The sequence below is a fragment of the Canis lupus genome, chromosome 4, assembly GCF_011100685.1.
Source record: "Canis lupus familiaris isolate Mischka breed German Shepherd chromosome 4, alternate assembly UU_Cfam_GSD_1.0, whole genome shotgun sequence".
Classification (NCBI taxonomy): Eukaryota; Metazoa; Chordata; class Mammalia; order Carnivora; family Canidae; genus Canis; species Canis lupus.
The window spans coordinates 60,845,274-60,917,059 of NC_049225.1; the positions used below are offsets into that span (position 1 = coordinate 60,845,274).

At 46.4% G+C, this 71,786-nt stretch overlaps 2 long non-coding RNA genes across 5 annotated transcripts; one reads left to right on the forward strand and one right to left on the reverse strand.

Annotated features, from left to right (window-relative positions):
• Positions 1–11,564: 11,564 nt before the first annotated feature.
• LOC111095601 lies at positions 11,565–40,389 on the forward strand. The gene is made up of 4 exons (XR_005358461.1): positions 11,565–11,732; positions 21,428–21,509; positions 35,970–36,128; positions 40,181–40,389. It is a non-coding gene; the product is annotated as an uncharacterized LOC111095601 (long non-coding RNA).
• LOC102154501 lies at positions 31,471–47,879 on the reverse strand. 4 transcript variants are annotated; one of them, XR_005358459.1, is made up of 6 exons: positions 47,724–47,879; positions 46,158–46,387; positions 43,774–43,843; positions 33,257–33,310; positions 32,975–33,111; positions 31,471–31,676 (listed from the first exon to the last, which is right to left on the reverse strand). It is a non-coding gene; the product is annotated as an uncharacterized LOC102154501 (long non-coding RNA). The 4 variants fall into 4 exon arrangements; XR_005358458.1 differs by lacking the exon at positions 33,257–33,310 and adding an exon at positions 44,039–44,179; XR_005358456.1 differs by lacking the exon at positions 33,257–33,310.
• Positions 47,880–71,786: the final 23,907 nt, after the last annotated feature.

Genomic DNA, 71,786 nt, shown 5'->3' on the forward strand with positions numbered 1-71,786 from the left:
GAAGTGTGGTTTTCTGCTTTGCTGACTCAGATATTCGATTTGTCAGGTTCCTCGTCATTGGGGTCCATGAGCTCCGCTGCATTATCTGAGAGCATGTTAGAAATGCAGACCCCACCGCAGATGGATGATGGAATCAGAATTTTGTATTTGTATTTGTTTGATTTGTATTCAACATTAACGTTTGAGAAAGAGTGGTCTGGAAGCAATCAAAGCCTGGGGCAACAGGCTCTCACTAACCCACGGAGAGGACCCTAATGAGTCTAATACCAGTTCAACAATTATAGTGGGGGCTGGTGAACTCTTACATTAGCGCTTCTCAAGACTTTAAAGTGTACATACATCACCTGGGAATCTTGTCAGAATGCAGATTTAACAGGTTTGGAAGGGGACCCCAACTTTTGCATTCCAACAAGGTCAAAGGTTGCTGCTCCGGCCCAGGGAGCACAGAGCCAGGATACTGGGGTTAGCCACTTGATTTTCAAGACCACCCTGTTGTGAGATGTCTGTTTGTATTATGTGGATCAGGAAACAAACATACAGAGCTTAAAATTAAGCTGTGTGACCTTGGGCAAGTGGCTAGACTTGTTTTCCTTACCTGTAAAATGGGGCTGATGGCACCACTGCTTTAGAAGGTCTCTTGCAAGAGTAAATGAAGCAAAGGATGCCATGTGTTCAGCACAATGCTTAGCACACAACAAAAGCTCAATATCTAGCAGCTTTTTTTTTGTTGTTGTTTCCTGGGACTTAAGCCTGGGTTTTCTGATTCCAAAACTGGGGTTTTCTCACCAGGTTAGGAGAAACCAGGGTTTGGCTCAGCTAGTAGATGAGGTTAAGGCTGAAAATATATAGTAATAATTGAATATGGGTGGAATTGGTCAGGTACTTTTCCCAGGGAAATGTGACAAGTTCTCTTCTCCACTTGGGATATTTGTGTCCTTGGAGCTGGTTGCCTATTAGGACCTCCCCTTCCTCAGCCTGTGCAGGAGACACACGGACACGTCTTTATTCTCTTTTTCCCCTTCTACACCACATGCTCACAGCTTGTCTGTTCTGACAACAGTCATGACCTTTGCCCTGCCACAGTCGGATCGCAGAGATCTGCCTTGTTCTGAGCACAGTATCTCAAAGAGAGGCTCTGATTCCTAGCTGTTTCAAGCATGTCCCGGTGGCCACTTCCATTTCGACAAGGAGGCCACCTCTGAGAGCAGGTCACGGCTCCATTTATGAGCAGCTCAGCTTCAGCTTTAGAGATTGATATTTCTGGCAGTGTTCCAAATCCTGGGGATACACCCTATCAGTAGTTCCTTCACAAAAATAATCCATAGAGCACTCAATGACTATAAAATGCTTAGTTTTATTTCACCACCTTGACAGGGACATAGAACGGATATAATCCCTTTTGTAAGTAAGAAAATGAAAGAGGTGAAATAATTCACCTGTTACCACTCATGCAGTAGCTGCCTTACGAATCTGAGTTCACTAATTCAGTGTGAGCAGGTCCTGTGCTGGGCCAGGAGCATTTGATATGGAAAAAAATAGACATGCCCTTGCCTTCATGGAGCTCACAGTCTAGAGAGGAAGACTGGTGTCAAACAATCATGCCAACAAATGCAACCCTGCCACTGTGGTAAAGAGCTTTGAACGAGAAATACATGTCCCTGTGAGCATCTAACAGAGGCGATCTGGCTTAAAACAGAAGGCTGATGTGGCCGCTGAGATGACATTTGATGATGACAGGACAGGGCCTGACAAGGACCTTTGACTTTATCCTGACAGTACTGTCAGGGAAATGTGGCCCCTGATGGGGCTGAGGAGGAACGGTAGGTCAGGCACATGTTTTTCATAGAAAGTCCTTTGCACCAATCTTATCTCACCTTTTCAACCTTGGCTTATTCTCCTGCTTCCCTGAGACATCTTTGAAGAGATCAGGTCTTTAGTGGCATGAGACCCAACGAGATTACATTTGAGCTGGATGACTTAGTTAAGGCCATGGCTGTGCACAGCATCCTCAGTGAAGGCCTCAGGATGTAGGCAGCAAAAGCCAACATTCTAAACAGCCAGGAAGGTGGATAATATTCCGGCACCTGAGCCTATGCTTGAAAATGCGGAGAGCAAGGAATCCGGAACCCTCCATCTTGCCCATCCTTTCATGGAAAGTCAGGAAGCCCTCTCCAGTCCCATGGAATAGAAGGCAGTCAGGCATGGGTTTGTCAGATTCCTGGGTTCAAATCCCAGCTCTGCCACCTAGCAGATGCTAAGCCAATCGTGTCTCTTTTCATCTCCATTTCTTCAAGTGGGGGAGAGAAGTTGTCTTCTAAGAGTGCTGTGAGGATTGAACAGGATGGTGGCTTGAGCCCTAACTCCGTGTGTAGCACACAGTGTGTATTTAGAAGTGGCAGCCATAGCATTAATGGTGCTGACATAGAGGCTGAGCGATTGCATACAGTGAGCCCTGATCCTCCGACTTGTCTAGATGGAAGACCTCTTGTGAAATAGCCTCCTCCTTCGGATGCAGATGAAGCATGACCTCATTACCGCCCTAGAGGGGAAAAAAATGTAAAAACTTCTGAGGTTGGCATTTAAAGATGATCACCACGGGGTCCCTGCCTACTTTTCAGCCTCCGCTTGGAGCCCTCCTCAAGTATTTCACTGTCTGCCCATCATTCCCCTAATGTTCTTCATGTCTCGGCTTGGGAACTGCTCACCTGCATCCCTCTTCACCTGGAAACCTCCCAAAGTCGCATCCTCCCGAAGCCTTTCCTGATTTCCTCACATAGAATACTCACCCCTTCAATGATCCAGCATCTGCTGTTGGCATATCTAATGTGTGCCAAGTCTGATCTAGACATTGAGGGTACAACGATGAACTCAAGATTCAAAGTTTGCGCTCTTGCAGCGATCACATGTTATTTTGGGGAAAACAGACATGATGCAATATACAAATCAATAACCCAGGTAATATCAGATAGTAAAGCTTGCATCCCAGGGTAAAAGGTAATGTGATAGGTCGTGGCGGAGGATGTATAATCGAGGCTGTATGGTTTTCAGGAGTTGGCCAAGTGAAGAGGTGGGGAAAGATCATTCCAGAGAAGGGAAGAAGAGGAGAACAAAGGGATGCAATGAAGGTCAGGGAGACCAATGCAGAGTGAGGAGAAGAGCACTGAGACTGAGCTGGAGAGGCAGGGGTGCCAGGTCATGCTGCCTCTCTCTCTCTGACTCCCACAGCGTTTCAATAATAACTCTGTGAAGTCCTCTCTATGTTAGAGTGCCACTGTGGCACCCGGGGGGCATGCTCTCCCACGTTGGGGGCCACGGTCAGGACTCACTGAATGTTGACTCAACGAGGTGCAGTTGGAGACAGGGATGGAGAGTCTGGTAGGGATTCTGATGGTGCAGCAAGTCTGAGGCAGTCTTTGCTGAATTGGCACCCTCAATACGCCTGTCTCCAATTAACTCGTAGTCACTGGGCATGTGCCCCAAATTTGAAAAAACAGCTCCGGAAGAAGTCCTGCCTCTGGTGGAGATAAACGTTAATCATTGTCTCTCCCAGATGGAGGCAGAGCAGCACAGGAGGGGTTCTGGAAATGAGCACGATTGGCTGATCAAGACCTAATCAATTTCAAAATAGAACCTGGAACTGAGTGTAAATGACATAAGAGTAAGGACAGAGGCATGGCCTCTGCAGGAAACAAAATGCGCTGGCAGGACATTGAGCATTGGCAAAGAGGGAATCCAACGGCTGAGCATGATAACTGGAAAAAAGTCAGACCCAAGTAGGATGAGTGAGTGCCCAGGAGCGAGAGTCTGAGTCACCACTAATGAAACATGGAGCCACACTCAGCTTTTCCTGTCCGCCTAGTGAAAACCGTTTGCTCAAATCCTGTTCTATTTCAGGCAACGCCAGCTGCATCATAGGAAGTCCTGCTCTTTCCACATTAGGAAGGAGAGCCACTTCTCTTTGCTTTGGGGTGCTTACACGGCACCAGCCCTGGGGCCACAGGGTAATGCTGTTCTAACACCGTGGATAGGTACAGCCTGTCCTGGGGGGTTAAGCAGGAATCCTTCTTTCAGGAAAGGCAGGGGAAAGCTGAACTGAGGAGTTGTCTCCATAAAACATGGATTTCGGTCTGCCCAAGAGTCTGAGCATGTTCCTATGTCAGCTTCAAAAAAGAGACCAGCTTTCATGAACCGTCATCTCTCCCTTCCCATCCCTCCTGTCCCCCAAGAGGAACTTTGAAACCCTGGCTTCATCTTCCCAGAGAAGCAGCGCGAGCAAGGATGCTGGAATGCACCCTCCCTGCATTGATGAGGCTGATGGCTCATGGGTACTTTGACACCCAATTATTTCCCTGGGATTGTTGTGGAAAGCTGTTCTTTGAGGAGGACTGAGGGCAGGCAAATTGCACCTGCAATTTGACTTTCTCAGTGGGGGCAAGAGAGGAGTTTTTCTCCTTTTATCTCCTACACCTGATTTAAAATTTTGTAATCAGGGATGTCTGGGTGGCTCAGTAGTTGAGTGCCTGCCTTTGGCTCAGGCCGTGATCCCAGGGTCCCGGAATTGAGTCCCGCATCAGGCTCCCTGCAGGGAGCCTGCTTCTACCACTCCCTGTGTCTCTGCCTCTCTCAGTGTGTCTCTCATGAATAAAAAAATAAAATCTTAATAAATAAAATGTTATGACCAATATGCAGTGAGGCCCGAGGACAGGATGTGCACATGGAGGGTTTTACAGGGCAAAGAGTCTTTAAGGGGTAGGGCTGGGTATTCTCTCCCCACTGAATTCTTTTTCAAAGCAGGTTAGCTAGGGATCCTGTTTGAACGCTGGGATGTTCAGATGTCTCTACATACTTTCTAGATTTTATTTGGAATCTTAGTGGAGATTTCTATTACAAGGACCTCCTTAACACATGGAAAATTAATGGATGCAAAAAACAAAAAAAACCCCTTTCCATCTTTGCTAAAGAGAGGGATTACCATGTCTGCCAGTTTTGAGATGAGTTTTGGTTTCTTCTAGTCCAAAAGTAAGGTGGGTCAAGCCTGGTCCTCAACCATGGTATATTGAAAATATAAGAATTCTTTAAGATGCTAGTTCTGGGATCTGCAGCCCCCTGTAGCAGAACACATTGGTCTAGGCAGAAGGCAGGGACTTGGAGTTTGGTATTGACTCTACCACTCAGTTGCTGTTTGCCCTTAGTCAAGTTGCCACCTGTCTCTGAGCTCCACCTTCCTCTGGAAAATGAGAAGCCTGAATTAGATCACAATTCACTAAATGCTGTGACTAATTATCATAACATTATAAACCATTAAATCACATAGTAGAAACCTGTGCATAATTTAATCCTCCTTTAATCCTCCTGATTAGAAAAAGGAGAACATCTCAGTTGTTTTCATTTATCTTTAACACCTTTCAACACCTCCCGATTTTCCTTTTTTTGCAAACTGAGAGCAGACTTTGGGCTCAGAGTCTTCCTTGGACTGCACGTATCTATCTGGATGAGAATTTAATGACACTGCTTTATTTTCATTTTATTTATTTTTACAGTTACCTTTTTTGTTTGTTAATGACAAGTGATCCTTGTTTTCTGTTTACAGAAGTGATGTTGAGTTTTCCCATAAAAGTGTTTGTGTAGATGAGAATATTTAGAGAAATATACCAAGGTGGTATTGGCATATGGCAAAACCCATGAGGTTGGTAGATGAATAGCTGCCCTTTAGAAAACTCTGATCAAGATGACTTTTCCAGCTTTGAGGGTCCATGGATGTGAATGCCCCAGTTTCACCATGGAGCACACATTGCTGGGCTCCAAGTGTTTCTTTCTCTCTTTTTTTTCTTTTTTCTTTTTTTAAATTGGAGTTTAATTTGCCAACTATAGCATATCACCCAGTGCTCATCCCGTCAAGTGCCCCCCTCAGTGCCCATCACCCAGTCACCCCAACCCCCTGCCCACCTCCCTCCAAGTGTTTAAATGTAAGGTTTGTGTGTGTAGTCAACTGTATGAGATTTTTTGGCCACTGTCTGAAACATCTGGTTCAGTAGGTGGCACACGGTTGGATTTCATTAAGTGACTTTGAATGAATGAATGCATGATTCAGGTAGAAAATATGGGGTTGTGACACCTTTACATGTTTGGGAACAAAAGAGAAGCATTCATGCAACAAAAGAGCATGCATTTCATACCCTGTGGAGCAGTGACAGGTACAGGTGGGTGCACGTGCACAGGCACGTACACACACGTGCAAAACCCCTTTACATTTTGAATGTCAACCCAAGTTGAATTTTTGTGATATCATTGAAATTTGTAGAACATATGTCATACTGTTAAAGAAATATAATTGGCCTCTTGACATCTTAGATCCTCTCTGGGAAAAATCAACGTTTAAGTAATGAATGAATGAACAAAAAAAATAAATGTATTTAGCTTCTATTTTCAGTTTTCTTTGTTTCCAAGTTTCATTGGTTCTCTGCCTGGAGTACTTTTAAATTGACTGGCTGTTTGGTTCAAATTAATGTTTTAAAGTTTTGGCGCGGGCTACAGACCTGGTGTGTTTGCTGAGTTGGGAGTTTGGGCGTGTCACCAAGTTGCTTTGGCTGGGTGACAGTTTAAGCACAGCCAAACAGCTGGTCTTGCCGGGAGAGTCATCGGTGGGAAGATTCCACAGAAACAATGTCCTGGCCTGGGCATCCCTGCCCCTGTGTGTGGGGGGATCTGAGAGGTCAGGTGGTCTTTTCAGGTCCAAGGGAGAACACCGGACACAGGGGAACCTTGTGGACACCTGCCCATCTGTGTTTTCTTTTTCCTTCTTCACCTGGAGCTGTAGTTGGCTCTGACTTCCAGTAGTCATTGGGAACTGCTGCCTCTGGAACCAGAGTTGGTGGAACCGAGAGCCGGAGACTGGACTTTCTCAGAGAGGACCATCCTGCCGCCTCTGTCCAGCTCCAACCATTTGATTTCATTTAATAGCCTTTCAGAAGGCAAAGGAACATTAAGGGCATGGTGAATGGAAGCGGAATTCTTACAATGTACTGAAAAGCTGTCTAGTTGCTCTAACAGCACAGACGGTTAATACAAAAAGAATCAAGTGATATGCTCCACAGGGCTGTCCTGGTGATGAATCGAGACGATGTGCATAAAGCATGCTGCCCATCAGAGGCCCCCCATAAATAATTGCTAATTTTTTTTTCACTCCTCACACAGTCAATGGCTCCTAGTGGGTCTCAGTATATGATTGTGGAATGAGAAAATGATGAGCTGGCTGCCTTAGAGGGAGGAAGCCAGAGGCATCCCAGCTGAAGATGTGTGTTACTGAGTTATGGTCTTGATATCCCATCAAATATCAGAGCAGAATGAAATGAACTCAGAGACAAGCTTTAGATCTGCTATTTGTCAGCCAATGCTGATGTCCTTTGGGCCAGGGTAGCTTTGACTGGCCAGACAGCTGCAGAATGACTTTCCATCTAACCTCCCCTTTCTGCATAACTGATTTTCTGGTCAGAATATGCCTCAAGTGGAAACCACCATGTCTTCAGATGCCAGAGTCTTGCAGCAGCCCTTTAATAAGGCGTAGCTGGGTGCAGGGAAGCAAGTGGGTGAGGTGTCCCCCTATCTGGCATGGGCTTTTGGCCAGAGGGTCCAAGGATTCTGGTCCCAAATCTGTGGAATAGTAAGGGGACACAGGTTCTCTAAGGCTGTGCCTTCTGAAAGGGTTTCTGAATCTCTTTTCCTGACCCAAGGGTGTGATGAAGCTAAGCTTTCAGCACCAAAACCTTTACTCATACTGATTAGATTAGACGGGGCAGGATAGAGAACATTCCTGGAACGATAAAGAGAATAAAGTCCACGTGTAATTCTCTTTCTGAGCCGCCTGTCCCATTCCAAATATTGTTGGAAGTTCAACAGCATGGCCTACACATATGGTGGCCTGTAAAATCTTTGAAACTTCCCCCAGCCAAATGGGGAACCTAGAACCGTGATTCCAGGTTCAGTCTCACGGGGAAGGGGGAAGGAGGTCTCACGGTCAGTCGTGCCATAGAGGGGATCTAGCTCCACACTGGAGCACAAATTACGATGGAAGGCACTAAGGTGAAGAAAAGGCTTGCTCTGAACCAGGCAATACACAGATGTCTCTGTCAACCCTCTGAGCAGCCTGGGGCCGGTGCACGGTTGCAGATGTCCTTGCTTGTGGTCCCAGGCAGCTTTCCCACATGCCCGGTTCCCTTGGGGAGTCCTATCACATTCAGTGTTTACAGTCTTGTTGGGGGTAAATCAGATCTCTTCCCCCGGCACCACGGTGCCCGAGGTTTTCTTCAAATCATACTGGTGAGGCAAGAGAAAGTCCAACGGGAATTTCTTTCTTCCAGGATTTGGGATCCTCAGCTTATCATCTGAGTGCAGAAGAAATCCTCAGGACTTGTTGAGTGCAGCTTATTTTTGGACCAGATTGCGGAATAACTTCCCCTGCCTGCTCCGAGTTTGCCCTAAACCTTCTCTTGTCTTCCACGAGCTGCCCCATGCCCTCTAGGAAATTTCTTTTTAGTCAAAGTCTTTAGGTGGTCCGGAGTTCAGGTCTGTCTGCCTCCAGGGCCCATGAAACTGACCATTATGCAATTTGGTGCCTCTCTGTTTCTTCCTAGGCACGAGGTCCTAAGCTGCTGAAAATCTGAGAAAATAGGATTCTAATATGATATGATTAATTCCTTTTCTGTTCTTTCACACCTGCAAATCCCCCTCCCAAATTAGCTGTCGACTTGAGCTGGCAGCTGAGTCAGGCAGGGCGTGGAGGGCTTGGGGACCTGGGCTCAGCTGACAGACCGCCTCCCTTTACTCACGCCGCCTCTCCCTGGAGCTCTGCATCACACAGCCCTGCCAGCAGAGGCCCCGGGCTTGTCCACGAGACCCGGGCTGTCCACTTCCCTGGGAGAAGTCCTCAGATGACACGGAAGAAATCTGAACTTGAGCAACAAGGTGAAGATCCCAGGAGCTGGGACACTGCAAGCGCTTTTGCCCCGTGCCATCCCTGGCGTGGCCTCAGGATGGTCTACCGCTGCAGGCTGAGCTGGCCCTCGTGGCAGCTTTAAGAAACACTTCACACTCTACTTGCAGACGCAAGATTAGAAATGGTCCCCTGCACAGGTGGCTCAGCGGTTTAGCGCCGCCTTCAGCCCAGGGCTTGACCCTGGAGACCCGGGATCAAGTCCCACGTCGGGCTCCCTGCATGGAGCCTGCTTCTCCCTCTGCCTGTGTCTATGCCTCTGTGTGTGTGTGTGTGTGTGTGTGTGTGTCTCACGAATAAATAAATAAAAACTAAAAAAAAAGGAAAAAAAAAGGTCCCCTGTACCACCACTAGGCAAATATAAACAGATCTTTGTATCAAAGTGGCTACAAAGTAATACTCATTTCCTCAGTGTTATTCTTCATTATTAACTAAGTAAATAATTTGAATTGTGTGAACCTTTTTCCCATTTGAGACACAATAAAGCTATTTTTATTTTGAACAAAAATTTGGCTCAAGTCTTCCTGAATTGCCCTTGGCCAGAAGAAGTTGCTTACCATAAACTATCCTCTAGGCTCCTTTTGGTGTAGGGGCTTGCATTCTTCCATCAGCTTCAGGCGCTGTGACCAGCATAGGAGGTTTCAAACTTTTTTTTTTTTTTTTAAGAAATGGAATCAGTTTGTGGATCATAGGTTTATGAGGAACTCTAATGTATGAAAGAGCTAAAATGGAGCTGCTTTGTTGAAGTCACCCCTGACCTGTAGCATCTCCTATGATTAATTCTCCTACCTGGGTCCCTGAGGCATCTCTGAAGAATCATGGGTGTTGAGGAAGCATCGGACAAGGAATCATTGGACACCTGCTGGCCCCTCACGTAATTTGAACTGCATTGGATTTGGTGGTCATGGTTCTGAGCAACGTCTGAGCTAAGAAGCTTGCATTTTTCTTTCCTTCCATCTCCGTCTCGCCCTCCCCTCTCTGCCCCCAGACATGGCTGAAGGAATCCATAGAGTGGCTTACAGAGAGATGAGCAAAGGCCGGTCAGCGCATCCTCTAGAGCTGAGGCTCCGGGCAAACAGGCCCGATGATGGAGAGGTGAGCTGGGCAGGAGAGGAACTCAGGGCGTCTTGGATTTACAGGACCTGGTGGTAAGAACAAAGAAATCAGTGACTAGGTGAGGACAGTAACTCACAGACAGCTCAGGACAGGGTATCACACGCTGAGCTGTCTGCAGCCTGGGGCGTTTGGGTGGTGCCTGGGCTTCCTCAGAGCCCAGTTGGACACAGATTAAGGGCCTTTGTACCAGCAAGGAATCTGGTTAAGTCCTTCTGCTTTGTGTCTGTCCTGCTGCTATTTTGACCTCTCTCTAAAAGATATACTTCTCCTCAGAACCTTTGAGTTAGTATCCGGGGCTAAGGAAGCCAGAAATCAGTCAAGGTGACATGTATGTAGTTTTATGGTTTGCAAAGTACCTTTCTACACGTGGCCTCATTGCTTCTCTGAGGACCGTAAAATGAATGTCACAGAACACTGGTGATGCCCCCACCGTGCAGGGGAAGGAAGACATTAGTGGGGTAGGGAGACAAATACAGCACAGACTGGCTAACATGCTGCCTTTTCTGTGTGAGGCCTCTGACATATGGCCGGCCACCAGGCAGGACGGTAGCCGCGATGCATTCCATTTGCAATAGGTCAGACTGGCTTTGTGCTAAGTTTCCTGGATTGTGTCACTCAAATATGTCATGTGTACTTGGTTGTCAGAGCACGTTGCTCAAGAAGCATGATCTTTTAGGCCAGAGGTCACAGACCGGTTGCCCACAAGCTGTGCTGGTCCCCAGATGGGTTCGGTTTGGTCTGCATTGGATTTAAAATTTGAATTGATTGCCATCACTTAAAAATGAGAAGATAGAAATATCTGCATTTCTGCTTTGCTTGAAAAGTGGGAGGATCTGACAACATTGGTTTTTGCAACTGCCCCATTTCCGTGAGTCACGTCTTCACCACATTGCCACAGACCCCACCCAGCCTGCTTCACTTCCACCTGTGTGGACTCCCCTGTGTTGGAATTTAAGACCTTTAGCCAAGACTGTTGGCTTATGCAATTTGCCATGTAGAGCGGGGCTTGGCAAACTATGACCTGTGGCCAAATCTGGCCCCCACCTGCTTGTATAAATAAAGTTTTATTGGAACACAGCCATACTTATTTGTTGACATGTTGCCCATGGCTGTCTTCACACTACTCAGGGTACAGCATCGCAAAAGTATTATATTGTCTACAAAGCCTTAAATATTTACTGTGTAGCCCTTTATAGAAAAAGTTAGCTGATCCCTGATCTAGATCGTGGCTGGAGGGCTGACTTTTCACTGCAAAATGGCCCATCAGAGTGTTTTCTAAACAAAAGTTTTCTCCTCTCGGAGGGATTATATCACTGTTTCTTAAACTAACTTTATTTTTTTCCCCCTCCAGGCTTTATTTATAACCCACAAACTGAGAGGGGAAGTTGGTGACCAATTGTTCCCTGGGTCTAGGTTATTGTGAGGTCATATAATGTCAGAGTTAGTGGTCAGGGTCATGAGGCAGTTGGCTTCCTTTCGTTTTTCCCTTGCCTGCCTCGTCCATAGGGAAAGAACGGGACTACCTAGAATTATCGGCACCCTGCTTTTTCTGTAGGCTCTACCTCCTAGCTACAGAGATTAGCACTGCGGTTATTACTTATGAGAACAATATCTTCAGTATGTGTAGGTATGTTTTGCACCATTCGTGTACCTTTTCTCTGGTTTCCTTCTCAAGATTCTTCTGCAAGGCAGGTTGATTGCTCATTCAACAGCTCTTCTTCCTCCCATCCTCTCTGCCATGGAACTCTGTTGTAGGTAGTGGCTAAAAATAGCAGAATTGTGCTTTTCCAGCTTTCTACAGTGACTAGGGCAATCACATGATCCTATTCTGGCTAATGACAGATAAGGGAAGTCTTTTGGGAGGTTTCTAGGAAATACTTCCTTTCTTCATAAGAAAGCAATATGTGCCAGAGAGATCCCCACATTCCTTCCTTTCTGTTTCTGGGTGTGAGTTTATGAGGATGTGATGCTTGGAGCTGCTGCAGCCATCTTGGGACATGAGGGCTGCATCGATGATATGCAGAAGATATTGGGAAGAAGGATGAAAAAATCCTGAGTTCCTGAAGACATCCTTGAGCCTGAAACAATTGCCCTTCAAAGGGTTCTCATTATGGAAGAATAAAATCTTCTTTTTTTTTTTAAAAAATTGTTTACTTATTTATGATAGTCACACAGAGAGAGAGAGAGAGAGAGAGAGAGGCAGAGACACAGGCAGAGGGAGAAGCAGGCTCCATGCACCGGGAGCCTGATGTGGGATTCGATCCCGGGTCTCCAGGATCACGCCCTGGGCCAAAGGCAGGTGCCAAACTGCTGCGCCACCAAGGGATCCCTGAATAAAATCTTCTTGTTAAAGCCACTTGCCAGGCATTCTATTATTTTATAGCAAGTATCTTCATTCAAAGAATCGGGTACTATTAACTCAAGTTTGAATAATGTAAAAAAAAAACTAACAAAAATGTGTATGGTCCTTACTCTGTGTCAGGTACTGTTCTGTGTCACCACTTTCCAAATGGTGATTCATTTAGTCCTCATAATACCTATTTGATTGTATTATAAAATAAGTATTATTATCTCGATTTTACAGAACAGGCAAGTGACACTCAGTAAATGCTAATACTGCATGGGGTCATGCATCAGGTGAGAGCAGAGCTAGGATTTAACCCTGGGCAGTCTGGCTCCAGAGGCTCTGGGTTTAATCACTCTCTGGTGTCCCCTCTGTAGAGGACAGGAAATGGTTTGCTCCATGTCACATGCCACAGGTTACCTCATAGCATCTGGTGCCACACTGAGCCTGGGACAGGAGTCAGAACAGTCTGTATGTCTGTCCAGATAGTGAGCACTCCGTCACTCCACCTGTATCACCCCAAGCTTGCCACAGTCTGGGATCTTAGTGGGTGCTCAATCCTAGGCCTGGATATTAAGCCTCCCTATTGCTCACCCACTCTTTCCTCCCTCTTGGAAGCAGAGATCAAACCATTGACAGCCTGGATGAGCTCAGAGGAGGGTATTGCAGGGCTTGTACCTTGCACCCTGTGTCCTACCGAGGGACATTGCATGGCGGTCCTGGGCTTTGGTTTTGGAGTCAGGCATAGTTAAATTCAATTACGGTGAGGTAACTTCTGTTTGTACTGCCTTGGAAAAATCCTCTCTGAGCCTCAGGGTCCTTTTCCCTAAAGTGACATAATAATGACCATCCAGAGGATCCCTGGGTGGCTCAGTGTTTTAGTGCCTGCCTTCGGCCCAGGGCGTGATCCTGGAGTCCCAGGATCGAGTCTTGCATCAGGCTCCTGCATGGAGCCTGCTTCTCCCTCTGCCTCTCTCTCTCTCTCTCTCTCTCTGTGTGTGTGTGTTTCTCATGAATAAAAAAGTAAAAATCTTAAAAAAAAAATGACCATCCCAGTGAGGTGGTTTTGAGTAGTAAATGCTAGGCATATAAAATCCCTCACAAACTACCTGGCACCCAGTGGTCCTCCAGGAAATGGTACATACTGTTGTTAATGAGGTTGCTTTTTTATTCTTACTGTCAACATTTGGGGTGATGTGTGGACTAAGTTGTCTCAAGAACTCACCGTTCTCTGTGCGGTGGACCCGAAGCCTTGCAGTGTCTGGGAGTAAGGGAGCAGGCTCAGGGTGAGAGGCGGTGCCCTAGGAGTCAGGAGAGCAGGGTTCTGTTGAAGCTTTGGGATCTCAGTGGCTCTCATTCCCCCTTCTTTCTGTTAACCCTATCTGTTAAATGTGTGCGTTAGTTGAGATGCACCCACAAGGGTGGGTTCCAGCTCAGACAGGCCACAGCATCAGATGCCTGCTTTCTTTTCAGCACTCCGCACAGCCCAGGACCAGCTACTGTCCCCTCTGCCACCAGCAGGCCGAGCGCCCAGGGGCTGGCACCAGGTGCATGGTCAACAATCCTGAGCTGGATGAGTGAATGAACTCCATTGAGTGAGTGAGTGGCCCCTGTGGCCCCTGATGGTTGGACAGGTTAGGTTTCTTGCAGTATAAATATTTAGAATATGACTATGATTACAGTTTCTGGCAAGAGCAAATTACTTACTCATGGTCATGGCCTTGAACCTAACAGAACTGTGAGCTAGCACCAGAGTAAGCTGCACTGAACCGCTTGGCCTCAGAGCCTAAGGGAAACTAACTTTCCATTGACCCAGGAGTCAGGTCTGGTTTTAGAAAACATTTTTTACAAACCAATTTCTAGCAAACCTGGTCAAACCAGATGCCTCCTTGTATTCTAAAACCTCAAAATGGAACAAAATTAGACCCCGAGTAATCCTTATTTCCAATATTGCACAATATATGCAAATAATATTAGTTACCATTTGCCGGGCAATCCCTTTGTGCTCAGTGCATTATCTCATTTATTCCTCAAACAAACCCATGAGGTAGGTACTATTTTTATTCCTGTTTTATAAGTGAGGAAAGTTGGACAGTAAAGTAGTTTTTGCCAAGGCCACATGACCATGGGAAGGCAGAGTGGGCATTTGAACCCTGGTCCGCTGGGTTCTCGGCATCGGTGGCAGCCACAGTTTGCTGAGCAGGCGTGTGAGGTGGTCAGGGGGCTGACAGGTTCGTATGGGTGAACCGTGAATCCCCAGGACAGTGCTGCGCAGAGAGCCCCACCGCTAGCTCCAGCTCCAGCTCCAGCTCCAGCTCCAGCTCCAGCTCCAGCTAGCAGAGACGAGGAAACAGCTTTGAGAGATGATGTAACCTGCCCACAGAGACCTGCAGAGCAAAGCTATCACCGTGGGATGGCAGAGCTTGGGGAAATTCTCAGGAGCCACGAAGGAGGAGGGACTTTACCAAGGTCAGAAGGTGACTCCGAGGTTGAACTGGGGCAGGGCTCAACTGAAGACTTGATTCAAGGCTGGGAGGGTGTTGTTGCAGCAGCAGCGGGAGGGGACTTGCCCTATGGGCCTCCTCTGTTGCTCTTGCCTTCAAGACAGGAAAGGGAGCTCAGTGGGCTCCGTGGATTGGAGTGCATGCTCTGAAGTCACACAGACCTGTGATCAAATCACAGCTCCAGAACTACCTTGCTGGGTAACCTTGGGGAAGACCCTTGGTCTTCCTGAGCCTCTGTTTCCCCTTCTGCAAAATGGGACAGTAGCCATGCCTGCCTCCTGGTGTTGCTGGAGTAGATGAGAGAGCACACATGAATTGGCTGGCACGATGGCTGCCACACAACTAACATGGACTAGCTGTTATTGTCATTGAAATGACCTGAAATGGTTTGAGAACCATGGTTCCATACAAAGAAGTCCTGAAATCTGCTTCATCATGACAACTTATTATGGTAGGAAGGAGGCCCAGAGGCTAAAGACTGTCTGATTAGGTAGGAGACATACATGCACTTGGGAACCCCCCCGCCACACACACTCAGGCATCTGCACGCATGGCCATAGATACATTTGTAGCGCATGTGTGCATGCGGATGTGCACACAGGCACAAGGGTACGCGATGTACGTGGTGTGTGCGCTCACACAGACATGTGCATGCATGCACACATACAACACCAAACCAATGGCTATTCATGCTCACAAATGCTTGCGTGCACCTGTGTGTATGTGGGCACACACACATCACACATGCACACACTCTCCCTTTTTGCCTAATGAACACTTCCTCCTCCTTTAGCTCTCAACTGGAAAGTCAAGGTCACAGCCTCAGGGCAGCTGCCGACCTCCCAGGTGAGCCCAGGCCACTCAGGTTGTGTCCTCTTGGCACCTTGCCCATTTCCTCCTTGGTCTGCATCTTAATTATCCTCGAATCACTGTGTCATAAGTTGGTTAATTCTTCATTTCTTGCTAGAGTGGTAGCTCTGCAGAAAGCAGGGATGAAGTCTGACTATTTTCCGCCTATTGAAAGCACCTACCACAGCGTGGCACATGGTAGGCCTTCCATAGATGGGTGCCATTGACTGAGCAGAGCCACCAGGACCCCTTTTGCATGGAAGCTGGGGGGTAAGCTGCTTCACTGTGGGGCCACCTTATGTTTTTTTTGGCCTTGAGGTCTGTTCTGGCTTGTAGGTTCACCCAGAGAGATCCAAACAGTTGGAAGCGATAAGAAAGAAAATGCATCTTTCAAGTGCATTCCTCTTCTCCAGGATAACAGTGTTGGTGGTAGACAGAAAGCCTGAGAAGTCCGAAATGCAGACTGCTCCTTACTGCTTCTCTCTCCACTTTCCGCACTTTCCAAGGGAGAGTAGGGGACACTCAGCAGCTGCCACTAGTAATAAGGATGACGAGTTGCTGCCTGGGCTGGGACGGAGCGGTCTTCTTTCTCTTAGACCAGATTATAGCAGTAAGCAGGCCCCCTTTAAACACAGGGGGCACAGAGACCAACACAGACACAGAGTGTCTCAGACACTCTGACACAGAGTGACAGAGGCAAGAAAGGCAGTGAAGGCAGTGTGGGGTGGTGAACAGCAGGTGACTCGGGTCAGAGTAACTTATTTGCCTTCATTTATTTATTTAAGGAACAGTTCCGGGCACCTTCTAAGTGCCAGGCACTGAGCTAGCTGCTAGGAACACAAAAGAAAATGAGATGTATGGAGTCCTGATCTCCGGTCCTGATCTCAGGTCCACTTGAGTGATGAGCAAGGAGCCAGGCAGTCAGAAGGCAGCGTGATCAGTGCTCTGATGGGGGAGTCCAGCAGAGGGGATCCTGGGGGAGATGGAGTCCAAGATAAGACCCAGAGCATGGGCAACAGTCAGCCAGGCTGTGAGGAGGGAAAAAAGGGGTCTTAGGGAGAAGTCTCTGCAGGCAGGAAGGAGGGTACAACATGCCAAGGGACACGGCAGGCATTTAGTGTGGCAGCAATTGGTGGGCACGGGCTGGAGCAGCTTGGAGGGCAGGGTTGGGGTGGATGGACAGCTCGTTCATATGGACTCTGAGTCCTCTGCCCCTGAGGGGGTAGCAGATGGATCCTAGGACTGAAGTACTCAGAGACTGAGATTCGGGCATTTTGAGGAGAGGTGGAGCCCTTTCAAAGAACTGGACCTTTGCCTGAGGCTGGGCTGCCAGGTTGGAGCATCCTGGCAACAGCGAGTTCTCCAGGCCTGAGCATCTGTGATGTGGGAGCCGATGCTTCTCCGTTCTCTGCTACATGAGCCCCCATTCTCTGGGTGTTTTCTCACCTGTCAAATGGACAGGAGGCCTAGGTGACCTTGCAAGGACCTTCGAGCAGCTGTCACCTGAGTGCTTGTTGGGCTGGATGAGCTGTGTGGTCCCCTCTCTCATGCTCAGGTGCCTTGGCCCCCTGGCTGACCACCCGGGCCACCCTTGGTACCAACCCGGGCCACCCTTGTTCTCTCCGTTACTGCTCTGAAGCCATGAAACCACAACTCGTGTCACATCTCTGGGCCTCAGTTCCCTAATTAATGGGAAAGTCATGGGAGTAATAATACCAACCTACTTCCTCAGTCTCCTTGTCCTGTGCCCTTCCCCACCCCAGGCTACTGGGCCTTCTCTGCCTCATGCTCACAGAACTCTTTCTTGCCAGGAATCTTTGCCTTTTCCTTCCCTCCCATCCACTCTGTACGTTCATCTTGCTAATTCTTGTCTTTCCCATCTAAGCGTAAGCATGATTTCTTCAGAGAAGCCTGCCTGAAGAGGGTCCACCGCTTGTCATATTTTATATTCATGTTCTGTATATTTTCTTCCTTACAATTGTTCCCAGGGGTCTCTCCCCCAGTTTTGTGTGATGACTGAATGTCCCAATCCCCCTCTAAGGCAAAAGCGTACAGGGGATACACCTGGCATGCTCGCTGCTACATCCTTTTACCTGGCACTTGTCTCAGGCATGTGCTAGGCAAGGTGATTAGTTGTTGAATGGATCCACGACTAGCTCAATGGATTTAATACATTTCGTATATATGTAAATTATTAATTATAGTCAGGCCAGGACGACCTACAAATTTATTTAAGGGGCTTTTCCATGAACATCACACACAGGTGACATATCCTGGCCGCTAGAGGGCGATGTGAAACCATAAAGCTGGGTGGCCTCAGGGACCCTGGCCCCTTTTGGAGAAGGGGAAGGGTGAAGTGCACTCTCTTCTGTCCATACTCTGGACTCACCAAATAAAATTTAAAAATATATAGGCTGTTATGACTTGGAAGGCTTGCTCTCAGAGCCTGTTTGGTCCAATTCTGGGCCAAGGTCTGAGGGAGACTGTTTCTTCTGGCTTCCCTGACCCTATGGCACGGACTTGCTCCTGGTTGTGGGGAAACCCCTCTCCTTTTCAATATTCCTATTTTCTGCTATGTAGGAGAGACAACTGTAACTTCTGTCTGTCTATGCATCCAACTAATAGCTAGTGACTTTGAAATCCATGCTGAGCCCTGGGTGAGATGTTACAAACTCTAGGGTATAAAAGCAGGTCCCTGTCTCATGGAGTCCACTGTCTAGTGGGGAAGAACATCGAGAAACAATACATAGCTACTAACTGTGATTAGTGCGGAGGAGAAAGGCAGGGCCTGGGGGCGGGATGGAACTCGGCGCCTGAGTCTTTCTTGAGCTCACTCTCCGAGGAAGGGCCATTTCGTGGAGACCTGGAGGCCGTGCAGCCACTGGCAGAGGGATCAGGAGACAGGGCCTTCTTTGCCCATCTGGGCTGCCATGTGCTGTTGGACAAGTCATTTCCCCTCTTTGTCTTCTGCTCTCCCAACTGTATAATTGCAGAGCATTTCAGTCCTGAGCTTTCACCTATAGGAACTAGTACCTTACATATCTGGGGTGCTCGTGACTGAGAAGTCACAGGAGCTTGGGGTCCAACTCTTGGGTGAAAAGGGGATCTGACTTCATGGCCTCTGACTGAGAAGGTGCCAGGGGCTGAACCTCCAAACATACAGGGTCTGGGGGAACTGTTCAGGTGAGGAGGACAGCCACCTGAAGAGTTATCTCCGGGCCTCTGACTGTGTGGTTCAGATTGGTTGCTTCCCATCACTGGGGAGCTGGTGAAGTATGCAGATTCTTGGGCCTCATTGCCCCAAACCTGCATGTTAATGAACTCTCTGGGTGATTCAGATGTACTTTAAGATATGAGAATTATTATCCTGCCATCTTTCCATAGAAAGGATTTTTGACACTGAGGCTCCCAGTTGACCTTCGTTTATGTTCTATTATGCATATTCCAGAAAAGTTGTGTCTAAACTGAATTCTTGTAATTCAGTTACATTATATTCCCAACAGGAACAGGGACCTCACTTCAAAGAGTCAACCATTTGTGATGTGAATTCTCACGCCAGGGGAGTTCTTTCATGTGTGTTAATTTTCCTAAACGAGGTTCACGTCTATTTATGCTTCACAAACTAATTAATTAATTAATTTAAAATACCTAGAATTCAGCTTTGTGGAAGATTGGCAGTCTTAGTTTCCAGCAATGGGGAGACAGGGGTCATTTGTGGTGGAAGGCACAAGGAATTAAATTTCAAAGCCCAGAGTTAAGCTCCTCCAGGTTAAGGCATTTATTTATTCATAATCACTGACCACCTGGGACAGGTGAGCACTGGCCCAGCAGCCCCAGAATGAAGCTAAAAACCTGATGCCCTTGAGGTTGCTATTGCTGAGGAGCCACAGTTCCTGCCCAGGATAATCATCTGTGGGCTTAGGGAATGGTCTGATCCCCCTCGTTCAGGGCTTAAAAAAAAAAAAAGGCTTGCATCATGCCAATGACTTGGCTCCCGACAAGGAATATTTCAATCAGAACCCTTATCTCCTTGACCTGTCCCTCCAGCTGTTGGCTTGTCCATCTTTTCCCTTTCATGAGGCCATTGCAGCAGGTGGCTAGGCTGGCCCAGGGTGGTCCTCAGAGCTATGGTCACCCTCTTGTGGCTGCCTCTACTGAGAGCTTGTGAGCAGAGAGGTCTAACAATGGAGGTGTTAGGCCATTCAGCTTTGCCTGTTGAGGGATGGCCAGAGATCTCTGGGGAAGAGACAGAAAGGTGATGAAGACCAAGACCACATACATATGCACGGAAGTGGCAGATGCATCTATGCTGGTAGCTACTCCAGGTCATGCCAAATCAGCTGCCAGGCTGTTGGATCAGAGAGGACAGGTTAGTGCCCAAAGATCTCCTATAATTTGCATCAATGGAGAGGGAGGAGATGGCATCCAGTGGGGCAAGGAAGACGAAACAGGCATGAACAGGAGATCAGCACTGATGGAAACCAGGATGTGTGGAAGGAAGGGGAAAGAGGTTGTTTCAAATGCTAGAGGGACACAATGCTTTTAATCTTAATGCTTTGTGGGTTTGTTGACATGTACACTTCATGTATACTTTGCTTGTATACACTAGTCTTGTCCACTGTCTTTTTTTGCATCCCCCACCAGTGCTGTGAGACAGGCTGGTCATTTCCATGGTCCCAATGGAGAGACCGAGGCCCAGAGACACTACTTAGTGGCATGGCCAGGAACAAGCTTGGGTCTCTGAAATCCACGCCCAATGCCATTCTGTCAGTAAGTTTCGCACGTGTGACACTTTATGCAGGGAATACTTGCGTAGTAAAGATGAAGCCGGCCTGCCCTCTCGGCTGCTCTCTTCTTGGGGCGCCACACTGGAACTCCCTTTAGAAGTCACCAAGTTCACTGGTGCTTTGTGCCATCGGTCACCCAGAGCCACTGGCACTCTTTGGCAGAGGGAGGGGCATTGGCTTCCATGATGAAGGCCTAGCTCAGGCACTTTAATCTGATGATGCATGCAGGAAGGGTCAGAAAGGAAAAGATAGGAAAAGGGTTGACTCAAGAGGAAGTTGACAGTTGCATGAGATAAGGCACGTGTTTCAGTGTCTTATCAGGAATTGTATTCACTTGTCGCAGGACGAGCAACGGAGCCTGTGGAAGGGAGTGGGTGGTCAGCTGCGAGCCTGAAAGAGTGATGACCACAGTGCCCAGTTCAGAAACCCCCTGCCATTGGGGTTGTGAGCAGGGGCCCTGGAGTCAACTAGACTCGAGATCAGTCCCTGCTCTGTCATGTTCTAGTTGCTTCCTTGGACCAGACTCATCACTTCACCGAACTTTTATTTCTTCATGTAAAGGGGGAATAACAGTGCTTGTGAAGATCAGTTGAAATCATGCTTCTGAAGCCCCTAACACAATAGTAACCGATCAGTAAGTATCAGTAATGACCATCATAATTCTATTGAACAACACGAATTCTATTGCGTAATGTGCATTATTGCGTAACGTAAACATGCTCCTATCTCTTCGGATAGACTCTTCTTTCCCCTGACTTCGAGCCTTTGGGGCCACCACCAGAAGTATCTTCTGCTTTTCTCACCTAAATTACTTTCAACATTTTTTTTTTTTTTTCAGATTCCATTCACTGAAGAAAAAATTAACCTCATTTTGTGGCTAAAGAAACTGATCGTGGAGACGGAAAGCAACACTACGTAAGGTGAGCGGGCTAATAATGTAGCAGCACCGCCTCTGGAGCGCAGGTTGTCTGGCACTACATACACTCAGCCACTGCACATGAGCAGGGAAAAGAAAGATAAACGACTCACTGGGGATGTGCAGAGGGAACTAGCCTGCTGTAGGGGATCAGGGAGGCTTCCCTGGGTGTTAGCAATGCTGCGAGGGATCAAGGCCTTTCACTGGCCGGATGCCAGCTCTGGAGACCAGTGATTCCTAAGGATAGGATGGGTGTGATTGCAGGGGACTGGCATGTGAGAAATATAAAAATCATAATAATTATGTGTTCATTATAAATTTTAACACAAGAGGCTCTCTTTTGACGTTTACGGGGTGATAGAGAATTTCCTTTTTAAATATAGAAAGAGCGACATTGAGTAAATAGTCACCGGGGTGCTTATGTACGGTGAAGCTCATGATCACAGAAGTCTGATGCCTGGAGTTTGGCAAACTGATTTTGTAGCCTTTGTTTCTCTCTGGAAGGGGGAACCGAGACTCAGGTGCTGAATGACTTGCCCAATGTCACGGAGTGAGGTGGTGACTGAGTTTGGTGAGATGAAAATGCATTTCATTTCTCCCCCATGCTAAGATAATGGCAAAAATGATGCATCAGGTTTGAATTCCAAGAGACACATGACATTCTGCTGGCAGCCCGATTCTCTGATTAGAATCCTGCCGTTGCTTTCTCTGTGTTTTTCAAATTAATTTCTCTTTCCAGTCTTTATATGTCTCCCAGATCGTCCACTGTGGTGAGAGGGCCTCAGCTTTAGGAGGACCTGTGACTGAGTCGCTTGGCTCTCCCAGTCCTTGAATTATTTGGTTAGGTTCTAGCTGTCAGCTGACCTTACCTGGTGATGGGGAAGGGCAGACACTCGAGTTCAAGTGCAGATGATGCCGGAGCCCAGCTTGCTTCTCCCTTGGAGTGGGGCCATGAGTTTAACCCCTTCCTCCCTGGCTGCCTGCCTCCTGGAGACATTAGACCGGATTAGCGCCCCTCCCCCCCATCAGCTGCAGTGAGGCACATGCCTGGTGACCATCAACCATCCAGGCCGACTCCAGAGCGCAACCCAGGGCTGACCCTATTCTGAAGTTGAGCCCAGAAACTGCTTACATTTACTTAATAGCTGGACTCCTCTTGCAGAGGATGAAGAACTGCCACTCATAAAATAATATCATGTTATGGCATTTCATGTGGATATTTGCAATAACCCTTGGAGTAATTATTATTACTACTGTTTTGGTAAGGAAGAAACTAAAGCTGAGACCTTTGAAAGAAATCTCCAGGTCACCTGCCTGGTAGTGGTGACCTTGGGACCAGCCGAGTGATTTCTGGCTGTTGGATGTGGCTCTTTCCTCACACCTCCAGTACCATCACACAGCCTGCACTGAGCCACACGGGTGGCTGGATGTCAGTGGACTCGCCAGCTCATTCCTGCATGGAGGTGTCATGTGGTCCGAGAGAGAAAGACAGAGAAAGAGACAGAGTGAAAGTGAGAGAGAGAGAGGGAGAGAGAGAGAAGGAGATTTATCTTAAGGAATGGCCTCATGTGATTGTGGAAGTTGCCAAATCCAAAATCTTCAGGCAGGCCAGCAGGATGAAGACCGAGGGAAGAGTTAATGTGCAGTTGGAGTCTAAAGACAGTCTGAAAGCAGAATTCTCTCTTCTTTGGGGGAGGTCAGGTTTTTTTCTGTTAAGACCTTCAACTGATTGGATGAGGCCCACCTCATGGAGAGTAATCTGCTTTACTCAAAGTCTGGATTTAAATGTTAATCTAATCTAAAAATACCTTCACAGCAATATGCAGATGTGTCTGACCAAATACCTGTGGCCTAGCCAAGTTGCCATATGAAATTAACCATCCCAATAGATAAACATGTAATATGTAGAATAATATATACTAATATCTGCAGACCGTTTATTATGGGCCAGGCAATAGTACTTTATTGGCTAATTCCCAGTAAAGGTGGTAGAGCATTGTACCTGACATCTAGAAAGATATAGTGGTTTCAGGTTAAAAGGCGGATCAGAGTAGAGGTAAAGAAGGAAGTTTTGGCATGAAGCAGACCTGAATTTAAGTTCCAAAGTTGCCAATATCTAACTTGGGCAAATTATTTAACCTTTCCAAGTCTCTTTTCCCTCATCTGTAAAACAGAATTAAACATAATACCTGACTCATCCACATTGCAGGAGCTTGATAAACATTTATTGTCTAAATGACCATTGCAGGAACCTCTGCGGGGGTTGAGGTTTGAGAAAGAAAGGAAACAGTGGGTCCGAAGCCCCTCTCACAGTACCTGGCACGTGCCCGGAAGGCGTGAACTTAGCTGTGTCTTCCACTGGGCTTATTTTTCCTCTGGGCGTCTCTGCAAATAGAGTCCTGGCTGGCTGCCGTTGGGACCCCCCTCCCAGGACTTGGCCAGGGGTGGCTTTCAGGAAGGGCTTGCCTTTCAAGGCCAGGATAGAACAGACATCTTCCTCACCTAACTCAGAGGCTGCTTTCTCCTACTTCCTTGGCATCATTCCCCAGAGTGGCCAGGTCCCCCCTGCTCCCAGAACTCCCTTCTCAGAGCTCTGGCCCTGGCTGGGCTTGGCAGGGGGCGTTGTCCCAAGCACCAGGTTCTGTGGTCTGGAGCCGGGTGAGCTTCCCACATCGCTGCCAGCACACCGTGCCCTGTGGGTGCACAGCTTTGCCACCTTCCCTGTCACACAGAGCTTGATTCACTGCCTCTCGGGGGAGTCCAGTGGCCTCCTCCTCCTCCCAAGGGCCATGACCTCCCAACACACACTCTACTGAGTAGGCTAATCATTCTCCTTTATTCTAAAACAAATCGCACTTGCAATGCTTGGCTTAAAAGGACACCAGGAACACCACAAACCCGCATTATGTTAACTAATTAACCCATCATTTAATAAAATATCGTGGTATACCGAAAGATGGGATTCCAGCTCCACCGTATGACCTTTGTTAAATTTCTTAATCTCTGTGATGCCTCAGTTTCCTCATCTGTAAAGTGGAGACAATATTAATGCCCACTCAAATGGATTATTGAGGTATCGGAACGAGTTAATACATGTGAAAACATGCTTGACGCACAGTAAGTGCTCAATAAATAGTAGCCCTCCTATCATTATTGTTACCACTGCTATTCTACTTCTGTTTTGTGTCGGGAACTCTGATGGGCACTGGGGAACAGCATTTGGTAGCACATCCTGTTCCTGACCTAGTGGAGTTTGCATATTCTGAGTGGCGGGGGGTGGGGGGGAGGTAAACTTTAAACAGGTAAAAGTTTAAAAAGCCCACAGATGGGATTACAAATTGTGACAAGTGTTCTGAAGACCAAGGGGACGCTTTAACAGACACTCACAGTTGGCTGGGGAAGTGCTTAGAGGGCAGGCCATGGAGGGTGTCACGGAGCTGCTAATATGTAAGCTGAGCTCTGAAGGATGAGGAGAAGAGGAAGAAAAGAATGGTAGGAATAGGGACAGCACATATGAAAACCTTGAGGCAGAAAGCACTGAATGTTCTTGAAAATGGGAAAGGCCAGTGTGGCCGGAGTGGAAAGCAGCAGTTCGTTGGATCCCGCGCTCTTGGGGAGCACTCTAGGCATGTTCACTCACCCACTCTTCATGTCCCCCAGGAGGAGGCACCATCGTAGCCCAGAATGGCCCAGTCTGGGGCCTCTCTGGCCCACCTGCACACACCTTCCTCGGCTTCTGGCTGCCTACAGCAGCAAGCACAAACCTTTAGCTTGGCATTTCAGATGCTTCAAGATAGAGATCCTGCATCACCTACCTGTTTGTTGTATTTCCTTCTTAAATTTTGCTGCACCTTAGAATTAATTTTTTACTTATATAAGTAACATTCAAATGTTTTCCTTGTGGAAACTTAACACAAGTAAACTTAAAGTTCTTTTTTTAACCACTCTTCCCTCTTCCCCATCCCTCTTGGGTGCCTCCCCAGAGGTAATACTGCAGCTATATCCAGAGACTTCCAGATATTTCTAAAATTGACAGATTCACGGATACATTGAAAGAGTATGCAAAACTGTGCAAAAATAAATAGAATCGTTCTGTGTTTTTTTAATAAACGCACACCACTTCCTCCATAACTCATTGGCTAAAACCATCATGAGCCTCCTCCATTCAACTGAGGGCAGCTCATGTGGAGAGGGCAGGAAGTGTCAAGATTAGCATCTTCCCATGTGCCTGGAAAGGGAGGAAGACCAAAAAGAGTACTAGCAGTTTCTACTATAGAAAGTGATTTAAAAAAAGTCCTTTAGAAAATAAATTTCTTGAAGAAAAAATGGAGTCATTTAAAGAAAACGCTCTGTCAAGAGGGGAATGGAGGGCTTATGCTTCTGGCAAAAGTAGAGAAGGTGGTACAAGAGCAGACTTTCCAGCCTGCAAATCTGTCATCCTGTGCTCCTATGAATAGTCATATGTGGTGACTAAGGCCATGGGTCTCTTCTTGCAGAGCTGTCCAAGACGCTGCAGGTGACCCCAGCCAGGCTCCCTATAGGAGGTCCAGTCTGAGGGACACAGGGCCTCCAGTCTCCCCCCCCTCTGCTCAGAGACTTCACCCCCTTCCCATCCTCCTCCAGGTGTCCATCTTAAGACCCCCTTTCCTCAAAATACCTGGAGACCTTGGCCCTAGGTAATGACCCCTTGCTGATCAGCAGCAGCCCCAACACCTGGCTGACTCCTTCCCACTTAAGTCTCTTATGGCTCCTGAGAATGTGATACGGGACCACCAAGAGGCTCACGTGCTGTTTGGCAGGGTTCTGTTTCAAGACGCTCTGGAATGTGTCCAGAATGTGGAGCAGCTGCAGGTCAGGGAAAGGGAGGAGGAGGAGAATCCCTGCAGCTCACTCTCAGCTCCTCCTGTTTCTTTTCAGTCCTTATATTCTATTTTTTAAAAGATTCTATTTATTTTTTTGAGAGAGAGCGAGCACGTGCGAGAGAGCATGAGCAGAGGAGAGGGGCACGGGGAGAGGGAGAAGCAGACTCCCCGCTGAGCAGGAAGCCCCATGTGGGGCTCGATCCTAGGACCCTGGGATCATGATCTGAGTTGCAGGCAGATGCTTAACGACTGACTCACCCAGGTGCCCCCTATTCCTTATAGTTTAAAATAAACAACCCCTTTGGACCAATGTCTGTCAAGCAGCATAACAACAGCTTTGCAGGAACTCAAGGTATGAGGATCAAAGGGCTGCTGTTCCATTCTACTGTTGGCTCCAGGCCCACTGAGCGGCCTGCGGAGTCTGGAAGGGGCCTGTGCTGGTAGGAGGCGGAGTGGTGCAGGAGGGAGGAGGGCAGAGGACAATGGGTAGGGTGGGCATGAGCTGAGACTTTGGCCCTGGGCTGGTTGCCTATTATGTTCCAGGGGCAAGTTACTTCTTGTCACTTATTCCTGTGCTTCTTCCCATGCTCTGGAAAGAACTGTACAGAGCACAAGCTCAGGGGATGTCAGAGGCTGAAAAGCCTGAGCGGTCAGCTTCAAGCCCAAGCCTTCCATTTACAGTCGGGAGCACGGTGAATTGGCTTCTACTGCTGCGGTAACCCATTGCTACAGACTTACTGGCTTGAAACAACACGGATTTATTATCCTACAGCTCTGTGGGTTACAAGTCCAACACGGGCCTCGCTGGACTAAACTCAAGATGCCAGCGGGGCTACATTCCTTTCCAGAGGCTGCCTGCATACCTTGGCTCCTGGCCCCTTTCCAGCTCCAAAGCCAGCAGTATGGGATGAGCGCTCCCATCACAGCACCTCACCCCCTGTGCCTGTCCCTTCCACTCTCAAGGACCCTTGTGATTACCTTTGGCCCAGATGGATAGTCCAGGATACTTTCCCTATGTTAAGGTCAGCTGGTTAGCAGCCTTAATTCCACCTGCCACCTGCATTTCTCTCTGTCACGTATCAGGACATATTCACAAGCTCCAGGAAGTAGGGTGTGGACGTCTTTGGGGGCCATTATTCTAGCTTCCCAGAAAGGGTTAATGACTCACCTGAGGCAGGGCTAGGGACACGTCTGACACTCAATATTTGTCTATTCCCTCCCACTGTTTTCAGCCTAGAAGGTGTAGAGCAGGGTGGTTAAAAGCATAGGCTTTGGGATCAGATAGATCTGGAGTCTGTGATCTGGGTTCAAAATCTAGCTCTGCTTTTACGAGTCGTGAGAACCTGGGAAAGTTACTTAAGCTCTCTGGACCTCAGTTTCCTCATCCGTTGAATGGGGATGACAGTAACAACTTCATAGAGTGAAAATCCACAAAAGGTGCATAGTATTATCTTTAGTGCACAGCACCCAACAAATGGTATCTCTTAGTATGGTTTATAGTCAAACACCACTCTTGATCATAAGCCCCTTGTGAGGAGAGCTTATCAGGTATCATAGCCATTTTGTAGATACAGAAATGGGCTGCAAGAGTTAAAATGTCTGAAGTGAGGTTGCTCAGCAAGCCCTCAAGGTGGTGGGTCGGGAGCAAGGTCTATGGACTCCTAACCCTATGCTCCTTCAGGGGACACTGTCCCATTTTGTTTAGCCTCTAGCAGGTGATCCAAGAAAGATGTTCATCTGGTTTGTTTTTTTTTTTTTTTCCTTCTGCTAGAGAAAAAGACCCTTTACCTTTTTTTCTTTTCTTTTCTTTCTTTCTTTCTTTCTTTCTTTCTTTCTTTCTTTCTTTCTTTCTTTCTTTCTTTCTTTTTTTTTTTTGAATGTCCTGTAGTTTTCAGTCTCAAAATATTAGGCTGAATTCCTACTGCAGAATACTTGGAGGTTAAGTTCCCCGGCCTTCTCCCTTGTGTAAACATGCTGTGGCTCACCACTAAGACAATATTATGCAATTTGAGGCTGTAATTAAATTGAGGCTTCTGTCCATCATCCCCGGAGCGCACGTAGAACCCCTCACTGAATGATACAGCCATGATTCCTATGGTGGGATTGTAGCTTTTCATTAGAATGACACACATGTCATTTATTTTTGATATTCTCTGGGTGCTGAGAAACTGGTACATCAAGACATTTTAAAGGGTTGGAGTGTGAGTGTTGGGGTATTTTAGAGGCCTTGAAAAATAACACCCTTTTTTGCTGCCCATGTCCAGAACTGAGGGTTCAGATAGACGAAGACCCATTAATACTGATTAAAACTGGGTAGGGAGTGCTGCGTGCACAGGAAGCAGAATGCGGACGCTTTTTCCCAGTGCCCACAGGACAGGGCCACCAAAGGCTTCCCAGCCAGCCCAGAACTGGCCACCCCGAGCTTCCCGCAAAGCCTTGAGCACAGATTAGACAGTGGTCCCCTGTCTGCTGGAGCCCAGAACCCTGAGTCTGCGGCACTGACCAGTCAGATATATCCGCTCTTCTGGAGAGAGCTGGGGTCACCGGAAGCAGACCCGGGGATGGAGTTTGGGGTGTGAGATGTTTATATAGGATCAACATCTGTTTAAGGACATGGGCAGATGCAGGCCTGGGCAGAGGCAGAAGTAAAAAATCCCAGACAGTGTGGTGGGGAGCTCGGGTGCGAGCATCACCCTTCTGCGTCTCCCCAAGGTGGGCCCCAATGGCCAGGCCTTCCAGACCAGCCTACCCCAATGGGTGGGGGCACTCGGGCTGGCCAGCTGAGGCAGGCCCTGATGGAACCGACAGCTGGGCAGCAGGGTCTGGGCCGCTCCTCTGTGTGTCTGCCACATAGGCCCTTCATTTTCGGCCATCTGCCTGCTGCCTCACCCTTGGCCACTTCGTGTCTCTTTCCATCACCTTCTAGTCAAGCCCAGTTGCTGAAATGCCCACAGATCTCATGCCTTTCATTCCTCTGGTCCTTGTCTAACATCCTTCCTGCTAACTTAGTCTCATTTCTCATGGTTCAGATTGGGCGTCACCTCTTTTAAGAAGGCCTCCCCAACTCCTAGCCTGGGCAGAGTACCACCCCTCTGTGGGCACCTAACATTCTCTTTGCACTTCCTGAATGATATACCATTTCAGGATCATTTTCTGCGGACAGCCTCATCTCCACCAAGACTCAGTTTATCTGCAGAGTCGCACTTTGTACCTTGAGCACTCAATAAATTCTGGTACACGATGGGTGTTCAATAGATGTTTGTGCTCTCATCTCCCTGTCAAGGCCACATCCTTACTCAACAAATATTCACTGGGCATTTTTGGGCAAGTATTCTATGGCACTCACAGAGGGATGGGCCTTCTCCTTTACTGTCACCACCGTGGTGCCAGCGGAGAATCTTGAACAATAGAGTTTTGGGGGAAATACCATTTTTTGAAAGATTTTTGAAATCAGACCTTACTTCTCTTGCCAAAATGGCCTCAAGACAGGATCTGGAAGCAGTGAGGGGCTTGAACAAGTATCCAGACACTGGGGCGAGTAAGGTCTGGGACAATATTTGAAATACTCCCTAAGAAGAGGAAACGGTTAAGGTAGACTCCTTTCTTGGTTTGCTTTTATCTGTCCCATGGAGGAATTACTTGGGGCTCTGTAAGGATAGAACAAATCTAGACTAATAGATCTGTAAGGGGTTTCAGGGCAACGAGGTGGGGCAGTGGAATCTGCACTCAGTGTCCAAGATCACACACTCCCTGAGAAAGCAGAATAGGGAGCTGGAGAAAGCTCTTGACACTCTTATCCCCTCACATCCAGTCCTGCGGGGGATGGAAAGTTGTCCCATGAAGTGCTCCGGAAGAGCAGGAGAGGCCACGAAATGCCAACGCGCTCGCCCCGGATTGGCATGGAAATCTGAAAACAAACTTGCCTCGGTGTGCTGGCTGAACCATAAAGCCTGCACAGAGGCGAGATCTGACGCGTGAAGGCCAATTAGGGGCTTCAAACCAGCCAAACGGGAAAAGGAAAGGCCCCTTCAATTGTTTAAGGGAGAAGAGGAAGACCAAAGGCAATATTATCTTTCATCGGCCACTCCCTGTGGGGGAATGAGCTTTCCAAAGAGCACAGCCTTCTCTTAGCAGGGCAGGGAGGAGCCACCTCCTTCATCACTTAAAAAAGCCTCATTCTGGCACATGTCAAGTCAGTGAGCACTGGGGCTCCCTGGGATCAAAACCACAGCCGTTGACTTGGCCATGAGGGTCTCCTCCGTCCTGTCTGTGTGTGGGGACTGTTCACATTCCTGCTGCAGAAGTGCACCAGGTTGCTAAGGAGTCCTGGCTTCTGTGCTGTGGGCTGGGGACACAGACAAGATCCCACGCCAATTCTGTCCCCAGGGAGCCAGAGGCCAGTTGTAAGGACAGATTTGTAATGATGATGGCATCAGCAGTAATCGCCGCCTTGCTGAGGGCTCACTCTGGCCCAGGATTACCTCCTTTATTCCTTATGACAACACGCTGGATGTTATTCCTTCTAGTAACACCCCATTTCACACAGGAGGGAAGAGGCTCCGAGGGTGTAATTACCGATCCAGAGTCATCATGGCGAGTCAATGGTGGAGGGGAAACTCAAACACAAATCTGTGTGACTCACATTCAACTGAGGGTGGTTTGGGCCCCTCTGGCTTCTCCAGAGGGCACTGACAATGTCTTGGAAGCATTTGTGCTTGCCACAATGCAGGAGGCCATTGGCTACTGGTATCCAGTGGGTAGAGGTGGGGGATGCTGTTAAACATCATGCAATGGGCAGGATGGCCCCACCTCCACTCCAGACATCAGCCCAGAAGGGTCAAGGCACTGAGATTGAGAAATGCTGCTCTAGGCTCTCATGTCCACTGTACTCTACAGGTCTCTGCTCCCCACCTGTGACATTGTTGAGCTCCACGCCTGAGTGTCTTGCTTGTAGTGCTCATCGTGATGTATTGTTTTGTTACTGTTTGTCTGTGATTTCACTCATTCTCTCCCCACCCCACCCCGCTCTAAGTGGCATGAGGGCAAAGGCCGCCTGCCTGTTACACTGCTCTACATCCAACACCTGGCAACAGCGCCCGGGACTAAGGGCTCAGTACGTCTTTATTGGATGAGCACGTGGGCGGATGAGGGTAGAGAAATCGACCAGTCCATGCAAGGTCCCAAGAACAAAGTAGTGGAGATCGTCTTGAATCCTAGGTTGGTCTGACTCCAAATCACATGGTCCTAACCCCCATGGCAAAGGGCCAAGACAATTCGGTGCAATGGGGCAAAGGGCCGTCCTCCAGGAGCTGGGAGTCCAGAAGAGGAGAGAGAGAAAAGGTCAGTGGTGTCAGGATTAGATACCAAATTCAAACTGGGAAAGAGACAAGGGATGAAAGAAGGAGCTAAGAAGAACCTGAGAGCTCAGCCACGGGCCCCTGCTCTTGAGATGGAGTGACCACTCAGTGCAGAGTTTCCCAGATATCAAAAGAAGGTCTTGAAATGACCAGAATCAATCTTTCTCCCCCACCTTTTTCCTTTAGCAAAGATGGGCAATACAACATTTATCCTCTCCTCATCCTCAGGGACTTTGGGTCTCTTGTGGTTCTCAAAAATAATGGCCGGTGGTTTCATAAATGCATATTTAAGTCCTAGAAGTAGCCTGAAGTCAAGTACCAGGCTGGCTCCATCTGGCAAGTTCTGGCCCTGGCAGCTGCGCCTCCCGCCCTGGGCTTGTGTCTGCCCCTGCAGCCTGCCAGCTTGCTGGCCAGAGGCTTTCGGGAGCCAGTGTGGGAGCAAACTCCCATGACTCATGGCTGGGGAAGCTGTCAGGGTGAGGGGAGGTAGGGGCACATGAGGGCAAGGGCAGGGAATGAGAGGAAGGCAGAAGGCAGGGGCTGGGGAAGGAAGGAGAAGGCCAGGGTTAGTGACAGAACAGGGTAAAAAGGAAGCAAGAGGTAGAAGGAGGGATGAAGGAAGGGAGAAAAGAAGTGGGGGAAGGAGGGAAGGAAGGAAATATGAGTAATAGCAACTGTAATAGGTCCTTTCTGAGTATTGAGAATTGCCTTGAATTGTGTGAAGTCTTTAGGACGCAGAATCACCTGTAATCCTGAAAACAATCCTAGGGGGCAGATTTTTTTTTATCATGTCTTTTTTATGGATTAAAAAAGTCCATGAGTTACAAAGATCTTAACCAATCTGAGGACACACAGGTAGTAAGTGGGGGATTCAGATGTGAAAAGCACGGGAGGGAAAGAGCTGGTATGGCAGGTGTGATGGAGGAAGAGGCACCCTGGGATGAAGGACAGAGGCTTGTCTAGGCTTAAAATTTCCAGGACGTGGGCCACCTAGGTGGGTCAGTGGTTGAGTGTCTGCCTTCGGCTCAGGGCATGATCTTGGGGTCCTGGGATCAAGTCCCGTATCAAGTTCCCCGCGGGGAGCCTGCTTCTCCCTCTGTGTGTGTGTGCGTGTACGATGAATAAATAAGTAAAATCTTAAAAAAAAAAAGTTCCGGGAAGTGTGGAACAGACAGTCGGGTCCTGGGAACTGGACTCTGGCTCAGAGTGGCTGTCTTTAAGCAGGTGGGGATGGGGAGGATCCTGCTCACCTTGGATCTTAGGCTGTTAGGATCAGCCCAAGGAGGCTCTTTGAATGGGCTTCCCTGATAGATTGTATCAGAGATTCTTTGGTGACACGTGAGCCCAAGAGAATTGCAATGCCATTGTTAGATATCGATCCTTCCATCTGAAACAGAACAAATGGAGCCAAAAAATTTATCCAATTTCATTATACTCAGGAGCAAGGAAAACAAAGAAAGAAAGGAAGTTATTAAAATAAATACAAATGGCTTCTATATGTCCTAAGGTCACTTTCCCATCTGTTGTCTCACCTGGTAGTCCTGTCTTGTGGGGAGTGTCAGGCTTCACGTTTTACCAAAGAGGAACTGGGTTGAGAGACAGGAAGTTCTATTAACAAGAATCTAGGGTCCAAAGTTGGGTCTTCCTCATATCTTTAGCTCTTTCCTGGGCCCTCTATTGAAAGTCACTCTCAGTGTCCCTTATAGGAAATTAAGTCTTGTCAAACTAACTTCCCAGAATGAAAAGTTCTAGTGAAACAAGACTCTGGCCTATTACTCAGGAAGAGAAGATTAATGCTAGGATCATTCAAAATCATGTTGCTTATGTCAAGTGTCCCTACAGTAACTGTTTATAAAAGAGCTTATTTAGAATGCAAAAAGTTGGTTCCCAAAAAAAGCAGTGTGTGTCCTCCTAGAGGAGCGAATTAATAGAAGCAAACAGTAGTGTTCTTGGAAATCCTTGGATAAATAGCTTTGTACATGCTGTTCCCTTTAGCCCCACCTCACCTGGGGTTACACCCTTGTTCCGCTCTGGAATTGAACCCTGCCGAAGTAAGTATTATTCTCTGCACTATGGATGCCTTTCCTTCCCCCACTCCACCTTTTGTACCTTCAGCTCCAATGAATCCTTCTTTCCACATAATCCCTATTGGTACCCCTTAGAAAGCAAGCTCCACATGACGGGGGGCTGGCTTTTCTTCATTGTTGCATGTCCTCAGCATGCTGCCCCACTCATAGTAATTGCACAATAAATATTTGTTGGACAAATGACAGCATGGGCCACTAGGCACTAAACACAGACTGGCTGCTTTGTTAATTTGAGTTCTCTTTTTCTTTACTTGTCCCTTCTATTTTTATTCCCAGTACCAACCCCAGTATACAGAATGGAAGCTCTGTTTGTCAGAAGAATCAAGGAATGCAAAAAATATTGAAGTATTGTTTTATAAAACATGCTTTCAATAGAAACAGAATTGATCCATCTTGTGATATAACATTATATCTCCTCCTGTGTCCATAAAAACAGAGGAAGGGCCCTAATGGAGGGTGGAGTAATTAATAATTTTTGTACATGGGCTCATTTTTATGACATATCTGCACGATCACAGATTCCTAATGTTTCTGGGTGAGGGGCACCTTGGCCATCGAGTGGCGGTACCAGTACTAGTGAGGTTTAACAATTCTTGAGTGCTTTAGTACAGGCACTATGCTGGGGGCTTTATCCATGTTACCTCATTTAATTCTTACAAACAACCTTGTGTGTGGTAGTAGTTCCCACTCAACCACTGAGGACACTGGCACAGTTATGTAAGCAGGACTCTACGAAGCCTGATGGGTGCCCATGGGAGCTTCTTGGCTGCCCTGGGGAGGAGGCATAGGGGCAAGACAGTGCGAATGCAAGAAGGCCTATCTGGCCCCTTCTATATACAGAGCTGTTGTTCTACTACGTATTGCATGTATTGGCCTTTGGCAGAAGATTTCTTAGAGAAACAGGTTTTTATCTAGCTAGAAGAAAAGGCTTATAGACAAAGCATCCAGAAATAGATGTTTTAGTTGTATAGATAGGAAGACTGAGAGGTCAGGGATGTTAAATCCTATGGCAATTCTCACCTTGGCCAAGCTGGGTCTAGACATTTCAACTCCAAGGAGTCTGGGACTTGATTTCCTGTGCCATGTTGCCCCAATGCCCAGAGATAGCCATCATGGTGCTTCAATTTGGTACACTTGTTGACCAAGAGACTTGTTTGTCTAGAATTTTTGTTTCCAGAGGCATTTACTGAGCAATACTGAGTAAAATTAGGTAAATTATAAGGTAAATTTAGAAATCTTTGTCTAGCAATGTTGTTAGAGGAAAACAGGAAGGACAAGGCAAGGCTAGACAGGGCAGGAAGTGGAAAAAGCACTCAGGGAATGCAGAGAAGACCAGGGTGTGTGTGAGAGCCCTGGAATATAAATGACAACAACAATAACAATAATAATATTATTTTTAAAATGCCTACCACGTGACATGTTTATAAAACTAAATGCAGGGGGTCCCTGGATGGCTCAGTGGTTTAGCACTTGCCTTCGGCCCAGGGCGTGATCCTGGAGTCCCGGGATTGAGTCCCACATCAGGCTCCCTGCACAGAGCCTGCTTCTCCCTCTGCCTGTGTCTCTGCCTCTCTCTCTTTCTGTGTCTCTCATGAATAAATAAATAAAATCCTATATATATATATATATATAACTAAATGCATTATATCCATCGTAGCTTTTAATATGCAGGGCAATCAACTCTCTCTGTTTTCTTGAAGAGCAAACTGAAGTTCAGGGAGCCTTAAACAGCAGAGAGAAACTCAATCAAGGCCTGTTTGGAAAGGTACACAATTGAACCCCTCTGCTACATCAGGGCTTCAAGGTCCCCAGGATCACAAGGCCCCAGGTGCTTTTGCATCCAGCTCTTGGAACCGGATCTGGCATAGAGCTCAGGCCCCTGACCCCAAGTCAGGGACACTGTGTAAGGCTTGAATTAGGTTTACCTTTAGGGCAAGCTGAGCCAGTCCGGGGTGATTGAACCACCTGCTACTTGGATGCCTGAGATTTTTTGACCTGGGGACCAGGCTTTCCATTTCCCAGTGAGAGAGAAAATGCTGGGCCTCTGGGTAGCCACGTTTTAGTCAGCAAGCCAGCCAGAAACAATGGCCAAAAGTATGCCTGCCTTTATGTAGCCCTTTAAGATTTAACAAATATTTCTCCTCTGTGTTTTTCTAAGGTCATCAGAGCAGATGTTATATCCTCTATTTGACCGATCAGATCAGAACAAAAGAAAAAGTTGTGGAGGGTTAACATATCTCAGAAGAGGCATCTTCTGACACCAGTCCCTGGTCTTCCTGGGTCATTTCTCCCTTTGCGAGGCACTAGGACACTGCAGGTAATGGCAAGGATTAAAAGTCTGAAAGGTAGGAGAGAAGTCCCCACTGAGGGGCCCAGTAGGGAGAGAAAAAGCCAGCAGCTAACTCTTCAGAGGGCACAGCCTGTCTGGCCCTGCTTCTCCTCAGCTGGGTGGGGGCCCAGAGGAGCAGTGCCCAGAAGTATTTTTGTCTTGTTGCTTCAACCCAGGCAGCTCCACTTGGAATGATTTATGATGATTTCTTGGGTTTGTTTTGTAAACACAGCCCACACCACAGGGAGGGAGTTACATTCCCAGGGTCTTCCTTCATGGTGCTCTAGAATGATTATGCTCAGGGCTGATGCTACAAGTAAATGTTCTCAAGTGGAACCTAGAAATTAGCATGGTGAGAGGCCTCCGAGGTCCTTCAGCCATCTGCCTCCTTTTAGCTGGTGAAACTGAGGCCTAGTGTCTGGGAGGGAGTTGCCCGAGGCAGACACCAACTAGAGCTTGCAGCTGGGTGAGAACCCTGCATACAACCAAATGTTGCCTCCATGATTACTATAGCTCTGGGGAGACAATGGTGAGCACAGTAGATTGGTCCGTGGCTTCATGAAGCTTAGACTCTAGCAGGGGAATAGACATTGAACCAACAACAATTAAAGGCATGCAGTGAGGGAGTGGAGGTGCTTTCGAGGCCTTCTGTTAGGGGAATAATCCTGTGTTGAGTGACGCCCGCTTGGAGGACATGAGGTTCAGAAGGAGCAGGAGAGAGCTTGTCTGGGCAAAGGGACCAGCGTGTACCTTGAGGCTCTGAAAATTGGCCCATGCAGGAGCAGGGACACAGGTGAACCTGGGTGGGGGGCAGGTAGCAGATCTGATGGGCTTCTTGGGCTTTTAGTTCATATTCTAAACACAGTGGACAGCCATGAAAGTTTCAAGTAGAGGAATAAAGAAAGCGATGAGGTTCAGTTTGCTGTTGATGTGAGATCTCTCTGGCTGGATTGAAGGGAATGGGCTGGGGAGCACAGGCTTCTTGATAGGGGCACTGGCTCCTCGCCCTGTGCATAGTGCCTGCATGGCTCAGTGTCATTCACCCGTGTATGCACAGCTTGGATGGGGGATTTCAGCTGTGATTTCTTTTAAGACAGGTGTCAAACACAAAGCTGGACACAGGACGCACAAAGCCGTGCAAAACCCTTGTGACCTAAATTGGGGCAAAAGCCAGATAATGTTTGTGTTTAAGAGATGCAGTGAAGGGTAGCAGATCCTGGAGGAGTGTCTGGGGTAGAGGAGGGCATACCTGGGGGCAAGGGTGCACCCTACCAGGAGTGTACCAAGACTTTGGAGGCTGGCCTGGCCTCACTGTAGCTAGATCTCTGGAACTGGACGGGGGCAAAGAGTTGTGTTTGCCAACTGCACTTAGAGAAAAGGATGCATGTCTTCATGTGCCTCCAAGCTCTGAAAACTCAACCCCGAAACTGCCTGCGTGCCAAGCATGGACATCAGAATCTGGATTTTCCACCCCTGATTTCTAGGTTAGAAAACCTGGATGGGGACTGGTCTAGAGGGGCCCTTCTCTCACACTGGTCCTGATGCTTCCTTTTATGGAGAGATTGACAGTTCACAGAGCTGTTTCCCATGCTCTTTCTTTTTCCTGGCCCCTAGTCTTTCTACCTGTCTCCTTGTCATCTTTCCTTTCTGCTTTTAGGAGGCGGTATAGTGCAGTTAAGCATGGACTTTAGAGGTAGGCACGTCTGGGTTGGAACTGTGGCTTTTCTACCTACTACTGGTTGAGTCACTTAGGGCATACTTCCCAACCTCTTGGATTTGTGGTTTCCTTGTCTGTAAAATGGGTATATTTATAATTTAATCACCACTCTGGAAGATGTGCATCAGATGATATGTATAATGCACAGAAGAACGTGGCACGCAGTAGGAACACAAAAAGCTACTATTGCCCTTCGTTTGTTTGGTGTTTCTCTGGTTGCCACTGTGGGCTAGGCCCTGGGCTGAGGCACTGGTGTCATAACGCTGATCCCCAAAATGCCCCCTTTCAAGTGTTGGGCAGGGATCAGTGCCCTCCTACCCCAACTACAGCATGTGGGGAAGATGGCTTCTCTCAGGGAGGATCTGCAAAATTGCCCCAGATCTAGACATGCCCCTGAGTACTGTCTATGCAATGTTGCTGACACCCCAGACTCTCTTTTTTTTTTTTTTAAGATTTTATGTATTTATTCATGGGAGACACACACACACAGAGGCAGAGACACAGGCAGAGGGAGAAGCAGGCTCCCTGCAGGAACCCTGATGCGGGACTCGATCCCAGGACCCAAGGATCATACCCTGAGCCAAAGGCAGATGCTCAACCACTGAGCCACCCAGGCATCCCCAGACTTGCATTTTTTGCTGTATTTTCCTCTTGCAGTTTCCTTGCTCAGTTTAATTCAAACAACCAGTCCTACTGTGCCTACTACCACGTGGCAGGTCCTGGCCAGGTCCTACAGTGGACACTATGGTGAGTAGGTTGTGGCCATGGCCAGTCTAACAAGGCCCATAGGATGGTGATGAGGTGGTGATGGGCAAGAGCTGCCCCGTGAGGAACATCCACAGCAGCCAGGCTTTTTATTTAGCTTGGTGGTAAAAGACTCAGTGAGTCTCCCAATTTCTGTGGCCTATCATAGGAAAGGGGGAGGATCACATGTCACTTTTGGGTCCCCCAGAGGTAGAACCAGGGCATAGAGTAGAAACCACCATAGGATATATTTTGTCTCATTAAAAGGAGCAGAGCTTTCTAATATCTTAGGGTGTCCAGCAAGAGAAAAGGCTTTCTGGTAAGCAGAGCAAGCTCCTCTGGGAAGATTCGGGCATGGCTGGGTAAACACCCACCAGAGGGCTGTAACAGGAATGCCTGCTTTGGGTGGGAGGTTTGAGGGGATGACCTCTAGGCTTCCAAGTAGCTGGAAGATGTACAGATTCTAAGTTTCCACTGTCAGGTTCCCACCACCTACCCTTGGATGCTTGCCAGCTTCCTCTCTCTGGGGCTTGCCCTGCACTCCTCACTCCTTCTCGAACCCAGCTCCGGAATCTTGCCCGGGCAACTTAGCGATCCTGGGTGCAACATGTCAGGTCGCTGGGCGTGTGTGAGATAGATTCCAATCTCTGTTCTGGCTGGACAGTTTAGTTTTGTTATCACCCCAGCCCCTTTCAGACATCTTTCCCCTTTAGGAGTTTGTATGTTCTTTCCAACCTTTATATTTCAAATGCATTTCATATGATAGATAAACACTCCAGCTTCTGTTACTATACTTCTAAGCTTGATTTTTTTTTGGAAAATCAACAGCATTGTGGTGTAGAGTCAGCTTGTTGGATTCAAATTCCAGCTTCACTACTTACTATCAATGTTGTCCTGGCCAAGCGACTTAATCTCTGTAACAGATTAATATCTTAATATCTGTAAAACAAGCTAATAATAACATCAGCTCACAGGGAGGAATGCTGTAAGACTAAATAGATAATAACATGCAAAGAACTTAGAACAATGCCTGGCATGTTGTTTTAAATAAATGGTAATGGTAAATAATCATTAAATAGCTATTTTGTTCATGATGCTTTATTTGCTTTTTAAACTAATTTTATCAATTTAGCAATAAACTTATTATTTAAAATGATTAATAATTTTATTAATGTATTAATTTTAAAACTAACTCGTGCATTTTTAGAAACCAGAATAGTATTTTTCACTTATTAGAAATCAGAATAGTATTAGCATTGAAAGTATTCTACAAGTTTCCAAATCTAACCTATCTTTTTGCTGCTAAGGACATTGAACCTCAGAGGGGGCAGGGCAGAGTCAGGAAGCGAATGCAGGCGTCTTTGCTTTTGTCTGATGCCCTTTTGTACATCAAGATTTCCCTAATGAGGATTAATTAAGGGTTACCGTATTTTTCTGGTAGGTTGCTTTAAAAAATAGCAAATCACAAGCATGTAATTAAATAAGTGAACGTTGAAGTCCTTCCAACAAAATGTGTTATTTAAGTCACTGGAAACAGGAAATTGGGATTTACATGCTACTTCCCATTGCTGTGTTTCAGGGACTTCAGACATCGGCTTCCAGGGGTCCCGCAGGCCTGCCCATCTCTGTCCCATTCAATCCTGCAGGCCTCCTGAGGGACAAGAGCTGGCTCAAGATAACCTCACGAGTACCTCTTCTCCACAGTCCTTCTTCTTGGAATACCAATTCCAGCGCCAGTGCTCTCAGCTTGAGTGGTTTAAAGCATTTACAAATGCGCTGCCAAACATCGATGTGTGTAAAATTTATTTTTGTTTCAGCTGCACATCACACCATGCAATGATGCCTACTGGGGAGAATTCTGAGCTAAGTGGATGACGTGATATCTTGCAGAGTGGGGTCAGCTGGCTTCAGAGAGTTGTGATGTGATGGCAAGGCATTCCAAGGAAGACTTTTCTGGAAGGTGTGACAGCTTGGTTTTGGGAGTTAGAAAGCTTGATCAGGGCAGAGCCAAGTTCAAGTCAATCTTTAGCTCAGGACTGAGGGGCAGAGTGAACCACGCAATCTGATTATCCTATAGAGAGACCTTGTTAGAAATTAGATGTGTCCATACACATTGCCCATATTACTGATTTTAAGTGTGTTGCCCCAAATTACAGAATTTTTAAGGGGGTGGGGAGAGAGTAGAGGTAGAGGGAGAGAGAGAATCCCAAGCAGACTCCACCCCCAGCCTGACATGGGGCTCAATCTCATGACCCTGAGATCATGACCTGAGCTGAAACCAAGAATTAGACCCCCAACCGACTGAGCTAACCAGGTGCCCCACAAATTCCAGAATTTCAAATTGTACTGTGAACAAAGAAAGTCAGAGAGCCATTATCCTAAGCATGGCATGGGAAAAGTGCTGACATAATTTTGTGCAATACCGGGTTGAGCAGAGTTCAACCTTAATTCCTCACTGCAGGATTTCTCAGCACCTTTAATGCATTAATGCATATGATGGCTCCTCCAGAGCAGGTTCAGACACACACAGCATGTGTCCATATTTCTTGTTCACACAAAGCAAAGTTTTTCTCTCCAAGAATATGCAGGGACTAGTGTTCTGAGGGAACACTTCAGCAGGTACTGTGTCAGAGGATTCCATCCTCTCTCTTTTTGTCTAAGGTCAAAGGCTGTTATGTAAGGAGTGAATCCAAAGACTGACCCTTCACGGTCCCTGATACACAACTCAGCCACTCACCAGGACACCTTACTCCCTTAAAGTGCTTTCTGAACACATCTGAGAGGATTCAACAGGCAAGAGATGGAGCCCTTCCTCATGCAAGATTGATCTCATATATTCTACTGTTAGGGTGAGAGCATCTTTTGGGGGCCTGGCCTCCTTAGCCAGATACTGTGAATCCCTTTTGCTTATAAGGCAGTTTTCAAACTGTAGCTGCCAGGCTGTGCCTGCGCTGTACACACCGTGTGTTGAGACCGATTTCTCTCCATTTCACCACACAGTATGGAAAGCTTTCATGTTTTGGCCTGATTGCTACAGCCTGGAGCTAAGCCTTCAGCCAGCATGTCAATAGCCTGGGCAAGTTAATACTTGGAATGTCTCTTCAGTTTTTTGGATTTCTTTTTTTCTCATTGATAAAATGAGGGGGAAAGACTTAGGTGCAACAAACGCTCACAAGCATTCACGGAGTGGACCCTGAATGAGATCGCATTTCGCCAATGCACCAGTGGATAAAATAGGGTTTTTTGATAGATGCATGACCATAAATTATAGCACAGCATGCTATCTGTGAAAAGGGCTACAGAGACAGAGAGGAGGAAATCATAAATTCTTTCTGGAAGATCTTTAAGATTCTTTCGAGCTCTGGTATTTTTAGACACTGTGCCTTTAGGGTCTGGTCTTCTTGTTGCTGTTGGCCCTCTGAATCTCAAAACAGCAGAGAAGGTCCAGCATCACTGTCATTGGGTGCTAGATGATGTCAGCTGATCTCCTCTGGACTAAACTTCCTCTGGCATAGACCTCTGCTTAGCCCAGCCCAGGAGGACTGCCCTGCCCTACTCCCCTAAGTGGGGTGGGTATTCCTTAGATTTTTGGCTCGAGAAAAGTTTGAACTGTGTGCTTGTCATTCCTTCTCTTGAGCCAGCCTCCAAGGATGAGAGGATGTGGATGGGTCCCTGCATGGAACCCTTCAGCTCCATAGTGCTTCTCAGTGACCTAGAGGAAATAGTCGCAGGTTTCTACTCAGCATCCTCAACCCTCCCATCTGGCTGCAGGTACACATCTCTCTTTATCACCTACACCTTCTTCTGAGATTTAAAGAATCACCTTCCCTTCTGTTCTCATTTCTCCCCTTCTTTTCCTTTTTCCTCATTCTTCTCTCTTTCCACATTCCACGTTCTACTTGCTGAGGATGATTTCAGCAATGGTGAAATTATCAATACGAATGAGTTCCTGGTTATAGTTTCAGACAGAACAATCAGGGTCTGACCAACCCCAAGGGATCCAGGGTGTGAAGAAAAGCTTTGGTTCTGAGAACCTTCAGGCCTTACTAGTATACTCTGGAGAGCTGTGTCTCCCTCCCTTAGCAAAAAAAAAAATTCCTATTCCACCAGGGACAAAATACCCGGAAGCAGCATTGTTAGTAGCTGTAGCCACAGGCCACCCACCCTCTGGCCTTCCTCACCTTCACATCCCCGGGGACACTACAGAAAACAAAGAGCTATGACTGGAGAGAGCACAGGGTGTTGGCACGAGGAAGCCTGGAAATCTGGGATGCAGAGTCCGGGAATGGGAGCCCCCCCGCAACGCCCATCCCTCCAGGCTTTGCCAACTGGGATGCCTTTCCCTGGGTCCAATTAGGAGCAACTGCCTCCTGTCACTTCTGGGTGCAGTCAGAAATCAGGTCCCCCAACCTGAACTCACCACACTCCTCCACCTCTCCTGACCAGGAAACCACCTCCTGCCCCCTTTGCCACTCACCATTTTCTCAGAACTCAGGATTGGCGACCACTGACCACCGTCTCCTTCTTTCTCTCCTGCTCTCTTGCTCCCTCCGTCCCTCTCTCCCTCCGTCCCTAAATGTATCCCTTTCACTGGATTGACCTTATTCTTATTCTTCCCTTGTCCCTCCCTGGACCTTCCTTCAAGGTTTCTGCAGCACACCCCTTTTTCTTTTCTTCTCTGGCTCCTTCTCTAAGTACAATAGATACAAGACACTAAAAAAAATGCCCAGTGTCCCATTATATGGCCACATCATAATTTATTTAACTAATCTTCTTTGTGTGGATACTGAGGTTGTTTCTATGTATGTATGTATTTGCATATTCATTCATTCATACATGCATTCATTTTTATTACAAACAGTGCTCTGATGAATTCCTTTTATATACATTTTTGCATACGTTTGCTCAGAGTACTGACCACTGCCAAACACTCCTTTTTTTTTTTTTTTTTTGATACTCTTGTATCTCCAGTTGTGGCCTTGGTTCTCTTCTGCAAACCCCTCTTTTTTTCTGAGCATGCAATGCACGTTCACCCCTTCTTGCTTCTGTCTGGAGTCTCTCCTCCTGAAATGGCCACTTTCTACTCAGCCGTCTTGGCCAAGTCTTGTGTAGAAGCCTCCCGGATTCCCTAGACCAGCCTTCCCTAATGGTCTCCATTTATGGAGCACTTACCGTGTGTGAGGCCGTGCGCTGGAGCAGGCGTTATTCCATGGAAGAGTGGTGTGGTGCAGAGACTATATTGCTGTCAACATTTAAAAGTGATAATAATTGAAGGTCAGGAAGTTGAGGAACCTGTCCAGGTCACCCGCCTCCCCTTGTATGTGGAGGGGGAAGGATTCAATCTCAGGTCTCCCCTACTCTATAATCCATGAATTCACATAACCACCATGTCCCACTGCTCCTAGGACCCCACACCTACCCCTCCTGTGGCACCTACCATATTGAGTGGTCACAAGGCAGCATCTAGTCTGTTCCCTTCACTAGGCTGGGAACTCCCGGGCGAAGACCCTGTGTCCCTTCTTTCTGCATAATCCATATTAAGTATAGAAGCTGCCCTGTCGAAGCCGCTGGTAGGGATCTGAATGAAGGAACCCGTGTTTGCTGAATGAAGAGCCCCAGCATTCTTGGGACCAGGTTGAGAGCCAAACTGTGGTACTTAAGAACACATGCTCAGCTTGAAGTTTATTTTCTGCTAATTCATGAAAGTAACATACTGTCCACTGAGGGCCCTCATTAACTAAATTACCAGAAACTCTTTAGATTGGCAGGCAGTAGGACATAATGATTTAAGAAACAGGCACTGAAATAAGATGTTTTGATCCCAGCTCTGCCATTTAGTAGGCCAATTTCTCACTTTCCCTAATCCTCAGTTACTCAGCCAGGAAAGTGGAACTAACGAGATGGTTACTGCGCACAGGGTGATGGTGAGGATGGGATGCAGGAGTTGATGTGAAGCACTTAGCTCGGTACCCGGCACACAGAAGGTACTCAGTATGTGTGAGTCGCACCATTAGCCTCTCACAGTCTTTGTTCAAAGAGACATGGAGCCAGCATTTTCCATTTCCCTTAACACTCTCCAAAGCTTTGACCAGGATTTTTTTTTATTTTAAATTTCCACAAAAATTATTATCTTTCTTATCCTTGCTTGTAAAACAAACATGAATTGAGTGCCTTCTGTTTACCAGACCTCTTCATAGTCGGACTGTCACCTGATCGAGAGAGTCTACATTGGGGAGGATAAGCATTGCCTAGGCTAGCAACTACAGGAAGGTAAAGTTTTCCTGCTTTTTGCTGTTAAGAACCTTCGTTGGTTGTCTTGAAAACACACATCTCTTTTTCTTTTCAAACTTCAAGGATTTGGTCTAAAACATGAACGTCTGAAGCTTTTGAATGTTGGTGTGTGAAGGAATATATGGTTTCAAGAGTGATTCGTGGAAGTGCCTATGCTATTTTTGTTCTTTGAGACAAAAAGCTTTCCTCTATCAGCTATTCCTGAAGGTGACTTTAGGAACCAGAATTTATTTTGTGATTCTGTGCATGGTTCCTACCCATGTCCAAGTATTCGTTTCTTGGAGAGTTGTTATTTTGTTTGTGGGTAACTGAATCACCTCTCCAAGGACTATATTTGGAAGGGACCCCACTCCTGGCAACCAAAACCCAAACAGAAAAGTCCCACAAACCCGGAGCTCAAATCCCAACAAGAGGCAACGACTTCTACAAGCAAGCTTTCCAGACTTTACCTATACATGGGTTATTCAATTCCAGAAGTATACGTTCTCAGAGAACCATGCCTGCCATTTTAATAAAATTGCCTCACAAGGAAAAAGAAATTCCTCAGTAATGCCACTCAGCTCCAAGACTTAGGGTTGTCTCGCCTTGCAACTAATTTACATGGCTCCTATTGTGAACTAAAGTGTCCCTTCTCCAGGTGACTTCTCTGTTCGGGAAATCCAGTTCCAGGGACGCGATGCGGGCACACCTGAAGGGGAACAGCTCCCTTCTCCTTTTGGTGCTTGTCTGAGGTAGGCGTGGCTCCGGGTTATGCAAGCACCTGGTGGCAGCAGCAGCACGGGGCTGGGCTACCTGCACTGTCAGGTGACAGGCCCCCTGGGCTGCCAGGTGCTCCCAGCAGCTTGGTCTGCTGGGCGCTTCTGCCTGCTCCCTGCTGCCCTGGAGCTCCGGCTTCTCTGTCAAGATGCTTTGTCATCTGAACTGCTCAGGCCAACGGGGGAAGTCAGGGGAGATGGTGGGCCAAACGGCCAGCCCTCTCACCGTGACCCCACCGAGTGACCTTGGACAGGCCCCTTCTCCCTCTGGGCCTCTGTCCCCCCCCCACCCCCAGTCGAGAGGTAAGGAGTTTCACCAGAGCGTTCCTGAGCTGTTGCCCAGCTCGGATATCCTGGGGTTCCAGAATCCGTTCCCCAACCAGGCCCATGACCTAGTTGTGAAGGACAGTGAGAACGGAGCCGGAGCCATTGTTTGGAATCGTGGGTGGGGTGGTTGGGGCACCTCCTAATGAACATGACAGGGGGTTAAAGCAACCTGTTCCTCCCAACCTGCTGAAGGCCTGAAGGCTGAGCGGGTCCTGCCGCTCCGTTGGCATCGCAGCCCAGACATCGGAACGCGCTTCTCAGAGGGCGGCGGGCTCACCAGCCTGGCACTTCGCTGTCGGAAGGCCGAAAAGCAGACAAGTTGTTCAAGGCGTGGAGCCCAGATGATGCGCTGATGGAGTCAGGGTCTCAACTCTGGTTCTCTCAGGAGCTCCTGTCTGGGGGGACACCCTCCTCTGCCATTTCAAAAGACTTCTTAGTACAGTTTTCTCCCTGAGTAATTTTGTCCTCAGGAGGAATTGTGGGAGGGCCCGTGGGGATTTAGAAAGCTTAGTGCTGAACTATTTCTGTCCCCTAATGATTTTGAAATCCTGGGTAATGAGGGAGGTGGTGGCAGGGAGTCTGGGGCTGTGTGTCAGGAGCTTGGGTTCTGGTCCTGGCTTTGCCACCACCTGGCTGTGCAGCGTCGAGCAAGCGGCTTCACCTCTCTGGGCCTCGGCGTCTTCTGCAGCAGCTTCTCCCTATGGCTTCCTTCTGCCCTCGGCGCTCCAAAGACGGAAGCGTCCGGCCTTGGGTGTAGAATGGAGCCAAATCTACCCAGCTGTTTTTCATAGTCTTCCCTCGTGTGGAGACAGAGCTCTGGAGCTTGTGTTTCCTTCCCAAGCTTCTCCCCCGCGAAGGCTCTTGGGATGGATCCCAGAAAGCAGGTGAGCGGCGTGGATATTTGAGGCTTGGAAGGGGCTTCAAGGAGAATCACCTCGCTATTTCAAGAACGCCTTTTACCCCGATTGTCTGGTGCCAGATGCTTGGCATGTTTGGACGGCAGTGTTTCATAAACGTGAAGAGCGCTGGCTTCAGAGGTAGCCGGCCCTTCCTGCACACCCCCACCTTGCCAGTTCATTATTCAGCAAATATTTATCAAGTGCCTCTTTTGTGCCAGGAACTGCACTAAGCTATTTTGCCTACTTTATTGCAGGGAATCCTCCGGGGCCGTCTGAAGCAGGTACTAATTTTATTTATGCTTCACAGATGAGGACACCGGAACCCAGAGAGGTGATGTGACTCGTCCAAGGTCGCACAGCTAGCACATGGCAATCCTGGGGCCTGATTCCAGGGCCAGCGACTCCAGAGCTATGGCTCTCAGCCACGACACTCTGCCATTTCCCAAACCTTATTCTACTTAATCCTCATTTAAATCCTCATTTGCTTTATTGCAAAGCTTCTACCGCAGTGCTTTAGAAAAGCCCCAGTGAGTTTGCCAGGCCACATCATGGATTAATGGGCACATCTACTTCTGAAGGAGGACGGAGCGGACAGACCTTGGACGGGGTAGTGGGAAAAGCCCCGAAGTCTGCTCGCCTCCAACAGCTCAGCTCCTAGACCTGCCTGGCCCTCGCCAGTCATCTGATCTGAGGCATTTGCTTTCTGCACTTTTGCACCCTGGCTTTCCTCGCAAGGATTTTTATAAGAACCGATTGAGAGTATGGCTCTGAAAGGACTTCATAGATTTGCAAGTGGTGAAAGTAGGCTCTGCATTATTGGTGTAAAAACATGTCTGTTTTTATCACTTACCAAATTGGACAGTAAATTGCATGTGGTCTTCGAGAATCTTAAATACCCCCACCGAAGGGTTGGAGCCCTGGGGTCCCCTGATGGAAGAGGAGTGTGAGGCAGGTTTTGCTTCTTGAACGCCTCGTACTCCTGCCTGACTCATTCAGAAATGCCACATTCCGGGATGCTCGGCATTACCACGGCTGCCACTGTGACATGTGGTCGGCCCAGAAAGGCTGGAATGTGACATTCCTGAACAGATTCAGGCATGAGAAGGGAGAAGAAGAAAACACCACATTTGTAAACAGATAGCCCTGGGGTTAAGAGAGACAGGAGAAGCCAATGTTCATTTTCTGTATATGCTTGTTTTGAAAGTCTGGCCGCGCCAGCTATCTGCCCATCCCTGGATCTTATCATCCTTGGGGAAGCACACCTTGTCACACGCCTGCAGGCAGCCCCACCCCAGGGCCTGAGCTCCGGGACCATGGACTCCTGGAGGGCTGGGTGGGGGGATCACTGCCTCAGCCACTCAGACCTCACAGGAGGTGGTGCACGGAAGGGGCCATCTGCAGGTAGATGGAGCTCTGCACCCTGGACCACTGTTCCTCCACTTGCCTCTGTTCTCTGTCCTCTCCCCAAGCTGTGCTGAGGGGGACCCAGGAAGGGGACCTTATTCCTTTTGAGACTTTGTGTGTGTCTAGTTTAGGGCCCGAGGTGGAGAGAGGGAACAGGCTCCCTAGTGCAAGCTGGAGACCAGAGTGTTTCATAGGGTACAGAGGCTGCCAGAGAACAAGTTGGAAGGATTCCTGAGGCACTGCCGGACTCAGACAGGCAGAAGAGAGTGCGATGCACAGGGCGGCTCTCTTGGGGTTTCCCCCCACTTTGACTTCCACCCCTCTGGACACTGGAGTGTCGGGGAAACTTTGACATCCGTCCCATGTCCCGGTTAGCAGTTCATCAGCTGTTGGCGAACCCCCTGCTTAGTGTGTACCAATTGGTAGCTGTAGTCATGGAAGTGAAGAAGGCCAACGTCCAGAGGATGCTGCAAGACAGCGCCGTCGAGGGAAGGGCCTGCAGGCTGGTTGGTGACCTGGGCTCCAGGCCCAGCTCCGCCACTGGCTTCTGTGGCAACTTGGCCCAATCATTTGCCTCTCTGGGACTCTATTTTATGAAAGAGGGTTAGGCAATGATCCCTCAGGTGGCTTCCAACTAGGCTAACCTGCCATCTCCGTTTGCTCACTGCTGTCCTGGTTTGCCTGTGGAATTAATGTTTCATGTCTAGGAATCCCTGTTTCCACCGGAAACCTCTCCTGCCTGATGGTTCTTGTACTTCCATTTTGGGTCCCAATTCCCTTCCCCTCGATGCTGTAGATGTCTCTTCTCTTTAGAAAATCACTGGGAAAAATCCCCTCTGCTAAAAGATGTGGTCACATGTGCTACTCAAAGCAAGTGACATCCTCTATGGCAAGACACCCACTCATCAGAATGGACTGAGCCACAAGCCCCAGGGCCCCACCAGTGGGTGCTCTCTGCCCCCAGGGGCTTCCATCTCCAGGTGTGGGATAATGTCACCTGTTTCCATCGTCATGCCGGTGACTTTAGGGCCAATGGATCTGAGGGATTACCTGGCTTCTCTCTTGATTCTTGTTCTCAGACCAAAGGTGATGACTCCCCAGCTCAATGATCAGATCGTCTTCCATCTGCCTTCTTATGGTCTTTAAAGGTAATACTGCTCTGGGCACTGCTAACTCACCCCAGAGAATTATTTCTACCCTGATGGGGTGCAAGCATTTCTTCACTCAGAGAAGAGCCCCTAAAACACTTGGGATTGAGGAAGTTTAAAGTCTCAAATAATGGTTACTGTACATGTATCAAAGGGCAGAGGGAAGAAAACTCATGTGACCCTTGGTTCCTATTCACCTCCACATCTGTTATGCCTATCTCACCAGCTCCCCACCTGTTCTGGTCCTTCCTTCGCCTTCCTTCGGTGTGCTTTCTCATTTGTGTCTGCTGTGTCTTGAGCACGGTCACTTGCATGAGGCACCCATGGCGATCTAGAAGCTGGCCATGACCGCTATGGTGATGCTGCAGCGTATGCTGTGATGGTGTGCTCTAACACGCTTGGGGGCCATGGCAGCGTAGAGAAGGGTGATTCATTCTGCCTGGAGTGACATCTGGGCTGGGCCTGCAAGGTGAGGAGGAGCTACAGGTGGACTATGGGTGGGAGGAAGCAGGCACACCAGGCTCAGAAAACAGCGCACACAAGGCATGAGCTTCCTCCCGCCCCTTCCGTGGGTGGCACTGTGGGTGGTGATGGGTCAGGGATTGCTGGGCCAGAGGCCAAGGCAGGCAGAGTCAGCCCTCAGGAGACTGCCGGGCTCAGGGAACCCTGGCATACCAAGAAGTTTACTTCCTGTTTCCTGGGTACATGGAGGCCCAGACTCGAGATTCCTCTCTTCCCTCCTCCTGTCTCAGAATACCTGCCTCCTCCCACCTTACAAACCCAGCTCCAACCCTGCCTTCGTCCCTCAGGCTGTCTCCCCTCTGTGGATCCAGTGCTGTCAATCCCTCCCTAGCCCTCTGGCCTGCACCCTCTCTCTTCCAGTTCCCCACCCACCACCATGGTTCAAGTGCCGGCTGTCGCCCACCAGGTTGGTTGCAACAACCTTCACAGATCTTGTGATTCGGGCCTCTCTTCCTCACCATCCTTTGGGTGCTTCCAGATGAGGTTTTTCAAAGCAGTGTTTTCTGACCTCATGCACCTGTTCTGAAATCTTTGTGAGCATATTTCCTTAGACCTTACGATCCACTACCTACAAACAAGGGCATGTTCAGGTACATAACCCAGTTGTCTTTGACTCCAGCCTTGTCTGCCTACACTGGGCCGTGGTCTCTCCCAAAGTGGGTCCCAAGTAGTTGCAGGGCGCCCAGGGCAGTGCTCTGAGCTGGGCGAGTCTGTGCATGTCTGCTGACCGGGTGAGCACATGTACTGAGAAGTGTCTAGAGACTTTCATAGCAATGTGACATGCTGTGACCTCTAGCACATGTGATTTTTTATTTTATAAAACAAACAAACAAGGAACAACAATAAAAAGGCTCCTGGCTCTTCACCACAGATGATTTGAGAAGGACTACTCTAGGAGTGTCTCCTACACCAACAAGTCTGGTCCCTACGTGTGCATTCCCTCATCGCTTCCCGGTTATGGTTATCCACTGGGAGCTCTGGAGGTGCTTCTTTGTGAAACCCATCCCTACGGCTTCTCCTCTTGGAGCACAGCTGCCAACAATGCTCATGGAAGAAGCAGTTTGCTTTAAAAGAGACATCAGCAATTTAGAATATCTGCCCTTTTAACATTAAGTTTAAGATTCTTATTTCAAATCCGGGATCCCTGGGTGGCGCAGTGGTTTAGCGCCTGCCTTTGGCCCAGGGCGCGATCCTGGAGACCCGGGATCGAATCCCACGTCGGGCTCCCGGTGCATGGAGCCTGCTTCTCCCTCTGCCTGTGTCTCTGCCTCTCTCTCTCTCTCTCTCTCTCTCTGTGACTATCATAAATAAATAAAAAATTTAAAAAAAAAAAAAAAAAAAAAGATTCTTATTTCAAATCCTATATATAGATTTTTTGCCTTCTTTCTCTAAAGGATTTTTTTTCCTGTTTAGCTTGGTAATTAAAAGAGGAGCTTTATTTTTTTTTTTTTAAAGAGGAGCTTTAAAATCAACTTTACTGAATACAACTTCATAGAATAATGTGCACTTAATTCCAGAGTACAGTTTCATGAATTTTGACCAATGAATACACTTGTGAGATCACCACCCCAATTAAGCTCTGAAACCACCAAGTCAGAAAGATCCCCTGTGCTCCTTTGTAGTCAGTTCCCATTTCTGCCGCAGTGACAGGAGATAACTGATCTACTTTCTGTTACTGTAGATTGGTTTGGCCTTTTCTAGAATAGCACATAAGTGGGATCATCCAGAAAATACTCGGACGCCTGGCTACTTTCAGTCACCCTGATGTTTCTGAAATTCAGTTATGATGTTCTATGTATCTCAGTTCAATCCTTTTCCTTGTTGAGAAGCATTCCATTGTATGTACCACAACTTGTTTATCTGTTCTCCTGTTGATAGATATCTGGGCAGTTTCCAGCTTCTGGCTACTTGAATGAAGCTCTCTGAACGTTCATGTGCAAGTCTTTGTTTGGACAAATGTTTTCATTTCCCTTCGCAAACACCTAGTGGTAGGACTGCGGGGTCATAGAGAGAAGATTGTGTTTAACTAGAAGGGAAACCAACATTAATGCACAGGTCATGTCTCTTTTGACGGGAATCACATGATTTCTCATTGGACCCCAGTTCCCGCTGCCCGCTGGAGGGCATCAGTTTTGGCCTGCTTCACCGACTCACCAAATCAAATGTCACATGAACTTCTCTATCTTAGTGTCATGACGAAAATGTTGTTATGATCTGTTCTGAGTTACGCTGTGAGTAACTCGTGATTAAAAAATATTTGCAAGTTTGTTGTTTGTGAAAGATTGGCTGTGAAAAATATGTGAATACGTAGAAGCTATTGTGTGTATGTGTAGGGTTTTGGGCTATGTTTATGATACGCACATTTTCACTTACCTGAATTCTTATAGGCTTATCTTCTCCATTGCTATAACTTGTAGTAAATGGCTGAATAAGCTAGCCTCTGCTTGAGCTATATATAGCAAAGACCCATAAGAACAGTGGCTTAGGGGATCCCTGGGTGGCTCAGTGGTTTAGTGCCTGCCTTTGGTCCAGAGCATGATCCTAGAGACCTGGGGTCGAGTCCCACATCGGGCTCCCTGCATGGAGCCTGCCTCTCCCTCTGCCTGTGTCTCTACCCCCATCTCTCTCTCTCTCTGTGTGTCTATCTCTCATGAATAAATAAATAAAATCTTAAAAAAAAAAAAAAAAGTACAGTGGCTTAAACCAGAGAGAAGTCTGTTTCCCGTCCTGTGAAACACTCCCTGGGGGAATTGGTGACTGATATGGGACCTCCACAGTCATTTGGGATGCAGGCTTCTTTCAACTTTTTTTTTTTTTTTTTTTTTTTTATCACCATCCCTAGGGCTGTCCCTGTCCTCAAGCTCAAAGATGGAAATCCAACCATCATATCCACAATCCAGACAGCAGGGGAAATGTGGGTTCGGGAGGGGAAGGAAGGACACACTCCCTCCCTTGAGGACACATTCCAGAGCTTGACTTTACTGTTTGCTTCCATCCCATTGGCCTGAATTTAGTCACGAGATGACTAAAAACCTGGCGACAAGGAATTCTGGGAAATGTAGTCACGTTGCTACCTAAAGTTGGGTGGCTATATGACAGAGGAAGAAGGGAAGAGTGGATATTGGACACATGAAGCAATTTATGCCATATTAGCCATGATTGAAATATTATTAATAGTTATTCTCAAACTATTATGATTTCTTACACCCAAAAGCATTTTGTGGGTAATAAAAGTGGGCATGCCAGTGGGAGTGTGCTATACCTGGGAACAATGTCTTGTAAAGTAGGATAAAACAGGGCAAAGACTAGTCCCAACCTCACTACCCTGATATTCAAGTGGCCTTTGTGTACTTTCCCCAACTTTTCACCCTCCATTTCCATACTTGAGGGCTCGGTTTGGCCAAAGGGGATCTCTAATGAATCTTAACTTTCTTCCTTCCCTGTTGTCATTAATGTTTCCTTCTTTCCTTTGAAACTTCCCTGGGTTCTTCCAACATCCTGGGGTCCCTCTCTACCTCAAGGTTCTTGCCACTTCAGGATGTACTTTCTTTCCCTGGACAGCTTTGCACCCAGACTTCTCTTTTCTGTCATTCAGATCTCCTTTCAAACATCAAATGCTCAGAAAGTTCTGCTCTAGTCCAGTTCTCTAATACTGCCTCTTCCCCAGCCCAGCCTGTCACCCTGCTTTATTTTCTCTCATAGCATTTTCTTCACTATCTGAAAGAACCTCCCTCCCTTACTTGCTTATGCTGCTCTGTGCCTTCCCCACTGGAATGCTCTAGAAAAGAAAAGCTTTGTCAGTTTGCTCACTGCTGCATCCCTAGCTCAGTGCATCACCTTAAGGAGCTCAATAGCACAGAGCTTAAAGTAATAAGTGCCCGAATACCCTTTCTTCCCTCCTCCTTACTCATGCTGTAGAGTCCACCCTACCTCCCCAGATTGCCCCTGAAATGTGTTTGATCTTTTTCCCCCAATCACATTACATCATGCTTGGCTTCTTGTCACCTTTCAAGCTGAAATGTAAAGATCACTGCTTTGGAATGGCCACCAGTGCTAACTCCAGCTCAAGCAAGTGTCCCCATCCATTATTTTATCAGAGAACCCTGCGTATTTCCTTCAGGTAGCTCTGTACAATTTAGGAGCTCCCTGAGGGAATTCTAGGTTTACTCACTCGTGCAGTTATTTTGTTGTCTCTTCCTGCTGGCAGTCAAGCTCTGGGAGTGGAAGGCTACTTCTGACTTGTAGGTATAGTCCTAGGGCCCAGTACGGTGTCTGCTACATACTAGGTGCCCCCAGAAACTTGCAGATTAACTGATGAATGCCAGCATGCTCTGTCTGGACCACTTCCATGGAGGATAACAATCTCTTCCCATTATGTTCAATTGTTCATTAAATCTTGTGAAATTCTCTATCTAAAAAAGCCTTATCCCACTATTTTGTAAGCTGCCTGAAATCGAGAATGAGTTCTCCCTTTATACCTCTTCACCCTAGTATCCTGGGTTCCTTTAGACCAGTTTTTCCAACTTATATACTGGGAATGTTAATAAGAATTACCAGAAAGCCAGATCCTAGGGCCAAGTTTGGTTAGGATTAGGTTAAACTTAAATATCTATTTGTTAATTGCAGAACTTAACAAGGATTTTAGCATGCTGTTGCATACTACAAATCTCCAAGAGGAAAGATAAGGGCAGTCAGCATTGTCCAAACTTATTTTGGGCATTGAAACCTCCATGTTCTTTATTCAGAGACTCATTTGAGGCCCCCAGGTGTTCCATGGTACACCTTCTTTCGCTCTCTAGTTCTTCCTTTTTTTTTCTTTCTTCTCCTTCCCTTCTTTTTCTCCAATCAGCCTCTTTTCTGGTTAAATCTCCCTTATAAGTGGCCTTGACACTGAACCCTCATTTGTGGGATGCAGAGCACAGGTGTAGTTGCTTGGTCTCACAAAAGCACCTCTGGGTCTTATTTTCGACTCACAAGACTTAAGAAATGGGGTAATAAGCAATGACATTGCTAGTAAGTGTTCAGGAGATGCTATCTGGATCTCAGACCCCCTGTGGGGTCCATCTCTGGTTTGGAAGATAGAGCTGATGATCTATCAGGGGCCACGAGCAGGGCATGAACCTGCACTTTGCCCTCAAGGTAGAGCACCAGTGACTTGGACAGCTCTGCGAGGCTTCTTGGGCATTTGACCTCATGACATTTAAATAAAAGTAAGCATCTGACCTGCCTACTGGGATTCGAGCACCTGATCTGACCCAGGAGACTGACTCCCGACGAACTGTCTGTGAAAAGTATTGACTCCCCAGCAGCGGCAGGAGACACAAAGCAGTAACAACAACAACAACACCAAACCACAAAGCAGACACACACCTAACTGTGTCTGCATCTAACAAGGGAAGCCCCCCGCAGCTTTGGGAAGACTTCTTCTACAGGTAGCATTCCCAGAGAGCAGAGTCTAGAAGAACTGAGAGAGACATGTGGGACAGCTAGCCAAACTGAGGTCCAGCGCCCAGGCAGCTGCCTCAGGCCACTCCAGGCTGGGGCTGGTACTGAGCAGGGATGGGGTGCGGGAAGTTAGATGGGGGCCCTCTGCCTCTCCCTAGGCCACCCCGGGAGGCATACTCACTGCAGTATGCTGCGCTCATTGAATGCCACTGTCTGTTCTCTGACCTTGTCTTCTAAGCATGGGAGCCAAATATTTTAATTTTTTTTAAAGGTTTTAATTTATTTATGATAGTCACACAGAGAGAGAGAGAGAGGCAGAGACATAGACAGAGGGAGAAGCAGGCTCCATGCACCAGGAGCCCGATGTGGGATTCGATCCCGGGTCTCCAGGATCGCGCCCTGGGCCAAAGGCAGGCGCCAAACAGCTGCGCCACCCAGGGATCCCCAGGAGCCAAATATTTTATAAGAAACATATATTAAATTGTTTCTTCCATGTACCCCTTAACTGATTCCACAGAACTATTTGCAGGCCCCGCTCCAATGGCCATGAGAAAGCACAACGGGTGACTACAGGGCAGGGGGAAGATGACAGCATTCACTGTCCTGTCCCCCTGGGCTTCATTCTGAAAGTAGTCAGGGACCACCTTAAAGTTGTCCTAGAACCTGAGCACATTAGGGCCAGAGGGCAACTGCATAAAACCCTCATTTCATCAGTGAGGAAACTGAGGCCTGGGGAGGGCCAGGTCTGCCCTCGGGCTCACATTCTAGGTTCATTATATGTGTAGGTCGGTGTAGACCTCGGCCTTGGGTCTTCCAGAGGGATGCACTTCCATGTGCCACACCTCACCACTTCTTGAAAGTTCCGGGCTGGCAGACAGGCAGTTTATTCTAAACTTATATTGGCCACTCTGGGAGCCAACACAGAAAACATGGGATCCCAGGGGGTAGGAGAGGCTGTGCTTGGAGCCCGTGGCTGGGCATTTGAGACTGCGAGCCTCTCCTGAGAAGAGGACAGGCTCCATAGGCCCAGAGAACTGCAGTCTTCTTTATCTGGGACTTGGCTGCAGGCATGTATCCCTGGGCCTCACCGCAAGCCTCCTTTCACCTGTGCCCCGACTTGCTGAAGAGTGAGGTGTGCATTTTCTCAGAATGTTCCTGCGAGATACCAGCAAGTCCCCCCGCTGGCTGCACACTGTGGACCACGGCGAGAGGCTGGATCCGCTCGTTGGGCCTGCGCAGCCCATGGGGCAGGCTCCGGGTCTCGCCCATCCTTGCTGCCAGGGGCTTCGCTGATGCTCCGGCTCCGAGAGCAGACGGACAGGAAAGCTGGCAGGGCCTTGGGGGAGCCGGCCCAGGGCTCTCCCTTCACAGACAGAGAAACTGACCCAAGAAAGGGAGATGGCTTTCTTTTTACCAGTCACCCCAGAGTTAATGACCTGCCACAATGAAATTCCTCAAACATGCTCTTTGGTGGTGCTCTGCATCCCCTTAGTTGTTCACGTCCAAAGTCTTGGAGCTGTGGTGGAGTCCTCTTTCGCATCTTCCCCTGTATCTGATCTAGAAGCGAATCCCTCCAGATGACATTCTGAACACACCTAGTTTTCCCTAGTTCATGCTACAGTTACCTCCTGCTGGGGCTCAGGCATTAGCTCTCCCACAAGTCTCCCCGTTTCCATGCTTGCTCTGCCCAAACCCATTGTCTTCACCACAGGCAATGCGTTGTCAGGGCAAGTCACCATTCCCACCTGCTTAAAATCCTCCTTTGCCTCATACTCAACTTAGAAAAAAAAAACTACCATCTCCTTCCCACAGTTTAGCAAGCCCTGCGTGTTCTGGCCCCGGTCTACCACCCCGATTTCAACTTGTACTCCTCTCTCCCAGCTCACTCTGCTCCACGGTGAGGACCAAGTGTTGTTCCTCACACAGAAAGAGTTCTTTCTCACCTCAGATGCCTCTTTCTTGTCCCCTGGCCAGGCCCTCAGCTCTTAGCTTGAAGGTCACCTCTTCAGAGAGACCTTCTCTGATCATCTAAAGTAGTCACCCAGTCACTCACTGTCTATCATTCTCTTTTAATTCTCTGTATATCATGTCATTCATTCATTCATTCATTCATTCATTCATTCTTCATTCATTCATTTGCTTAAGGTCAGGATCCTCCAACTAGAATGTAGACCACATGAGAGCAGGAACTCATCTGTCTTGTGTATTTCTGTATGCTTGCTGTCACAAAGGGTACTGGGCACACAGTAGGGTTTTAAGAGATATTTGTAAAAAATTGGCTGTTTCTTAAAAATCTCTAGGAGATAGAATTCCACTTGGCTGTAAATCAGATATTAAGCCATTTCCTTTTTTCAGACCCTTGTTTTCCCACTTTTTAAGATGAGAGCTTCTCCCCACGTCAGCCACTCTTGTGCCCTCTATCATCATAGATCGGTTGCCCAGTTTCTGAAATTCCTCTACATGAAAAACGTTAGATACTCTTTTATATCTAGCTTTTTGACTCAGTGTTATTTCTGTGAATTCATCCATATTGTTACATGTAGCAATACTGCAGTTTTTCTTTGTTGTGCTACTATTTACATATGTCAAAACACAGTATCCACCCTTAAAAAAATGAGGGGTGTTGGTGATGCATACTAGAGATTTACAAAGTCTGTTCCGTGGAAGTACCCCTCCCCCAGCAGGTGTAGCATCGGGGAGAGTCCAACCCCCTTTCCAACTAGAGTGATGTCTGGTTTTGTCTACATTATAGATTGGCATCGAGATATCTAGTACTGGGTTGGATTGCACCTGGAAAAAAAGTTTTGCTGTTCAAAGAAAGAATTTAAATAATTTTTGATGTCAGATATGGGATTTTGAGCTCTGCTACCATCAATCCGTGTGATTTAGGGCAAATGAGTTCATCACCTTGTGCCTCTATTTCCTCAAATGCATAAATTTGACTGAATAATAACACTAGTAGATTATCTGAGCTAATTCATATAAAACACTTCTCACAGTGCCTGACATGCAGTCAAGCTTCAATCAACGCTAGCTGCTCTTACTGCGATCAGTTTCCTTGTCATTGTCATTATCAATTTCATCAACTCTGCCAAGGGCTCTTTCCACTCAGATGTTCTACGTTTGTTCCTGGCTTTGTTGCAATCACAGCCTGAGCTTGGCAGGAGATGGAATGTTTCCTAATTCTATTTCTAGCCTAGTTAGGTCTTCAGACTTGCTCACCTGGGGCGCCAGGAATAAGCCAACCTTAGGTTGAGGGCCTGGGAAATGCATCCCCCCTCCCCCCGCCAGTTCACATTTCTCCAGGAAAAGAAAGAAGGAAGAAAGAATATTTTCTCTCAGTTAAGCTCCTTAAGTACATTATGAACCTGATACTCTTAAGGCCTCCAAGTCTGAACCGAATGTAGTCCTGCATAGACTCCAGCAGACAGATACCAACCTTGACTTTCCCTTTAAATTCAGTCACTGGGTGACGTTGGCCAGGTCATTATTTCATTATCACAGGGACTTTGGGTTCTCTGACCATCTCTTCCCCTGCTAAGGATCTCCTGGGTGGGGTAGAGTGGTGTCATATGCCAATAGGCAGTTGGGGATGAGAAAGCTGGTGAACAATGTGCAAGGCACAGATGTTAGGCAGGAAGGAGGGCCTTGTTGATGTTACACTTGAGAGACTGGGATCCCCAGGGAGTCTTAAGTCCTGAAGCAAGTACACCAAGGCATGGTGGGTGATGCTCAAGGACCTGTGCCCAGGGCTGCCGTCAGCTGCTCTGGTGCTTGTTTTGCTACCTGCCTTGGAAAGTCTTTCACCCACCCCTACCTTCTCTCAGTTGCCAGCTTCAAGTAAACGATTCCGTGAGGTCATGCCATTAGAAGGCAAGGCACGCTGGTTTGCTATGCTCTTCATTTGAGACTCACTTCAAACACTGATGTACTCACTGCTAACGACTTCGGGCATCTCTCCATGATGGGGGTGGTGACGGGGTAGTGGTGGTGAAGAATCAAGCTGTTGATAAGAGCAGTTTCCCGTTGGTGCCATGAAGCACACAACAGCCTTCAGAGGGGCAGGATCCTGTACGCACATGTTTCATTTGCCTCTGGCCTGGAGGGCCATTATAGGGTTTGGACCACACACTAAAACAATGTATGGCTTATCTCTAAGTAGAGACCACCCTGTTACACAGCCCAGATAAATGAGAAAGTCTGTGTTTGAATCCATAACTACCCTTCATCTCTAAGCTGCTCATTCAAGGAGCCCCTCATGGGTTGGGACTGGATTTTGACTCTATCACGTGTAGCTCTGTGATCTTGGGCAAGTTTTTTTCACTTTGGTTTCCTCATTTGTTGATCAGGGACAATCATGCCTACCTCACAGAGAGGTATGAATTCTAAATGAGGTAATGTGTAAAGATGTTTAATACAGCACCTGGCACAGAGCAAGTGCTCAAATACACGGTAGCTACTGCTACTACCGCCTACTTCTAGTAATTGGGAAAGAGAAATAAGAAAAATGGGGAGAAGGGAATCAAACTTGGGCATGTAATCCCATCCGATATTTATCACCACACTATAAAATATGCACCCTACAACTTGGCTGGCAGAGCACATCGCCTTTCTTGCTTGAGGGTTGGAACACAGAGCCCACGTTCCCTAACACAGTATCTCTAAATTTTTTTGTGATTGTGCACCCTGTCAGGAAAACAATTTGAAGGACTCTCCATAATTGTGTGCATTCCCTTATTTGTAAACTGCGTACATTGCCAATATACAATCAAGTACATTATAAAACTATAAGATAAAAGTTTTTAAAAAACTGGGATAAAAATAAATATCAAGAGAAGCTCTAATATTTCCTCCCTTTTTTGGTGACCTCAGTGCTTGCCTGTTGTTGGGATGGGGGGATTCGGAGTTGTTCCATTAGGGCCCCTGTTGCAAGGATCAAATGAAATAGCATCCTTCCTAAAGAAGTCATAGGATTTTAGTTATGTTTATTAGTATAGTTGATTAACTCATGTATGCACACAAATGATAATAATAATAAGAAAAATCTCCTGAGGGTTATAGTTCAATGATAGAGTGACACTTTCAAGAGTCTGGTCATCACAACCTTTCTGAGGACCTACCACACACCAAATGCTATTACAAGAATTGGGGATGAAGGTGAACAAGACACAATCCCAGCCACCCAGGCAGTCAGCCACCCAGCCTGTGGACTTTTACTAGGGAAGATATGGGAAATAAATACAGCGCCGTGTAACATATGCAGCAAAACAAAGTACAAAATCAGAAGAGGAGTGAGAGCTCTCAGGGAAGACTTCTCAGAAAAGGTGATACCTGAATATGGTTTGAAAAGATAAATGAGTATGCAACAGATTGACAAAGGGATGGGTATTTGGGTTAAAGGCATGGAGGTGTGAAACTGCCTCCACATTGAGCACTTACATGCTGTCTGGGGTGTTTGATATAGCTGATGCTATTGGACCATCAGGGTGGCAAGGAGGCCAGAGATGATTTTGGACAGGTGGTCAAGTGCCAGTCCATGGGCCTTGTGTCCCTTGGACTGAAACTTAAGACAGGGGAATTCATTAAAGGTTATAGGCAGGGGAGTGGCATCATTGGATTTGTACACTAGAAGGAGCCTTCTGACTGTCCTCTGCATGGAGAGTTGTAAAGCATGAAGCTGGGAGGCTGAGGACACCCAGGTTCTGGGAGGGAGGGAACAGAGCCTGAACCAACTACGGGAGAGACAGCAGGGCTGAAGACAAAATTGGAAATTAAGAATCCAGTCTTGAAATCCATATGGCTCTCTTGGCTCCTTCAGTTTCTAACTCCTATAGGAGAGTACATTGTCACTATAGCCAGGGTGGTGTGATTGGCTAACATGCCCTCTAGGATTGGAGATTGTCTTTTAAGAATTATTGCAGGGAATTTAGGAGAATCTTGCTGAGAAAAAGTCTAAGGCATTGGAGTCTTCATACGTAAGGCTTGGAAGCTTCCTGCTCGAGTCTCACTGCCTCTCAAAAGTAAGGAGCTTATTTTAGTTGCCTATACCTGGACTCCTCATACATACATTTGTATTCTTTGAACTTTTAATTGGAATTTACTCAAATACTGTCATCACTGGTGTCATCACTGCCACTCACTGTGTTGACTCTCTGTTCAGATGTGAGGTGGCAACCATAGGTTGGGTTCTATACAGTTGTAGTTTCAAGTTCCAAAGTAAAGAAAGAGACTTCTTCTCCAAAGTCAAGCAAATAAAAAGCCCCCAGATTGAGTCTTGTTGACTCTGCTGGCCTGTTTGGGTGATACGCTGGTCCTAGAACGGAGAAGATCACCTTAGACTCCAATGATATGTCCAACCTGCAGTTGATCAGCCCTGCTCAAATCAAATGGACCAAGAGTGGAGGCAGATTGATTTTCCAGAAGGAAATGGGGATAAAATTACCTAGACGATGGAAGGGTGCTGGAAAGCAAGTTCAGCAATTGTCTACTATATTTGTTGCTCCAGGGCTAAGGCCAAAAACCCTGGAATTATTCCCAACTTTTTATTATTCTTCACCCACTACATCCATCAATTATGACAGCCCATCAATTCTACATCCTGAGGAGATTCCCAATCTATTCACTTTATCACTACTGTCACTATTCCAGTCCAAGTGAACATTAACTCATTCTTTGACTCCTGAAATATTTCCTTACTCCTTCTTCCTTTTTTCTAAACTCTAAAAATAACAGCAGTAATAACTAACATTTGTTGAGGACTTACTGAATGAATACCCGGCACTGGCAAAGCACTGTAAGTTCATGATCTCATTCAGTTTCCAGAACATCTCTGTGAAGTAAATAACTGCCATATTCCCCATCTCTTGATATTCAAAATTCTTCAATGGCTTCCTCTTTTCGTATATTCCTGGTATCTATTATTATGTAACAAAGTACTCCAAATGTGAATAGTTTTGAAAACAATACAACCCATTTGTTTACATTAAGAATCTATGATTTGGGCAAGGCTCAGCAAGGAGGAATTATCTCTGTTCCTTGCAGCATGAGCTGAAGTGGCTTGACTAGGGGATGGAGAATCTACTTCCAAGATGGCTCACTCATATGGCTGGCAAGTTAGTCCTGGTTATCCTCTCTCTGCAAGTTCAGCTGGGTCTAAGGACCAGGACCTTAGAAGTGGGTTTCTCCATAATCTACTTGGGCTTCCTCACAATATGGTGGCTGGGTTCTAAAAGCATCCCCAAAAGACATGAAGTAGAAGGTGCCATTTCTTAAGACTTGACCCCAGAACCTGGCACAGCATCAGAAAGCCCAGATTCAAGGTGAGTGACCTGGAGCTCTTTTCAATGGAAAGGGTATCAAAGAATTCTTGGGTCAAGTTTTAGAACTGCCACATCCTAACTATAAAAATCCATAGAGTGAACTAAAGGTCTTTCCATGGTACTTATTAGCCAATCTATTATCTTATTCCATGACAAAAGCTGTCTGTGTACAATGGCCTTCTTTTGGTTTCTCCAAGATATGTTCTCTATCGCTTTAGTGCTGTTGTCCTGCTGTTTGCACCCACCAGAATGCTTTCCCCATCTTTAGTCTATTTCCTAGTTTCAGAACTTGGCTTAAAAGACCTCTCCCAGGAGTAGCCTAGGTTAAACTCTTTTGTTTTAAGCTCTCATATAATTCCTGGCTCACAGTAGGGGGGCGGGAAGTAAATTTTGAAAAAAGGAATGATTGAATCAATGAGAAAATTCAATCCCCCTTCAGGCTGAAATTCCTTTCCCATCTCTATGTCCTCTCACAATGCACTGCAGCCCCACTCAATGTCTAGGTTCCGGGTGGATGGACTCTGTATTTTGCAGCATTTTGACTCTTCTTAAAATCCCATCTCCTCCAGGAAAGTGATAATTTTTTTTTTTTAGAATCTACCCAGGATAAACATGCAACTTTCAGGACTCACTGAATCCGTTGCTTGTATGAATGGAAAATCTGGAGTGCTTGTTTTTATGGGACCTTTGTCTAATGGTCAGAGTGTCCCTATCTGTATTGTCACTATTTACTTTGAAGCTCCTGGAAGGCAGGCACGATCTCTCTGACTCATTCTCTTCTGTATTCTTAGAAAACAGGAAACAGATGGCCTGAGGACCAGCAGAGTAATGTTGAATTTTAATAGGCAGAGGGTACAAAATGACCAAACTGAGTGGTCTCGGTGTTCTCTCTGTTGTCCGGTGGGGACAACTTGGTTCTCATCATGCCATGGCTTGGGATCAATTTCTGGTCAGAGAAAGAGACAGATCTTATAATGGAAAACACACTGGACAGCAAGCCAGAGTTCTGGTTTACCGCCATCAGGCTATCACTTAGCCTGGTTGGGAATTGTCTCCTTACCCATAAAGCAATGGCACTTAAATAAGAGGGTGACTAGGGCCGCTTCAGTTACAGTGATGATGATTCTGACAGTGGTCCAGTTACTGCACACAAATTCAGCTTTGCCCCTTTTGATCTCTGTGACCTCGGATCGGTGACTTCCCCTCTTTGAGCCTTACTTTTATCATCTATAATCTGGGAATAATAGTTTTTCCTTCATAAAGCTGTTTTGAGAATTCAAATGAGACAAACTATTCAAAGTATTCCGGTTATGGTAAGAACTTTATTAATTAATTAAACAAATGGCCATTGACAACTGCTTACAGATACAGGTACAGTGGAGTGGTTATAATCTTGACTTTGGAGTTAGATAATACATGAGTTTAAATAATTGTTTTGGGGCACCTGGGTGACTCAGTCAGTTAAGTGCTTGCATTCATCCTAGGTCATGATCTCAGAATCCTGGGATCAAGCCCTGCATCAGACTCCCTGTTCAGTGGGAAACTGCTGCTCCCTCTCCCTCTGCCCCTACCCCCTGCTAATGCATGTGCGTTCTCCCTCTCTCATTCTCTTAAATCAATAAATAAAATCTTTAGAGAAAAATAAATACTGGTTTCATCATTTACTAATTATGTGACCTTGGGCAAATGACATCCTTTCTGAGCTTCAGTGTTCTCTAGAATGATGGTAAGAGATGAGAACCTGGTCCCTTATTACGGCTTGTCATTGTGATAATTCAGTAAGATGTAGTATATATAATGTTTATCATGGTGCCTAGTGTATGATATAGGCTCAATAGATAAAAGCTGTTTTTAAAATTATTATGACAAATAATCATTCTTCCTCAGGGAATAACCCACTTATCAGTTTGGTTGGTATATAGAGGCAGCATATAGAAGAATCCTGGAAGATGTTGAGAAAAGATAGGCTGTGATCATATGTGGTAGTTCTTGAATTCCCAGATGAGGATTTTGGATTTTATTCCACTGGCAATGCTAAGCCACTGAAGGATTTTAGGTTTTCAGAAAGGTGATTTCAATGTAGAATATAGATTATATTGAAGAGAAAACACCCTGGAAATGGGGAGACATCATTCATTCATTCATTCATTCATTCATTCGGTTGGTCAATCATTTGGTAATTTGGAGCCCCTACATGCCAGGCACTAGTTGGTGAGGTTGCAGAGAAAAACAGATCATTAAATAATACCTAAAATATAACAAGTGCTAGAAGAGAGAAGCATCCAACTCAGATTTTTCAAAAGATCCAAACATTTTTCCAGAAGGAAGTGATATTTAAATGGACACCTGAAGTATAAAGGAGGGGAAAAGCATTATAGGCAGAAGTAACAAGTGCCAGGGATGCATAAGCCAGAGAGAGCAAGGTGAGTGAAGAACTTGAAAGATGTTCAATCTTTAAGACAAAAGGTGAGGAGAAGCAGAGCTTGGGTGATGAGCATAGAGATAGAGAAGAGAAGATGAATGTGTGTATCACTGTGGAGATTGAAGCTACAGAATATGACGACTGAGCATGGGAGGGACATAAGGAGAGTCAGTGGTCTCATATGACATTCCTTCCCAGCTAGTGCGTCCTTACTTCAGTTTGCCTTTTACTTTTTTAGGGTGTGTGCTGGATTTTGCTGTGTCAAATTTATTTAGCTGGAGATGACATATGGTTCCCTTTTAGGTCTTAGGCAAGAATTGTGCAAAAGAGGAACTTGTACAAGATTTGGAAGGAGGAAGTGAAGCAGTAGCCATTAATCCATTATTACAGGGGCAGAGGTACCTGGTAAAGTTTAGCTCATCTAGCTCTTCCTCTTGATGTCCAGCAGCTCTGGGCCTGCCAGCTCATCTTTGGACTACCAGGGGCCATATGTGTGAGAGGTCATGGCTTCCTACAGACTTCATGCACTATCCCTCTGCGAACCCACTTTGGTGGTTGGATGTTCTTGACTTTTCAGATTACCTATGACTCTGTTTTTGACCCTTCAAATATGCTTTTAAGACTCTTACTTTCCCCCACTTCTCTCATAATTGAGGAAGGTCTAATTTTTATAATACGTCTCTAATTCTATGATACTTATAATGAATCCACCCCCAACGGAACCCTGACTGATACAGGATCATAAAGTCCTAAGACAGATTTCACTCACTTTCAACTATATCTGATGTACTCAGGTAGCCAAAGGTGGACTGATTTTGGTATTTCTTCCCTTTAAGAAGAAGTATAGATCATAAGCTCACTTAGTCTAGAACCAACACCAAGAGCAACAAAAGATATTTTCTGACATTTCTTCCCTCTCTTAAGTCAGTGGACCAAAGCGTGGGAAATGATAAACTAGATAATTAAGCAATAACAGAAGAAAAAGGAGAAAGAGGATGTTCCAAGAAGGGGGGTACAGGATGTGCAAAGATCCAGAAGTCAGAACTCCGTCTACCTTAGGTTTGTTGTGGAAATCCAATGAGATCACGAGTATGGAGATATTCAGTAAATGGTATGAAGATGTGCAGATATGCAATCAGATTGGGAGGACCACTCATTAAAGGCTTTTTGCCTTCTGCTCTTTGGTAGTTCTCTGTGGTCTTCAGCTCACCTCTGTGCTCCAGCCATCAGACAACTAGAATTTCAAAGGACATAATTATGTGGTTAGTGCCAACAGGGCCTAGAGCATTTGGCTCCGTGAAAACCATTGTCTGCTTCTGAGCCACTAGGAAAAAGGAACTGACAGTACCTAAAGACCAGTTTGTTCTCCTTTCATGCCAGGACTTTTCTGGAATGAAAGCGTCCTGGCAACCTCAGAATTACTTCACCTTTCCTGCCCTCGATGCTTTCAATTTATTTTTTCTCCTTTGTCCCTAGGGCAAGCCAGGGAGAAACATGACTATAGAATCTTGACTCCAACACTTACTTGCTGTGTGACTGTGGATGAGTTATTTCAAGTCTCTGCCTCTCAGGTTCTGCATCAGCAAAATGGGGATTTAGGGTTGACTACATGAGGTTGCAGGGAGGATTTACTTTTTTTAAAGATGTGCTTATTTATTTTGGGAGAGAGTGAGAGCACATGCAGGAAGGGGCAGAGGGAGAGGGAGAGAGAAACTTAAGCAGATTCCTCACTGAGATTGGAGCCTGACACGGGATTTGATCTCAAGACCCTGAGATCATGACTAGAGCCAAAACCAAGAGTTAGACACTTAACCGACTGTGACACCCAGGGGCCCCTGTTGCAAGGATTGAGTTATATGTGTCAGGTCTTGAGAACAAAGCACAGTATACATGGAGTGATCAGCAAATGTTAGCTGATATTATTATAATAAAACTAATTTTTATTATTACTATGGAATCAAAGGTCATCCAAAGCTTCTTCGGCATGTTGCGATGTTCTCCATAATCTTTATTTTCAGCATTTTCTTCTTAGAGAAATTAAGTGACTTAGAAGATCAATGTTTCCTGACTAGTAGTAACATGGCTAACCAATTCCAGTGCACGTGAGCAGATATTGGTCCAGTTTATCTACGCAGGGTGTAACTTTGAGGTGGGAAGGAACCAGTATTTATCCTGGGCTTTCCCCCAGCTACTGCTCCAGTTTTCTCCTTGCCTGTTCAGCCAGGGAACACATGTGTCTCTGGCTGCCTTCTCCACTTGCTTCCCTCCTACTCACCTGTTCCTCAGCTACCATTCAGTCTGGTTCCCACCCCCATCTGGCCACTGAAACTGCCTTCCCAAAGGTGATTGACAACTTCCTTATTTCTAAATTCAGTTAACATTTCCTTGCCTACTGACGACTCCCTCCTTCTGGAATCATTCTCTTAGCAGCCTTCTAGGATACCACACTTCCTCTGTAGGCATTTTTCTTACTACCTTTCTGTTCATTTTCATCTTTTTCATTCTTTGCAGCCTTATTCTTTTGCCCCACCCTTACACACTGGTGTTCTTCAAGCTCTATCTGAGGCCTTCTTGTCTTCTCAAGACACACCTCTCCCAAGGGAATCTTATCTGGTTCCAAGACCCAATCCTCAGATATACAGACTTCTAGCTCAGTTCCTTTATCTGAATTTCAGATACAACGTTCTGTCACTGGGCATTGCCACCTAAATGTCACAAAGGTGCTTCAAGACCAGCTTGTCTTAAAGTGAGCTCTTTATCTGCCCCACTCCTGTGTTCCCTCTCTGAGTGACTAGCACCTCCCTTGGTAGATCGCTTGATCTGCCTATACTTGAGAGTGAGCCCAGCACCCTATTGCTTCTTCTCTCTCACTTCCCCATATTCTATTGATTTCTGCATCTGTCAACTTTACTTCCAAACATATACCTGGACACCCCAGACATTTTTTCTCCTTCGTTGTTGCTTCTGTTCTGGTTCTGACCACCATTGTCTCAGCCTCTTCATTGACCCCCAGGCCTTCATTCTTGACTCTTTCAACTTATTCTCCACTGAGTTGCCAGAATTACATTTTGTAAATGGAAAACTGACCCTGATGCTTTCCTACTTAAAACACTTCAGTGATTTCCAATAGTTTCAAGGATAAGCTTGACATATCTTACCTCATATTTCAAGGCCATGTATCATCAGTTCCCTGCTTACCCTTCTGGTCTCATTTCTCCTGCCCCCAGTCTCCTGGAGTATTACATGTGGCAGGGCCACTGATCTTTCAATTCTCAGAACATGTCCCCAAGTCCTCATCTGGAAGCCCTTCTCAAATAACTTCAGCTCATTCTTTAGATGGCAGGTAGAGGTTGCTTCTTCCCATAGTTATTCCTTACACTCGAGTCTGGCCTAGGTCCTCTCTGGTGGGGCCCTGGATGGGTCTTCTGAGAGCTCTGTCTCCTTCCTTGTGATTTATTTAAACTTTGAGCATTGGAGTCAGGCCACTGTGATCTGAATTCCAGCTCTGCCTCTTGTTGCTACCTTTGAACTCAGTGAACTTATCTGGAAAATGGGTCTAATAATAGAATCTATTTTACAGAATTGCATGATTCTTCATTAAAATAGGGATTAAATGGCATTGAATTCATTATTTATATAATTAACTGTTTAAAATCTATTTTTTAATTTGAACTTAAGCTATAGAACAGCAGGGACTCGGGACACCTGCACCCCGATGTTTATAGCAGCAATGTCCACAATAGCCAAACTGTGGAAGGAGCCTCGGTGTCCATCGAAAGATGAATGAATAAAGAAGATGTGGTATATGTATACAGTGGAATATTACTCAGCCATTAGAAACGACAAATACCCACTATTTGCTTCGACATGGATGGAACTGGAGGGTATTGTGCTGAGTGAAATAAGTCAATCAGAAAATGAGTCAGTCTCATTCATTTGGGGAATGTAAAAATTAGTGAAAGGGAATAAAGGGAAAGGAGAGAAAATGAGTGAAAATATCAGTGAGGGTGACAAAACATGAGAGACACCTAACTCTGGGAAATGAATAAGGGGTAATGGAAGGGGAAGTGGGCAGGGGGTTGGGGTGACTGGGTGATGGGCACTGAGGGGGGCAGTTGGTGGGATGAGCACTGGGTGTTATGCTATATGTTGGCAAATTGAACTTCAATAAAAAAAAAAAACTAAAAAAAAAAAAAAGAGAATGGCAGGGACTATGTCTACCACCAAATGTCCACTGCTATAGTTCAAGTAACAACTCAATAAAAGGACAGTTAATAAATTACTAAATGTGATTTGGTATTTTGATTATTTTTTTTTAGAAATTTAGCATTATCTCATGTTTCCCATGCAATTAAGTATTTATCTATTAATTGTTTTCTATTTGGTTGATAAATAATCTATTGCATAAATGCCCCAGAAATAATTTAACTATTCATTTATTGTTGGATATTAAGGGTATTTCAGTTCTTCATTATTTTAAGTAATATGACAAACATTCTGGTGTATAATTTTATATCTGTATCTTAGATTATTTCCTTAAGTTCCCTTTCTAGAAGAGAAATCTTGTTAACATTTTCTATTGAAAATGTTCTAGGACTCTCTACATTACTACTTTATTTCTTGTCATTGCTTACACAGTTAATCATTTGGTGACTTTTGAATAAGTGATACTGAAAGCCCAAGGCTCAGCCTAACTTATCCCTCCTGCCCTCCACACTAGGAGTCAATGTACTTGCACCTATATTGGGAGCTGGCAACATTTAAACCTCTGTCTTTTATGATTTTATTTATTTTAGGGGTTTTTGTTTTTAGAGAGAGTGTATGTGAGTGAGGGAGGGGCAGAGGGAAAGGGAGAGAGAGAATCTCAAGCAGATTCCACCCTGAGCATATAGCCCCACATGGGGCTTGATCCCATGACCCTGAGATCATGGCCTAAAATCTAGAGTTGGACACCCAACAGAGCCACATAGGCATCCCTAAACCTCTGTCTTTTAAAAAGATATTATTTTTTTTTATCATGATAAGTATACTCTGTAATCCCTTACTTTTATTTCACTCATCCCCCCACTCCCCACCTCCATTCTGGTAACCATCAGTTTGTTCTCTATAGTTAAGAGTTTGTTCTTTGGTTTGTCTTTCTCATTCTCTCATTTTTCTTTTGCTCATTTGATTTGTTTTTTTGAATTCCACATGTAAGTGAGAACATACGGTATTTGTCTTTCTCTGACTGACTTACACTGCTTAGCATTATACTCTAGTTCTGTCTATGTTGTTACAAATGGTAAAATTCTATTCATTTATATGGCTGAATAATATTCCATTGTCTATATACTATATCTTCTTTATCTATTCATTCATCTCTGGACACTTAGGTTGCTTCCATATCTTGACTATTATAATTAATGCTGCAATAAACATAGAAGTGCATGTATCCCTTTGAATTAGTGTTTTTGTATTTTTTTTGGTAAATACCCAGTAGTATGATTACTGGATCATAGGGTAGTTCTGTTTTTAATTTTTTGAGGAACCTCAATACTGTTTTTCACAGTGGCTGCACCAATTTGCATTTCCACCAATAGTACATGAGGGTTTCTTTTTCTCCACATCCTCACCAACACTTGTTTATTGTGTTTTTTATTTTAACCATTCTGATAGGTGTGAGGTGATATCTCATTGTAGTTTTGATGTGCACTTCCTTGATGTGAATGATTTTGAGCATCTTGTTATGTGTCTGTTGGCCATTTGGATGTCTGCTTTGGAGAAACGTCTAAAGTTTTGTCTTTTCTTCCTTAAGATAACCACATGCAAAAGAATGAAACTGAGCCACCTTCTTTCACTATGCACAAAAATAAACTCAAATGGACTAAGGACATAAATATGAGACCTGAATCTATAAAAATCCTTAAAGACAACATAGGCAGTAACTCCTCTAACATCGGCCATAGTGATGTTTTTCTAGATAGGTTTCCTGGAGCAAGGGAAACAAAAGAAAAAAAAAACTATTGGGACTACATAAAAATAAAAACCTTCTGCACAGTGAAGGAAACTCAACAAAACTAAAAGGCAACATACTGAATGGGAGAAGATATTTGCAAATGATATATCTGATAAAGGATTAGTATCCAAAATATATAAAGAACTGATACAACTCAACACCCACAAAACCAAATAATCCAATTAAAAAATGGACAGAAGAGAGGGGCTTGAGTGGCTTAATTAGCTAAGCATTTGACTTTATCTCAGTTCAGATCTTGATCTCAGGGTCATGAGTTCAAGTCCCATATTAGGCTCTACACTGAGTGAGAGGTTACTTTAAAAAAAATGGGCAGAAAACATGAACAGACATTTCTCCAAAGACATCCAGATAGCCAACAGACACAAAAAAGAGGCTTGATATCACTCATCATCAGGGAAATGCAAGTCAAAATTTTAGGAAAGAAAGAAGAATTAGAGAATCAAAAAGGAAAAAACAGAAAAAAAAAAAAGTCTTACTGTAGCAAAACACAGATTTGGGGCCATTCCACAGCTCTGTGGTTTACACTTTGTCTGGCAATCTTTCAGAGGTTTGAAGAAGTAACTGTAATTCCATAGCAGTAGTTTTGATTATTCTCTTGATTTTTTCTCCAGGGTAAATTTACCTAGTTCTATCTATT